Source organism: Lactuca serriola, chromosome 3 (assembly GCF_051521515.1).
Source record: "Lactuca serriola cultivar US96UC23 chromosome 3, Lser_US96UC23_V15, whole genome shotgun sequence".
Classification (NCBI taxonomy): Eukaryota; Viridiplantae; Streptophyta; class Magnoliopsida; order Asterales; family Asteraceae; genus Lactuca; species Lactuca serriola.
Window position 1 is genome coordinate 288,591,132 of NC_136410.1, and position 72,089 is coordinate 288,663,220.

At 39.5% G+C, this 72,089-nt stretch overlaps 1 protein-coding gene and 1 non-coding gene across 2 annotated transcripts; one reads left to right on the plus strand and one right to left on the minus strand.

Annotated features, from left to right (window-relative positions):
• Positions 1 to 22,245: 22,245 nt before the first annotated feature.
• Positions 22,246 to 22,352, minus strand: LOC145096355 (small nucleolar RNA R71). The gene has a single exon (XR_013703764.1). It is a non-coding gene; the product is annotated as a small nucleolar RNA R71 (small nucleolar RNA).
• A 948-nt stretch (positions 22,353 to 23,300) lies between these two features.
• On the plus strand, positions 23,301 to 24,485 carry LOC145096286 (uncharacterized). Its single transcript, XM_079034034.1, has 2 exons — positions 23,301 to 24,203; positions 24,267 to 24,485. The coding sequence occupies exons 1-2, from the start codon at positions 23,301 to 23,303 to the stop codon at positions 24,483 to 24,485; spliced, it is 1,122 nt and encodes a 373-aa protein (XP_078890160.1).
• Positions 24,486 to 72,089: the final 47,604 nt, after the last annotated feature.

Sequence of the window (72,089 nt, forward strand, 5' to 3'; positions counted from 1 at the left end):
TGCAAGAATGTTGAGTGAAACACAACTAGAAATAGCTTTGAACCAAAGAGATTTACCTCAAAATGAGATTGTATGCTTAAATCTATTAATAGAAAAATTGTTCAATGAAACTGAAGCTATTGAGAATTTGGTTAATAATGGACCTGTGGAAAATACATACAATTGGGGTTGGTCCAATGGATATCCTACCGTAGAGGATTCCTCACCTCGGTTTAACAAAGTTCGACTTTATGTCTCTTCGGACCGAGAATTTCATTTTCCAGTCAATGACAAGACTTTTCCCGAAGATATCAGAACCCACTTCGGTAGACTTCATAATCTAAGTAATAATTGTGTCATTGAGGAAATTGTGTCTGAGGCTTTGGATCACACATGTGATTAAACTCCTATCTATGGCACAATCAACTCAAATTCTCAAAACTCATATGTTGTTGATGAAGAAATTGTCATATAAAGTCCCAAAGTCTTACAGGACTTTCCACCTTTGTCCTCAGACCACAATGTCTCTCACCGCGGTCATGATCCTCAGAAAAATCCCACTCAGACTTACGCTATGGTAGCTAAGTCTTCCTTACCAAAGTCCACAATCAAAAGCTCTATGACTCTTCAACCAATTCATCATGATCTACCCATAGAAAACTTTGAAGTAGGTTAATGCTCTCAAACTCCTGAATTTTCAAGTTCTGATGAGTCAAGCCCTTGTTGTCAAAACCTTTCAAAGGTTTCCAGGAAACCGCAGTTGAACACTAATGACTGCGGTTCTCCAAAAACGTTAGCAAAAATAGGATTTTAATGAGGATATTCGATCTCGAGGCACAAATCGACATACTTTTTTCTAAAAATAAAAGACATACCAGATTTCCAAAATCTAAGAGTCCAGAAAAGTTTGTTTTTGATCATTATGTTTCAAAAAACTCTCCCATCAAGAAAACATGCAAAAAGGAATGTGCAGTTTCAACATCCATTCCTAACTCATCTGACAAAACCCAAAAGAAAGAAAAGTCCTTTTGAAGCAATAGTTTTCAAATCTATTACTCAGATGACCCAAAATGGAAGGGTATCTTACCCACTCCAACACTTTTAAAATCACATCAAAATTTCAACAAGAGGAAGGGTATTTTACCAAATCCCAAGAAAAGGTCCAAGGTATCTACACGGGCTAAATCTTCTTCGAGACAAACTTTTTCTAATTCCAACAGCACACATGTCAAATCTTACCAACCTCGGACCAGTCACAAATGAACCACATCCTTCCTACCGTTGACCAAACAAAGTGCCAAAACAAAAGAAAAAATTTCAACTTGTCAGTGTCAATGTAGTTGTCAGAAAAGGTTATCTCATGTCACTATTGATCCTTTTAGAAACCTCGTAACTTTTCAAAAAGGCACAACACTCCAAAAACTCACAAACACCCAGGACTAGGATTAAAATTTGACACATAACCAGTCCCTGCAACCTCGTCTCATGCATCAATCAGAAACTCATCTGTTGTCCCAGGCTCCAAACTAGTTTGGATGCCTAACCTAACCGTGTAATTTTCAGGCCTTGTGCAAGGAGGAACAACAAGAAAAAGAAGAATGGTTAATCGACAGTTCCTGCTCCTTGCACATGACGGGAAGGTTAGAATACCTTCTAGATTTCAGGCTAATTTGCAATGGTGGTAATGCCACATTCGGGAATAATGTGAATGGGATAATCCGAGGTTATGGTGTTCTTACTACGGGAAACTTCTCTATTCAAAAGGTTGCTTATGTAGAAGGCCTTAAACACAATCTAATCAGTGTTTGTCAACTATGTAAAGCAGGCCATCGTGTTGAATTTGATGACCAATTTTGCTATGTAATGACAAGCGATAGGAGCAATTGTCTGATCAAGTCCAAATCCGAAGGTACTATGTACCCTCTGGATGTATCTCTGATCATAGGCAAACCGCAGTTTTGCTTCCTATCCAAAGCTTATCCGAAATCAGCTGGCTATGGCACCGCAAGCTCGCTCATCTTAACTTAAGATACATAAACAATTTGGTCACCGAAGAACTAGTCAGAGGCCTTCCAATCCTCAAATTCAGCAATGATACTCTCTATCCTACATGTGAGTGTGGAAAACAATTCAAGGCAAATCACCCTATGGTGATTGACTCCTCAGTTTCAGAACCATTGGAACTCTTACACATTGATCTCTATGGTCCATCTACCATAGCCAGTCTTCATCACAAAAAACACATACTGGTTATAGTGGACGACTTCACTCGTTTCACATGGGTCTTCTTTCTTCGACTCAAGTTAGAAACACCGCAGGTGTTGATCAACTTCATCAAGGAAATCGAACTTCAGATCAAGTTACCAGTTAAAAGTATTTGAAGTGATAATGGAACCAAGTTTACTAACCATCACCTAAATAGTTCCTTGGTTTCCAAAGGAATTACTCACAACTTCTTAGCTCCTTACACACCACAACAAAATGGGGTAGTAGAACGAAGGAACCACAATCTAGTAGAAGTTGCCAGATCTATGCTTAACTTTGCACACCTTCCTCTCTACTTCTAGGCCGAAGCAGTGGCCACAACCTATTTTGTACAAAATCGAAGCATTGTGTGCTAACGTCTCAACAAAACACCGTATGAGGGCCTTAACAACCGCAATCCAAATGTCTGATTCTTTCATATATTTGGGTGTAGATGCTTCTTAATCAACAACAATGATCACCTCAACAAATTCGCACCAAAGTTTGATGAAGGCATCTTCCTTGTCTACTCCACGAACATGGTTGCTTATTGAGTTCTCATTAGACGCACAAGGTTGATAATTGAAAGCCTCGATGTGAAATTTGATGACTACCACGTCCGCAATACCGCTCCTTCAAATGAAACCACAGCCATTCTAGAAAGTGATATTTCTGCCTCTTCGGGTCCATTAAATCTAGTTGAAGTAAACTATGACGATCTCTTCGATCCGGTAGATACAACCAAGTTATCCAAAGTTCTCGTGTCTCTAGAAGCTCAACAGCAGCATGCTGATGTATCTGGTCCAACAGTGTCTGAAGAAGTATCACTAAACGCTTCCACCTTGCCAGTTGAGGGGGAAAACTCAACTCCGGACCATACAACAACCATCGAGGTTCAAGTACCAGAAGATGAAGCTCCAATCCGTAGAGAGTTTAAACCATCAAACGTCTCTTCGGATTCAGATGACGAAAACATTGACACAAGAACATATTCAAGGATTATCACACTCCTATCTGAAGCTCTATTTATAGCCAAATTTGGGGTGTACGACGTGCAAAAAGGGTGCACTTAGCGCATTTTAAGGCTATGTCTCCCCATCCACGTTGTGCCACATGTCAGGCTCTCTGTGGTCCACGTTTTCACCTTCTAGAAGCGCACAACACGCACCCAACACACACCTGGTGTGCACTGTACGGGGTGCAAATCGCAAATTTTGTAAATTCCATAACTTCGTTATATGGACTCCGTTTTTGACGTTTTTTCCGCGCGTAGCTCTGGATGAGTACTACAACTTTCCTTTAGGTTCTATCGGTAATTCTAACATTATTTTTAGCCATTATTTTTATACGATTTAATGATTTTGCAAACATTTCTATCTTAAAGAGTACTACGACTTTTATTTTGATGAGTTCACCCAAAGTCAACTATTCTTTTCGTACCTTTTAACATCACACATTCCTTGTGCACGACTGACTTATATATATATATATATATATATATATATATATATATATATATATATATAAAACATATATTATATCTTAATTGCTTATCCCGATCTTGTGGGCGATACACTTTTGCTACTACCCAAGACCTACAAAAGATATTACCAAATCAACTAAAAATAACACCTTAAAGCAGTTAATTATCCCTTGAAACTTTCTAATAACTCAAATATATCTAGAAACATTAAAAGTGTAACTTTTTTATTTCCTAGTATTTAGATTATGATTACTATTTTCTACTCACTTATTACACAATCACAATCTTTTTATAACTGACATGATGTTCTCAAGTTTCTCAATTTGAGATCATATAAATCATTAACATTTTCCCTAAATTTGAAAAATGGTGGCTAATGATGAAAAAAAGTAACTCAGCTTACCTGGTTTAACCACATGGCAATTAGTTAGTATAATTCCCCGATTCTTATCAACAATAGACCTCGAAGCATGGCTAGCACCTGCATATGGATGCAAACTGAAACTTAATTTTACCCGAAAATCTTGATATCTTTGGATTGAGCCCCAAACGACACCCATCAACTATGATGTTAACCTCCATATCTCTGATTTCTTGATTCTTTCACTTCTTTATGATGTTTAACATCATGTTCGAGAGGATCAATATATGAGAAATTATTTGATTTTTTTAATCTTCTACTGGTGGTGCATCGGTGACCAGATCCCTACCCAATCGATAATGGTTTGCTCATCTAATACTCTTGAAATCAATAATTATTCAGTCAACAGATATTTTCAGGAGATGGAATCTGCAACGCAATGATTGGTGGAGAGGGAAGAAGATCGGTTTAAGAGAGAAGATAGAGAAAGAAGATGTATTTAGTGAGCTTATGGATCTATACCATCAGGATTTGTGTGATTTATTGAGATTACATCAGATTTCAAGAAATTAAATGAGGAAGTAGTATAATGTATTCAAAGGAAATGAGTAAAAAGTAGGGGCATTTTAGGAAATTCATTTTGAGAAAAATGGGGGCTAAGGAGATGACACATGTCAATATGGTATTCTTTTATTAGAATAGGGATATCAACCCAACTCTCTCTCTCTCTCTCTCTCTCTCTCGATACACACACACACACACACACACACACACATATATATATATATATATATATATATATATATATAAGAGTAGGTGCATTTAAGAACATAAATTAGTGTGATACGTGAGGACGATTTATAGCTAATCAAATTTTATCATTTAAAAAACTAATTAAATTTAATTTTAAGGTTAAGCATGTCAATTTACATAAAATTCAAACAAGTAATTAAAACAAATTGCCTAAAAATATGTTAATTGATCTTTCCATAATCCACAACTGCAACCCAAGTATTAATCATTTCGTATAATCAGTCGTATGATTCATCGTTCTAGAAACGATTTGATTATTCTATCGATCCATATGGACGCTCATACAGAAGGTGGCGGCCATGCTGATTTCGATTCAATGCAGGATGGAATAGATCATACTTATCATGATAGTCTGTTCGATGACCAACATCATGGAATTGATCAAAATCCAAGTTTAATTTCTTACACTTTTTCGGAAATGTTAACTTCATTTTCTCTCATTCTGGTTGTATATTTCTGTTAACTCATCATCATTTCTTTTAAGGAGAAGATTGTGATATTTATGATAATATTGATGAAGATGTAAACGATTTACATGATATTTCAATTGAAGAGGAGACATTGGGTGGATTTGATGATAATCAATCTAATGATAATCATCAACATTCTAATCATCGGCATGTGATTATTAATGAAAAACAATATTGGATTCCAAAGGTACCTGGTGAAGTTAAGCCAAAACTCAAAGCCATTACAAGTCATATGAAGATATAACATATATGTATTACAAGTACACTCTTGCAGCAGGTTTTGATTGAAAAAAACGACGAATAGAAAAAATAGACATGGTATTATTAGATTGAGATACCTCGTGTGTAACATACAAGATCATCCTAATACAGGTCACGTTGATACATTGAACCCAAACAAAAGTAAGGTTCAAAGAACGACTGATAGTCGAACGACTAGATGCAATGCTTGAATCAGATTTAGTATGATAAAAGGAAGCTTTACATAGTTTCTATAGGAGTTTGTAGAGGAAAATAATCATGAAATTATGTCTCAAGATAACATATTGTTTTCTCGATTCCATAGACAGCTTAATTCATGGCAGTAATCGTTCATTGTCAGTCTTTCTAATCAGAACGTTGGTACCACCCAAGCTCAAAGGCTCTTTACTGCTATTAATGGTGGATAAATATATTATTGGAGGCACGGTTGACGATTTAAAAAATTTGATGAGGGATATTAACTACATCATAGGTGGAACTGATGCTCAGATGTTATTCGATAACATGACTAACAGAACAAAAAATGTTCCTAATTTTTCAGTCGACTTTAGAGTTGAAAATAAGCATCTCGACGCTATATTTTAGGCTGAAGAGACCTCAAAAACTATAATGTCTCCTTTGATGCCACATTCCGAACCAACAGGTTATGTATATTTTATGTTTATGTTTTTTGTTTTAATTTTAATTCCTTAAACTTTTCAATTTAAATTTTACCACTTTTTACGTATAACATGGTATTTGTTCCTTTCACCAGAATCAACAATCACAAAAAGTGTGTTACTTTTGGTGCTAGTTTTCTTAGCAAAGAGGAAATCGACTCATACACATGGTTGTTGAAATCTTTTCTTAAAGCATTTGGTAAACAACCAATATTGGTGTTATCTGATGAAGACCTGGCGATGAAAAACGCTATAGCCAAGGTTTGCCCAGAGTCAATTCATAGGTTGTGTATGTGGCAAATCACTTCCAAATTACCATTGAAGGTTACATGCTTTTATTTAATAAGCTTTCAGTCAACGTTTCATTTATTTATGAATCACTGTTATTTTAATTTTATATTCTGAAAAGAATCATTGATAATAGTTTTGTACTCTAACATATAGTTCTACATTGAGTACTGGTGTATAATATTATTATACATTCAATAACATTAGTGTCGTTTGCCTTTATATATTCTCGATTGATTCAACGATTTTGATTTTTAACACTTTGCACATGTTCTCATTGTAAGGTATCATTGGATATTGTCAACGACGAGGAATTCAAGTTACAATTCAACTCCTTGATTTTGAATTCTAAGCTTGAAGAGAAAGATTTCGAACAGGGATGGAAAGCACTATTGGATGAACATGATCTTAATGATAATACTTGGTTAAGGAGAATGTACAACTTGAGATACATGGATTACTACCTTTTTCAAAAGAGTCCATATGTCAGGTCTCATGAGAACAACATCTCGTTCTGAGAGTCAGAACTCAACCTTTCATCAAAACACTCATTATGGATCAACTTTATTAAACTTTATTATTTCGTTTGAATCTGCCACGAAACGACCTGAGTCCGATATTGATAGTGATGATGATGATGATGATAAATTGGATAAGCTGATAAAAGACTCTATTTATACGCTATTATTTTAAATTTTTATATCATTTTTTTGCATGCCAAAATTTTGCATATATATATATATATATATATATATATATGTGTGTGTGTGTGTGTGTGTGTGTGCGTGTGTGTGTGATTATTTTTGTATTCAGGTTAAATTTGACCAGAAAGAAGACACATTCATTTGTAGTTGTATGAAGTTTGAACAATTTGGGATTCTTTGTCGCCACATTTTTATTGCAATGAAAGCCTACAACATCCAGTTCATACCAACAAAGTATCTTCTAAGGTGGTGGCAGAAGGATATTATTCCACCTGAATTGTTACAAAGATGTTTCCGGTAGTCAGATTCTGATGAGAATATTCAAAAAGTTGCAATCGACATATTTTCAATGGTTTGATAACTGTCTCTCTTCTTTCAGCACCAACAAAAAAAAAGAGTTGAAGAGTATTATGAAGCACTTAAGGAATTGGAGAGCAAATTTATGGCTAGCATTACTATGCATGAACGCCCAAACAAGTCAACGGACTTTGGAAATTGACTTGGTGTGTCGATACCCGCATATGTTTAAATTCAAAACCCCACTGAAATTAGGAATAAAGGGTCTAGAACTAAAAAAAAGGATTAAAGGTGCTCAAGAAATTACGGTTCAAAAATCACGTTGTAACTACTGTCGTAAGGGTAATGATCATGACTGGCGGAATTGTCCTTTTAGAAAGGAAGATGTAACGCTCGGTTCCTGTTATGTATTAAATAAAAAATGTATTCACTTTTGTATTCAAAATCAACAAGTTGGAGGCCCCAAAATCGTCGAGTAGGAATAGAATTGGACGCGGGTTGTAAAGTCTACTCAACGAGTTGAGAGCCTCAACTCGACGAGTAGGACTGACAGAGTGAAACCCTCATTTTCAAGGTTTTTCACCCTATTTAAACACCTTAACCTTCAATAGCTGGCCTTATTTACAGCCTCCAAGTCCCCAAACCCAAAACCTCAAAGCCCGAATGCATTTTTTGATTTTGTGAGCCATCCTTGAGAGAATGTTTTGTGTTTAAAGCTTGTGTAAGAAGAAGAAGAAGTGTGAGGACTCAGGAAGGAATTAGTAGATCCAAAAGCTTCACCCCATCCTTGTTACTTTTTGGTAAGCAAGTCTCAAACTTGACAAATGATTGCTTAGATCTCTTTCTTTACACTTTATTAAGTTTTTGGTCCAAACATCTTGATCCTTGGGAAATGGACGTCCCAAGTGAATACCCTTTCAGATTTAGGACCTTGAAGGACATTCATGGCATAAAAGTGAAAACTTTATGGCCATTATAGCCCCATGCAACCTTTAGGATGTTATTTTGGCCTTTTAAGCTCCAAAAGGCCATGCATGGAGAAAAAGTCAAACACTTTACATGTTCATGTAGTGTCTAGGGTCTAGATATCAGTTTGTATGCCTTAGATTGAAGTATTAATGGCTTTTGGATCAAGATCTAGGTCTTAAAGAGTTAGGGTTTGAGTTAAATCCACTAAAGAAGGGTATTAATGGGTAACGTGGGAAACTTTACCCTTCTAAGGACATTTCCAGTCTATATCTGAAGTATGAAGGTTAGATCTGAAGATTAGCGACTTAATCCAATAAGAAAGCTAAACAGACTGAAGAACTGGACGAGTTCATTGAGGAACTCGACGATTTGGGTTGAAGTGTCCTGATTCTGTAAAGGGAGAACTCGACGAGTTAATTGGGGAAGTTCCGATTTTGTTGATAGGAGGGACTAGACGAGTTGTGAAAGAACTCGACGAGTTGGATCGCGATTCATCGTTTTATGATTCATGGAACTCGACAAGTTGATGGACCAACTCGGCGAGTTGAGTCAACCCAGGATGTTGACTTTGACCATGATGTTGAATTTGAATTTGACTATGACCAAAGTTGACCCTTAAGGGGGTTATGAGTATGAAAGGGGTAACTAAAGGAAATCTTTTTATGTGTAGGAGTTTAGTGGGGTTGATTTCAGAGCCAAGGACAGTTCAGCTACTTCACGACATTTGAGGTAAGTTACCTTCTAGTAAAAGTGGGCCGAAGAGATGATTTTCTTTGTGATAATTGTTTGGTATGCCACTATCTGTTATGCCACTATCCAGGAACAAAAGAATGAAAAACTAAAAACCTATATGGTTGTATACACACATATATATATATATATATATATATATATATATATATATATATATATATATATATATATATATATATATATATATATATGAACCAAATACAAAAACCACAAAAGGCCCAAGCCCATCATGACCAAAGTTACCAAAGTGATTTCGGTCCTTACAACTATTAACAAAATAAACCCAATAATAGATTACTATTCTAAGCTAAAGAACAAAATTGTTGGATAAGGTGTCTAAGTCCATAACTATTTCTGGTCAGTACTTGACCCGACCTTGCATGGTCCATTTGGGTTGCATGGCACCATTCAATTAGATAGACTAAATGAGAGAAATAAAACTTGGAGATTATTAATATATTATAAGTTCTAATATATTAATAATATTATTTGATTAGTTTGATAAAGAATTAATTTAGAATTAATTAAGTGATCAAAAGATAACTAATTAAATATATGGGTTGATTATGTAAATCATCCATATCTTGTATAGTGGGCTAAGAGGCTCCATGGATTATCAAGTTGGGTTCCACCCATAGGATGCTCCATGGATGCTCCATGGGAGTTACAAACCCATGGGTCATGGAGATGAAGAGTCATGACACATTAGGGTTTACATGGTGTAACCCTAGATGTGTCAACACTATATAAGAATCCCATTCTCCACCAAAATCGGTTACACACATATGAAAGAAGAGGGCTAGGCCGATTTTAAGAAGTGTGTATTCTCTCAAAAGTCTTTCCAAGAGCATTTGGTGTTGTGTGAAGCATTTGAGGCATCACACTTGGGGTGCTAGGCTCACAAGGTTTCAAGGAACATAAGCAACAACAAGGTAATTTATTCTATCTTTCATTCAAGTTTAAAATTGTTCCCTATGTATGCTAGATAGGAATATAACCTTGGAATTCAACTTTGCATGATAATTAGACAAACATAGATCCATGGTTATTAGGGTTGCATGTACACTTAGGAAGTTTTAGAATGCTTAAAACCCATCAGTGGTAGCAGAGCCTAGGCTTGTTTGTTTGTTATTTGTGCTAAATTGTTTGAAAAAGTCGATATTGTGTAATTTGCCTGATGAACTCGCCGAGTCCATGGGGGGACTCGCCGAGTTCATGTGTATCTTCATCCTACTCGCCGAGTAGGTTCGTGCACTCGGCGAGTAGGAGCCTCAGAATGCAGATTTTCGACTTTAGTTGCTGGAAATGGACTAGAAACATTACCCTAAACTGTTTTGGTACTTGAAAACTTGTTTTAGATGGTGTAATGTCCTTTCTAATCCATTTACAACAACAAGTTATCAAAATTACAAAGTTTTAAGTGTAATTTTGATTCATGAAAGTGTTCATGTTCATGGTCTTGATCTTATGATGTTTAGATGATCATAGGAATTGTTTGTAACCTATGTGGTAGATTAATTCTTGATCATTAAGTGTTTTAATGGAGTCCATAACTTGCCCTCAAGTTATGGAAAACCAAAAGTCACTTTGCTTTAAAACCATTAAAAGAACACATGGGTTATAAAAATGAAGAGTCTTCATTTTTAATACCCTAATAAACTCATAAGTTACAAGAAATGAAAAGTTTTGAAAGTTTACAAAACTTGCCCTCAAGCTTTGGAACAAGTAAAGTCATGTTTAAACTTTAGTTCCAACCCTTAGAATTTTAAAAGTTAAGATTCAACCCTTATACTTATAATATTATAAGTTAATAATAATATATATATGTATAAGATCAAAGTCGTCTTACCGCTAGTACGCCTCATTCACGAAGTCGGTCTATAAGGTGGGTATAAGGTTGTTGCCTATAAAATGGCAACTTAATGGGTGTCCACTCTCACCCACCGCTTGCTTGACTGGTGGAGGGTCGTTAGCCGAACGGGTAGGACAAGGACTTATAAATTCTCATTAAAAGTATGATGAATATTATAAAGTAACTAAATGTTTTTATTAAATTTCCAATCTTAGTTACTTTAGGAAAAATGTGAATAAGGTTCTAATCCATGAAATTACACTTTACACTTTGTTTAAGTCGTTGGTGCAACGTGTGTGGTTAACCGGCACACTAACTTGGACTTAACAAGGTAGGTAAAGGGTGACTTAAGGTTTATCATAGTATCGGTGGAGCGTGTATGGTTTACCGACACATCGATTGAGTGATAAACTTTAAGGGTACCAATTGATTTGCATGGTTACTTCACACCTCGTTTTGTGATCGTCGGTATCCCAGTCACAAAACTTGGAGGGCACACTCGAGATTGAAACATGCCTTTGAAAAGTTCATTGAATCTCAAAAGAATCTAGGAATTTCTAAGAACCAATCAAAAACCTAATATTTAATATTTCGGTTTTCGTGGTGGAAATTGGTGAATCGTCATTCACCTACCTTTCAAATATGTTATAGCTTGGATTACGGCATACCTCTTCTAAGTTATAATATATTGTGATTGGATCCTAGCCTTAATATTACATTTGGGTGTTTTATTAAGGACTCTCTTAATATCTAAACTAATCTTGTCCTCTTCCTTCAGATGTCTTCAAACAATGCTGCTTCTGGCTCTAATCCTAATAGCTCCTTTACCCTTATGAACTTGTGTGGGAAAGTCACTTTTGATGGATCCAACTTCAATGAGTGGATCAGAAACATCAGAATGATTACCCGCTACGAGGACAAAGAATATGTCCTCGACAAGGAGCTTAAGGAGATTGATGAGACCACTGCAACTCCCCAGGAGATCGCTAACTTTCAGGAACATGAAAGGGATGCTACCAAAGTGGCATGCATCATGATGGCCATGATGACAGCGGAACTCCAAAAGTCCTATGAGGAATTCTACCCTTTTGAAATGCACCAAGATCTGATGGAAAGATACCATCAAAGTTCACGACAAGAGAGGTATGAAATCATCTGCTCCATGATAACAACCATGATGAAGGACTGGGAATCCGTCACGAGCCACATGCAAAAAATGCAAAGGTATGTGGATCGGTTGCTGAAGCTTAATGTGAACTTCCCTGAGGAGCTTGCAATAGATATCATTTTGCACTCCTTACCATCGTGCTATGATCAATTCCGGATGACATATCACATGAATAAGGAAGAGGTCACACTCAGCAAACTTCAGGGTCTTCTCAAGACCGCAGAAACAGGTCTTAAGGGCAATTCGGTTGTTAACACTCCTACTCCAAACTCCGCTCCGGTTTTGGCAATCACAAAAAGTCGAGGGAAGTAGAGAAAGAGCTCTTCGAAGGGTACCAAGGCTAGGACCCTTGATGACTCTTCTTCAAGTGGAACCAAGAAAGGTTTCGTCACTCCTTCTTTTGACCCAAAAGAGGCTAAATGCTTCTATTGCCATGAAAAATCACATTGGAAGCAAAACTGCCCAAAATACCAGCAAGATGTGAAGGATGGGAAAGTTAAACCCAACTATGCAGGTATTTACACTATCTTATCTAATAACTCACCCCATTCTAACTCTTGGGTCCTTGATACCGGTTGTGGTATTCATATCTGTTCTGATTTGCAGGGACTAAGAAGAAGTGAGAATGTGGAGCAAGGAAGAATAAACTTAATCATGGGGAATATGAAAAGCTTTACCTGTCACCAAGATTGGAGTTTATACTTTATCGCTAAGTAGTGGGTTTAGTTTAGATTTGAATAAGTGTTGTTATTCGCCATAAATGGCAAGAAATATTATTTCCTTTCATGCATTGTATAAACAAGGTTTCACCTTTTCATTTGATAATGAAGTTGGTTCGATTAATGCTTTCTTTAATAATGTTCTTTATTTTAAAGCATTACCTTGTGATGGCATGTATGAAACAGTATCTGTGGTTGATAACCTAGGAAATATGTATTGTGTATTGATTCTGTTAATAATAACTTGGATAAAGCATCATTATGGCATCATCGTCCTTGACGTATAAGCAAGAAATGCATAGGACAACTCCAAAAGGATGGATTCTTGGAGTCATTTGACCTAAAGTCAGATGATAGTTGCGAATCATGCTTACTTGGAAAAATGAGAAAGTCACCCTTCACAGGTTCTTGTGAGAGGGGTGAAGGTTTGTTGGATCTTGTACACACAGATGTGTGTGGGCCCTTCAAACACGCCACAAGGGATGCTAATCGTTATTATTTGACTTTTACTGATGATTACATTAGATATGGATATGTCTACTTAATCAAGCATAAGTCAGACACTTTCGAAAAGTTTAAGGAATTTAAATAGGAAGTCGAGAATCAATTGGGCAGGAACATTAAGATGCTTCGATCCGATCGAGGTGGTGAGTATCTTAGTTCAGAGTTCCTTGACTATCTTAGGGAATGTGGGATTGTCTCACAATTGACACCTCCCAGGACACTGCAGTTGAATGGTGTGTCTGAGAGGCGTAATTGAACCTTGTTGGATATGGTTCGTTCCATGATGAGTCGAGCTTCTCTACCAATCTCATTTTGGGGGTATGCCTTAGAGACTGCCGCCCATATCCTTAATCTAGTCCCTACAAAGAAAGTTGCCAAAACTCCTCATGAGATGTGGACTGGTAAAGTACCCAAACTAGACCACATCAAGATTTGGGGTTGCGAGGCTTTCGTGAGACGCGAGACTCATGATAAGCTCGAACCTCGAAGCGAGAGGTGTATTTTCATCGGCTACCCACAGCAATCCTTTGGTTACCTCTTCTACAGACCTAGTGAAAATGTGGTCTTTGTAGCTAGGAGGGCTTTCTTTAGAGAGAGAGAGAGAGAGAGTTCATAAGCCAAGGAAACAGTGGGAGGCAAGTTGATCTTGAAGAAATTCAAGAGTCAAGCGGTAAAGGAACTTCAAACCCTAGCACTCAACATTAGGAGGAAACTTCTGTTGAGCCAATTGACAAGTCTGTACCTCTGAGGCGTTCCACAAGGGTTAGGAATGCATCTGAGCATTACTATGGATTCCATATTACTGCAGAAGGTGATACACTTATCAGTGATGAGACCCTGATAGGTATGGATGAACCTATCAGTTATGCGGAAGCCATGGCAGGCCCCGAGTCTGCTAAATGGAAAGAGGCTATGGATAGCAAGATACAATCCATGTATGACAATCAAGTCTGGAACTTGGTTGAGAATGTACCAGGTCGTAAGACAGTAGGGTGCAAATGGATCTTCAAGAAGAAGACCGACCTCGATGGTAATGTACACACTTATAAGGCTCAACTGGTTGCAAAGGGCTTCTCTCAAACTCCTGGAGTGGATTATGATGAGACTTTTTCTCCAGTAGCCAAGATTAAGTCTATTAGGGTTATGTTAGCCATAGCTACATTTCATGACTATGAAATATGGCAAATGGATGTCAAAACCGCTTTCCTTAATGGAAAGTTGGCTGAGGATGTCTACATGAGTCAGCCAGAGGGTTTTGTCAGTACGGAGTACCCTACTAGAGTGTGTAAGCTTGAGAAATCCATTTATGGATTAAAGCAAGCACCTCGTAGATGGAATCTTTTCTTTGATGAGAAAGTCAAAGAATTTGGCTTTTCTAGGAGTGAAGATGAATCTTGTGTATATGTCAAGGCTAGTGGGAGTATAGTTAGCCTTTTGGTATTGTATGTGGATGACATACTACTCATAGGAAATGACATCCCAACTCTGCAGGAAGTTAAGTCCTGGCTTGGGAAGTGTTACTCTATGAAGGACCTAGGAGAAGCTGCCTATATTCTAGGGATAAGGATCTTGAGAGACCGGAGTAAAAGACTAATTGGACTTAGTCAGAGTACCTACTTGGATAAGGTGCTGAAGAGATTCAGCATGCAGGACTCCAAGAAAGGAGAGTTACCCATCCAAAGTAACGCCAGATTGAGTACGACACAAAGCCCTAGCACTGAGGATGAGATAGCAGAAATGAGTCGAATAACTTATGCTTCGGCTGTAGGATCGATCATGTATGCTATGACATGTACTCGACCTGATGTAGCCTTTGCCCTGAGCATGGTTATCAGGTATCAGGGGAACCTTGGCAAGGCACACTGGACTACGGTAAAGAATATCCTCAAGTACCTACGGAGGACTAAGGACTGGGTCCTTACCTTTGGTGGGAGTGATGACTTGAGGGTTGTAGGGTATAGTGATGCTAGCTTTCAGACTGATAAGATAATTTACACTCTTAGTCAGGCTGGGTCTTTACCCTAAACGGAGGAGCAATTTCTTGGAAGAGTTCCAAGCAAGAGACAGTGGCTGATTCAACTTGTGATTCATAGTATATTGTAGCTAGTGAGGCAGCAAAGGAGGCGATATGGCTGAAGAACTTCATTAGGGACCTTGGAGTTGTACCGGCTATTAAAGAGCCAATGGAAATTTTCTGTGATAGTGAAAGCGTTGTTACCTTAGCCAAGGAACCAAGGGATCACGGGAGATCCAGACACATCGATAGAAAATAACATTTTATTAGACATCAAATAGAAGAAGGACTCCTCGTGACAAAGAGGGTATCATCGGATGAGAATCCAGCAGATCCCCTCACGAAGGGACTGACTCGGGTTAAGCATCTCCAGCATGCTTGGAGCATAGGGCTGATGGATGATATTAGATTTAGTAGTTAGATAACCTCGAAAATTTTAAAGTGTAATTGACATTAGATGCTGAAGAAAAGGTGTTTTATTTATGAGTAAAGTGTTGCTATCTCTTTTCGATCGTTTACTATATTTCTTTTGCATGTTTTAACTTCCAGAATAATAATGTTTGGTATATAATATTATTCAAACCTCCACAGTCGGTCATATGTCGGAAGTAGGTATGAATCAAGACTGTCATGATTTGTTGCAGAGGTTTAAGGTGTTGGACATGGCTACAACAATCATGAGTGCTCATAAGTTCTGAGCGTTGGACTCAACCCACGCTCACTGGAATCACTTCATGGAATTTATCTCGAGTGATCGTGAGACGGTAACATCATATAATTCGTCAAACCTAGAGATATGATTTGTTACTTACGATTTGGTTATGCATTGATTGTACGAAAACGCATTGGTAACTCGATGTTATAAAATGTGCTTTTGTGTATAATTCAATGAGTGGTAGAACAAACATATGAGTCGAAGTTTATCAGTTCCTTCTTGGATTAGAAGCTGATATCTAGGCCCCTCGATGATTTTGTTTTGACCTATGTACCGGGCCCGGTCAGAACTAAGTTGATGTGTTCAATTAAGTTCTTTGTCAAACAAATCGGAAATTGGGAAACAAACTGCTGGACAATAAGTAAGACATTGTTCCATGTATTTGTCCGGCTGATATCTAGAACAGAGGATTATATGATCACTTAACTTAAATGGCGTATCATAATCTTCTCAGTTCCAAGAGACCTTGAAAGAGCTACGATTGCCGGTCGGTTCTTGAAGTACTGGAATTATAGTTATTAGACTTATCCAAGTGGGAGACTGTTGGATAAGGTGTCTAAGTCCATAACTATTTCTGGTCAGTACTTGACCCGACCCGGCGTGGTCCATTTGGGTTGCATGGCACCATGCAATTGGATAGACTAAATGAGAGAAATAAGATTATTAATATATTATAAGTTCTAATATATTAATAATATTATTTGATTAGTTTGATCAAGAATTAATTTAGAATTAATTATGTGATCAAAAGATAACAAATTAAATATATGGGTTGATTATGTAAATCATCCATATCTTGTATAGTGGGCTAAGAGGCTCCATGGATTATCAAGTTGGGTTCCACCCATAGGATGCTCCATGGGAGTTACAAACCCATGGGTCATGGAGATGAAGAGTCATGACACATTAGGGTTTACATGGTGTAACCCTAGATGTGTTAACACTATATAAGAGTCTCATTCTCCACCAAAATCGGTTACACACATATGAAACAAGAGGGCTAGGCTGATTTTAAGAAGTGTGTATTCTCTCAAAAGTCTTTCCAAGAGCATTTGGGGTTGTGTGAAGCATTTGAGGCATCACACTTGGGGAGCTAGGCTCACAAGGTTTCAAGGAACATAAGCAACAACAGGGTAAGTTATTCTATCTTTCATTCAATTTAAAAATTGTTCCCCATGTGTGCTAGATAGGAATATAACCTTGGAATTCAACTTTGCATGATAATTAGACAAACATAGATCCATGGTTATTAGGATTGCATGTACACTTAGGAAGTGTTAGAATGCTCAAAACCCATCACAAATAACAATATAAGCCCAGTATAAACCACAAAAATAAGACCCTACACTCCCCCCCTTGGTTTATTGTTGGCTAGCTTTATGGTTTCACCACAAGATGAACGTCAGAACCAACTAAAGCTCCTGCCCACAAATTCTGATCAATAGTCTTCGCGATCATGCAGTTAAAGTGTGTATGTCATGTTCACCAAGTCTCAGCAAATCCATAGGATCAACAATATGGAACTGATCCTTTTCCATCTTGATCACCAAAGAGGTTGTTGCCTCATCATATACCAAGAATTGAAGATTATTTAAAAAACCATTAGGTATAGGTTGAGAGAAAGGAATATTTTTTGTTTTCTTTATATGCGGCCACATAACGCTCATCATGGTTTTGTTGGTGCGCGAATCGATAACACCTTTGACCTTTCTAACGAATGAGGACGCTGTCGACAGACCTGCAAAGTTATACTTCGATTTGTCTTCTAGAAATTACTTAAACTCCCAGGCATTGGAATCATTTGTAGGATTGTGAAAGGGAGCATACACTAGCTCTGCAAGATCAACCTTAGTCCAAGAGAAAAAATCAACTTTCTTCTCATAGTATTCAATATTTCTGCTCCTCCGTTTCACAACCCGCATGTTCTTGTCAGCTTCAAATCCCCACATGTAAATACCTGAACGATCGTCGTATCTATCAGCAAATTTTCTTTTCCCAACTTCTTTGATGAACATCTGAGGTTGACCACCAGTTACATTCTGATAAGAATTCTTCAATAGAAGCATTTTATTTTTCTTTAATACACTTACTTTATTTTGCTTCTCCCTTCTCTCTTCAGCTGTAGTAGGACCGGAAGACAAATATTGATCAATGTTGGAATTTGGGGCAGGTCTAACCACCACCCTCTTAGAAGTCTCAGGTGCTTTTCCACTGTTAGAACTAGATCACTTGAACTCATCACCAAAATTTCCAATCATTTTGTCTTTGAGATCAAAGTAGAAAGTTGTTAGTCCACCAAGATTAGCTTGGAGTTCTGAGATATGTTTATTCTTTTGAGAATTTTCTTGTTCTAGCTCTGAAAGTCTCACATCAACTTCTCGATTAGCAGATCCTTTTCAATGGAATCCTGCTTCAAAATCAATATCTCTTGTTTAAGCTCAGAGATAGTATGTTGTAAGTCCTCATCACCTCCTTGTTCGGAACCAATACATATACCCTTTCCTCTAGACAGAGGAATAGAATCTTGAAAGGAAAGAATCTTGGCCAGCTTAATTGATGCAACATCGTGCTCTGGAGGTGGTGGAGCAAAAGAACTTCCTGAAGCAAAAGTTTCCTTATTTGCTATCAAATTAAAGTCATCGTCAAAATTAGGGCTCTAAATGTTTTGATGAACCTGGGCTGATTGAGCAATTGGGCCTTGAACATCTTCTTGAACCTGGGTTGGTTCAATGATTAGGATTTGAACATTTTCATGAACCTGGGTTGGTTCAATGATTACGCTTTGAACATTTTCATGAATTGGGGCTGGTTTAACTATACAAACTGATTGTTGTACTATCTCAGGGATAAGCACTCCCGGCCTTGGATCTCTCCGTCTTCACTTCTTTGGCATCAGTGAGGCATTTGGTTCATCTTTATCACTCCCATATGGAGATTCAACAGTAACAAAAACTGCTTGGGGAGGCTTCCTTGCAATAGACTGTAGTTCGTTGATAAGTGCATCCATCTATTCGGGCGTTGGAATGTTCGGTTTCCTGAAAATAATGATTTCAGTCTCTGTCTCAGCCGAGGTAATCACGACTTCATTGACTGTCTCCTTTAGTGGAACAAACAAATGAAATCTCATATCATCAATATCATCAGAATCATCATCATCATCATTGTTATCTTCATCATCATTCTTATCATCATCATCATCATCATCAGAGACTTCAACCGAACTACTGATATTTGACCTTGACGGTGTCATGTGTTCTTCTGCCACTATAGCAATTGGAGTATCAGAAACTTGGACACCTTCTGTCTCTGCAAATTTTCCAAATTTAACCAACTCTTTTAATCCTTGAAAGGAAACTTTGGCAGATTGTCTTGATTGCTTCATGAGCCTAATGGTGTTAGGACCCAAGGCTTTCATGTCCAAAGTATCAGAAGATCTCTCGATCTGAGGATATCTTTCATTCAGGATCATCTAAAGAAACTTGGGATACTTTAAGAACGAAGCATTCTTCCTCCCTTGGAGGTTCCTTTTCATTTCTTAAAAAACATAGTTTGAAAAGTTGTAATCCAGTTCATTGTTAATGCAACAATGGTTGTGGTTGCAGTCTGACTTATCTAATCAAACCCTCTTGATATTTGCATAATTAGTCATATTTTTAGCATGCGTTTTTACTCATTTTTAGCTAACTATGTGCATAATATGGACAAAAGGTACTTAATAATGCTTAAATTATGTTTTCAGTCCAAAAGGGCATGTTTGGAAGTAAAAGGAACAAGGAGAAGCAATTAGAGACCAAAGATTGAAGAAAGAAGGAATAACACACTCCTACTCGGCGAGTAGACGAGAGTACTCGGCGAGTACCCAAGAAGATTCCCAAAGATAAGTCAAGACTCCTGGCAACATACGGATTGTACCTGTACTCGGCGAGTCCACGAGTCTACTCGCCGAGTAGCCCCTGTTTTGTGATAACTATAAATATCAAGCCTTTATCCGAATTGGGGGATTTTTTTCTAGCTTTTTGGAAGGTGCATCTGCGATTGAAGAACCCTTTGAGGAGCTGAGAAACCCTAGTTTTCAATACTTTGAAGAATTAAGCCAATTTAGGTGATACATTCCACTTAATCTTAGAGATTCATCATGTTTAGCTTAGTTGAACTTGTTTTTGTGTTTGTTTTTACTACAACTATGAACTAAATTCGTTTTTGTTTCTGTTTGGGAAGACCAAGTAACTCCTATGGTTTAATTATTACTTTTTGATTGATTGTTTATTGGTGATCTATTAAATGAAGTTTGTTAAAGAACCTTATGCATTAACCACAACTATTTTCTGTTAATTGGAAGACAATTAAGCTGCATGAACATCTCTTATTTGTTAACCTCATATGTTTATGTGAACACTTATCATATGCTTAGGAATAATGAATATGAAACTAGGATTAACAAGAGAATGGGTAAATTAATGTGTGAGCTTGTTTGAGAAACCAACAAACAAGAGGTTAATTGAAACACCAATTTGCTTAACCAATTACAAATCTTATTTAATCCAAATAATTAAACTAGGGAATTAATTAGTTTAAACACTTGATCACTGCTTGAATTAATTAATTGTCTAAGGGTTAGTAGTAATGAACATGAACTTAACCACTATAGTTGGTAACCAATTGCAATTAATCTATCATAAATTCAAAAATAACCATAGGAGTGAATTGGTTGAACCTAAACAGAAACATCTTTATCAAATTTGGTGAATTAGTTACTTGTTTTCGTTATTTAGTTAATTAAGTGCTTAAGTGGTGTGTTTAAGTTTCTAGTCTTGTAAAACTAGAGAAAAACCCTTTTACTTTTATTACTTGCTTAGTTAAAATTACTTATTAGTTTAATTTCCGTTCCCTGAGTTCGACACCCTACTTATCCAACTATACCACTAAAAGACAGGTTCACTGCCTTTGTGTGCTAAATTTATTAACTAAAAGTAGGAATAAAACCAGTGCATTTTACACACATCAAGGTTTTGGCGCCGTTGCCGGGGAACGGTTCCAAAGTTAAATTTAATTCCTAATTTTATCGATCCTTTGTGTGAGTTTTCTTGCACAAAGTTATATTTTTTAGTAATACAGTAATTAGGCTAGGTTTTAGAAATTATTAGTTTAGTTTTAGAAGTCTTTTAATTAGCTTTAATTTTTTTAGTTGTAAACAGTCCACTCGCTGAGTGCAATCGCACCTACTCGGCGAGTTGATCGCTGTTTACAAAAGTATTTTTAATTTTTGTACTGTTTTATTTTTGTTCTTCTTACGCGTTTTTTCCTGTTTGTTTGCAGTTGTTTCATGACCCGAGGATCTGAATCACCTCTGGTCCCTCCTCTCGAAGACCCAGAATCCGCATTAAAGAGGAGCAAGGGAAAAGTTGTTGGAGAATCCGCTTCTTCAAAGAATTCTCCACTAAAGAACCTCAAGTCCATTTTCAGCAAGAAGAAGAGCAGCAAATCAGGAGCATCCAGCGCCTCTTTGACAATCGAAGACCCGATTAAAGAAGACACTGAGTATGAGACCGAGGAAGAAGAAGAACATACGTACGAGCATGGATCCGATTTTGAGGATGAGTTAGCTATCATGGCTAATATCGATGAAGTCCCCATGGGGGAATGGAAGAAGAGGATGCGCGATGACTCTGGCACGGGACTTGTGCAGCCCGCAATTCCCGCGACTGCTACTTTTGAGCTCAAGGGTCATATCCTAGCTTTACTTAAGGAAATCCCTTTCACTGGCAAAGATCACGAAGACGCCTACAAGCACTTGGATGAAGTTAATGATGTAGCTGATTATTTAAATGTTCCTAATGTGCTTCGGGAAACTCAGCTACTTCGCATGCTTCCGGTTACTTTGAAGGGTGCTGCAAAGGATTGGCTCAAGTCACTACCCCCCGGATCCATCACTACATGGGCCCAGCTGAAAGAAGAGTTCATTGATCAATTCTGCCCACCATCCAAGATATCCACGATCAAGAAAGCCATAGCCAACTTTGAACAACAAGCTGGAGAGTCACTATATGAAGCTTGGGAGAGGTACAAGAGGTTGTTAAGGAATTGTCCACATCACGACCTCAATAGTCAGCAAGAAGTCTCCATCTTTTATGATGGAGTAAATGTTAGAACAAGGCAATTACTTGACTCGCAAGGTCCACGTACGAAGAAGGCACCTCCAGTGATAAAGCAGCTAATTGAAGAATTCTCTAAGCATTTTAGAGAATACCATAATCCAAGAAATGATGTAGCTAGGGGGTCCGCCTATGCAGCTTCAGAAGACTTATCAGCAGTGATGGCCATGTTGAAAAACATGGATAGGAGGATGGACAAAATGGACCAAACGATACATGCTATACGGGTGGGGTGTGAAAACTGCAATGGGCCTCATCTTACTAGAGACTGCGACTTGGATGAAAATGGCAACAAGAAGGTGCAAGTTTGGTACTCAAGTGGGGACCGATATGATGAAGATTGGCGAAAACCAAAGAAAGAGTGGCTCCCTTATGAAGTGTACAAGAAGGATAAAGAGGAGAAGTTCATGCAGAAAGGAAGAGGTTTTTACCAAAAGGAGGAGCCAACACAAGAAAGAAAACCAAGTTTGGAAGAAATGCTAACCAAATTTGTAGCTGCTTCAGAAAAGAGACATAGTGATCATGATGCTGCAATTCAAACAAGGACCATGCTTAGAAACTAGCAAGCATCTATCCACAACATAGAAACACAGCTAGGGCAACTTGCTCAACAAATAAACCAAAGATCACCGGGCGAACTTCCTAGCAAAACCGAAAACAACCCACGAGGCGCGCACATAAACATAGTCACAACAAGAAGTGGGAAGATAATCACTCCTCTGGCCCCTATTCAGAATGAAGCACCAACTGAAATGAAGAAGGAAGATGAAGAAACTCAAGACAAAAGTCAAAACCTTCAATCTGCAGATCCTACTCGCCGAGTCCAGAATATGGACTCGACGAGTCCACTGCCAAATCCGAAAAATCAGTTCCTGAAAAACCCTTTCAGCCTCCAATGCCATATCCAGCCCGAGCTAAGAGAGAAAAACAGGAAGAAGAGTACCAGAAGTTTCTTGACCACATTAAGGCTCTTCAAATCAACATACCCTTCATTGAAGTTGTCGCACAATTGCCGAAATACGCAAAATTCCTTAAGGAACTTCTTACAAATAGAAGGAAGATGGAGGAAGTGAAAAAGGTGGTACTTAATGAGAATTGTTCAACTGCCATGCTCAACAAACTACCAAAGAAGAAGGGTGACCCGGGAAGCTTGACTTTGCCTTGTCAATTTGGCAACTTAGCTACCACTCATGCTTTGGCTAATTCAGGAGCAAGTGTGAATTTAATGCCTTATTCATTCTTCAAAAAGCTGGATCTCCCGGAACCAAGACCAATTCATATGGCGATTCACTTAGCAAACAAGACAATCACTTTTCCAAGAGGAATATGTGAAGACTTATTGGTCAAGGTAGACAAATTTGTATTTCCCGCATATTTCATAATTCTAGATATGGAGGCGGATCCTCAAGTCCTAATCATCCTTGGAAGACCCTTCGTCAACATGACAAGTGCTATAGTGCACATGAGAGATTCGAAGCTCACTTTGCGGGTAGGAGATGATTCGGCTACTTTTGGGGTGGATCAAGCTATGAAGCATGCAAGGAATAGTGATGACATGGCATTCTCAATTGACATGCTGGATGAATTGATGGAAGAAGATGAAGATGAAGATTCCAGCAAGACCACCATTTTTGATGAAGAATTTGATGCTGAAAAAGACTTAATGGAGATCGAGAGGTTGTTGGAAGAAGCTGAGTATGAAGAAATATTGAAGCAATCTGAAATATCTACTCGGCGAGTAGGGCCGATCTACTCGTCGAGTCCAATCGAAGAAAAAGCAGAATTCGTGAATTCAGCTGTAAACTCGCCGAGTACCTTACCTACACTTGGTGAGTCCCTCATGCAGATTGAAAAATCATAGCTCAAAACGTTACCAGATCATTTGGAGTATGCTTTCCTCGAAGATGGTAATCAAAAGCCAGTGATAACAGCATTTGACCTCTCTGAATCTGAAAAGGAAAAGGTAGTACAAGTTTTGAAGAAGCGGAAGCGGGCCATAACATTGAGCATCACCGACATCAAGGGGATAAGCCTCTCTTATTGTTCTCACAAGATTAACCTGGAAGAAGGAGCAAAGTAGGTTGTGCAGCACCAAAGAAGACTAAACCCAAATATGCAAGAGGTGGTCAAGAGAGAATTGGTCAAGCTTTTAGATGCGGGAATCATATATTCCATTTCCGATAGCCCGTGGGTGAGTCCGATCCAAGTGGTGCCCAAGAAATGAGGGATCACGGTCATAACCAACGAGAAGAATGAGCTTATTCCGACACGAACGGTAACCGATTGGAGAGTGTGCATCGATTATCGTAAGTTAAACGATGCCACTCGTAAAGACCATTTTCCCTTTCCTTTTATTGATCAAATGCTAGAAAGATTATTGGGCCATAGTTATTATTGCTTTTTGGACGGGTTTTCGGGTTATTTCCAAATACCCATAGACCCAATGGACCAAGAAAAGACCGCATTTACTTGCCCAAGTGGGACTTTTGCTTATCGACGCATGCCCTTTGGGTTATGCAATGCACCCGTGACATTTCAAAGGTGCATGACAACCATATTCCACGATATGGTGGGAAAATTCATGGAAGTCTTTATGGACAATTTTTCTGTCTTTAGATCTTCCTTCCATGATTGTCTCACGAATATTGACCTAATGCTTGCTAGGTGTGAAAAGACCGACTAAGTCCTTAATTGGGAAAAATGTCACTTTATGGTCAAGGAGGGTATAGTTTTAGGCCACAAAGTTTCCAAATTGGGAATTGAGGTGGATAGGGCAAAGATTGACACCATTGCCAAATTACCCCCACCAACTAATGTGAAGGGCACAAGAAGCTTTCTAGGACACGCGGGTTTTTACCGGCGTTTTATAAAAGCTTTTTCTAAAATAACTAGACCTCTAACACAATTGCTTTTAAAGGATGAACCATTTAATTTTACTAAAGAGTGTTTAGAGGCATTTGAATTCTTAAAAGAAAAATTGACTAATGCCCCAATTATTGTTGCCCCAAATTGGGATTTACCATTTGAAATAATGTGTGATCCTAGTGATTTTGCATTAGGAGCTGTCCTTGGTCAAAGGGTTGATAAGCACTTTCGACCCATATATTGTGCTAGCAAAACTCTAAATCCGGCCCAAGAGAATTACACCACCACTGAAAAAGAATTATTAGCTGTGGTGTATGCCTTTGATAAATTCCGCCCTTATTTGGTTTTATCCAAAAAAAACTGTTTTTACTGACCACTCTGCTATCAAGTATTTGTTTGCCAAACAGGATGCCAAGCCAAGATTGATACGATGGGTTCTACTTCTTCAAGAGTTTAATATCAAGATACGCGACAAGAAAGGAATGGAGAATGTAGCAGCCGACCATTTATCAAGGATAGAAAACCCGCAACTGCAAGAAGATAAAGTTGGAGATGACTTCCCGGACGAGTACATTATGGTGACCGCGGGAGAAGAGCCATGGTTCGTAGATATATCTAATTACTTAGCTACCAAATACATCCCAAAAGATTTTAGCAGTCAAAAAAAGAAGAAATTCTTTTCTGAATTAAAGTATTACTTTTGGGATGAGCCATACCTCTTCCGAAGTTGTGCGGATGGGATCATACGAAGATGCGTGTTCGGGAAGGAAAGCCGAGAGATTTTGGAGCATTATCATAGCGGGCCCACGGGTGGACATCATGGAGCACATTACACTGCTAAGAAGATCTTTGACATTGGGTTTTATTGGCCTACAATTTTTAAAGATGTAGCCCAATTTGTCAAAGAATGTGATGCATGTCAAAGAGCGGGAAACATTTCATCCTGAAATGAAATGCCACAACATAGTATTCAAGTGTGCGAAGTATTTGATGTGTGGGTATCAATTTCATGGGACCATTTCCCATGTCCAAAGGCAACAAGTACATTTTAGTGGCGGTAGATTATGTATCCAAGTGGGCGGAGGCACAAGCTTTGCCAACTAATGATGGTCGGGTGGTGGTGCGGTTTTTGAAGAAACTATTTTGGAGATTTGGGGTCCCAAAAGCTCTTATTAGTGACCGAGGCACTCATTTTGCCAATGATCAACTAGAGAAGGTGCTAAGGAAATATGGGGTAACCCATCAATTTTCTACATCCTACCATCCACAAACTAGTGGACAAACCGAACTAACTAATAGAGCTTTAAAGAGAATCTTGGAGAGATCAGTGGGAAGCAATCGGAAAGAATGGTCGGACAAGCTAGATGATGCACTATGGGCCTTCCGAACAGCTTTCAAAACACCTATTGGTACTACACCATATAGGCTAGTTTATGGAAAGAAATGCGAATGAATGCTCTTGAGGAACTTAGGAATGATGCCTACACTAGCTCTCTAATTTATAAAGAGAAAACCAAGAGTTGGCATGATAAGAGGATCAAGGACAATAAAGAGTTTCATGAAGGGCAAAAGGTGTTGCTTTTTAATTCATGACTCAAACTTTTCTTGGGCAAACTCAAGTCAAGATGGGATGATCCTTTTATAGTGAAGAAGGTGTTTCCACATGGTGCTATAGAGTTAGTTTCAAAAGATGGTACCCCTTTCAAGGTCAATGGACATAGAGTCAAAAGGTATGAAGAAGGAGTCCCAAGAAATTAAGACATGGAATAAGGGCTATTGCTGGAAGGAAATGCAGCAACGTAGAAGGGAAGGAGTCCAGCTAATGACTCTTTAAAAAGAAGCGCTTCCAGGAGGCAACCCGAGTTTAAGAGTTTGCCTTTCTTTTTCCTTTATTTTCTTTTTAATTTCTTAGGATTTGTTTTATTCTCATTTTTCTTCTGAAAATACGTTTTTAAATGATTGCTTAAGGGAAATCAATGCTTAGAGTGTGGGGTGGTGGTTTAAAAATAAGAAAAAAAATCGATTTTTGTTCAATTTGCATGCTTTACTCGCCGAGTACAAGCACAAATCCCAAGAAAATCGCGAATACGCGGGTCTACTCGGCGAGTAGCACTTTTCTACTCGGCGAGTAGCCAACTTACACAGATGGTTTATAATCTGTAAAATAAGGGTTTCACTCATTTTTACACACACACTCGCCGTGCACAACCTCTCTTAAGCAAGTTCTTCACTTTTTGCAAAATCTTCAACTTTCAAGAGTCAAGGCACCATGTCCAGAAGAGGTCAAACTTCAAGAGGGGGAAGCCAAGGAGATATCCTGTGGCTATCTTTCCACCAAATCACCTCAAAATCATCTCAAGCCTGTGCCAAAAACAAGCTAGAAGCTTTGAAGCAGAAAGAGATATACTTACCGAATGCAATAGACTGGGATTGGCTGGGAAAGGTTGGCCCAGAGGAGGAATTGACACCATATTTGGTGAAGGAACGTAACATGGGGGATTCTAACATCATATGTGATGGTTGGCTTCAATTGTTTAAAATCCAGGAACCGGTTTTCGCTGAACTATGTTGGGAGTTCTTTGCTACCATCTCATTCCGGGGTGGTAGTGAGTACTACAATCTTAATACAACTTCTTTTTCTCATGGTGGGGAGCTGCGACAATGAAGCATGGCTGAGTTTGCGTGGAGGCTTGGAATCTATGACCAAAGCGTCATGCTAAATAAAGACTTTGAAGCTTTCTTGGAAATTTTCCACAAAGATCTCCCCGAGGCAGTGGTTGCATCTACCTGGTGGAACACTATTGCCAACCTGGTATACATTCCATCCACCGCGCAGGAGGGCCACATCCGTTCACCAGTCCACCGTCTCATTCATCGCTTCGTCGCTAGCACGATTAACATGTGAAAGGACGATGACAAGGTCCTGACCCTTGACATCTTCTATCTTTGGAGCATTATCATTCCTGATGTTTTCTGTAACCTCCCTTACTGCATCGCCAAATATCTTGCGGAGGGGGCGGTTAAAGAGAATGTGACCTCCAAAATCCATGGAGCAATGTTCGTGACAAGACTTGCAAGGTCCTTTGGGATCTTGGATTTGCAAGAAGCAAGGGCGCTGATGGTCATTTCTCCCCCTCCATTCAACACCACGCTATATAGGAGGGAAAGGATTGTGGAGAATTTTGGAGATTCCTTTTCAATTCCACATGCGGATGAACCGGTTATTCCCGAGGAGCCGGGAAGGCGGGTGAGACAAAGAAGCAAGCAGGTATGGGAAGACCCACCGGTTATTCCGGTGGAAGAAGAGAACGATGGTTGGAATCAGATTGAGTACCGGTGCTATTTGGATGATATTGGAAGAGGAGTCAACTATAACAATCAATCATTTGAATATCTTTTCCAACAAATGAATATCGCACCGAGACCCGGACCCGGCTACCCCTACATTATGAGTTGGGAGGAAGGGATGAGGAGAAGGCATGAAGAAGGAGGAAGTGGAGCTGGAGGAACTAACATGGAGGAAGAAGAATGAAGAATGTTTCTTTTGTGTTTTTAATTTATTTTCGTGATGTTTGATTTGGACAACTTGTTAAACTTGGATGATTTTATTTCTTGTTAGGACCTTTATTGCTTTCACCGTTGGTTGCATATTTTTCAGGGTTGGAAGGTTAGGATGCATATAGAAGTTTTAAGGGTCAAGGCTCAAGTGAGGAAGTGAGAAATGTTCAATAAGAGTGCGAAGTTTTGTCATTAAGGTTGAGTCCGTTAGAGTTGGGAGTGATAGAGAGAGTTGCTATTGAAGTAGGGTCACTGAAATACCCCCAATTCAGAACCTTAATCGAGAAGAAAACAAGTTGGAAAAGTTTTTCTCAACATAGCGCCTAATCGCCGAGTGCACAATTTCTACTCGGCGAGTACATGGGTAAATTCACGATACACTTGCAAGCTGGCAACAAACTCGCCGAGTACACGATTATACTCGCCGATTTTGTCAACATTTTTCGAATTCCAAAGCTGTTTTGGGCACTTCCACTGCAGTACTTGTCCATTTTTCATGAAGAGTCATTGCTGGAGGTATCTAGGAGCTTTGTCCTACATTCTTGAGTTATTTGCATGTCTACCATACGAGATTTTGACACCGAAGACATGGATGAGCTGTTCCCATGTCTAAAGTCAATTGAAGATGGAGCTAAAGAGAAGAGATATCAACCTAGCGACTGCTACCCTAGGGGAGTTTGTTCCAATTCTCTCTATATGTCATGTTTTTATTTTTCATGCATAATATGCAATGAGGGCATTGCATAAAATAAGTGTGGGGTAGGGGGTTGGTTACATCTTAGTAAATTTAGAATCTTAATTTAGGACTAATTATAAAAATTTTGCATACCAAAAATGTGACTTAGGAATTAATTTAGAAAATTTTGGTAAAAAGTAATTAGGATTCCATGTTAGAGTTATGTTGATGATTGCATGAAAACCCAAATGTTTAGTTGAGCCTATATACGTTCTAGTGCATTTGTGGCTTCCTTATTCTAGTGAAATCATGGGACAAAAACACGACCTCGCTTAGCCCGAAGGATGCAATATGTTTAGCATCGTGTACCAGAAATGTATCCAGGAAAATTATTATCGTTAGCCAATAAAGGTTGAAGCTGAGCGCCCCTGCTTAAGCATGTAGGGTTTTGAGTGAAAAAGTGAGGTACATGTTAAAAAAAAAGAGAGAATTACAAGAAAAGTTTGAAGAATTTTGGAGCAATTAAAGTGAAAATCAAAAGATCAAAATTCCAAGAAATTCAAAAAGTTGAAGATACCAAAAATCAAACAACAAGGTGGTGAATTCAAAGAAATCAAAGAGCAAATGCCAAAGAAATAAAGAATTCCAAAGAGCTCCAATGTGGTATCATAAATCGTAATTCTAGATTATGTATGCTTGGGTTGCTCAACCAAAAATACCTTGAGGGTAGGAGGTTTTTTGCGGATGGATTCGGAGGGATGCATAAAATGAGCATTGTTCGGGATGAGTGGGCGAATGTTTATGAGGATTGTGAGTATTTAGAGTATGGGGGTATTTAGGAAAATTTTAGACATAAATGCATGCGTTGCGGTCTTGGCATAATGGCTGGGTTAGATTGGAGTTGTTATATATGGTTCTAATATGTTAAAATTCAGTTTTGCTTGGGGGCAAGCAAAAGTTAAGTGTGGGGTATTTTGATATTTGGATAATTAGTTATATGTTTAGCACGCATTTTTGTTTCTGTTTGGGAAGACCAAGTAACTCCTATGGTTTAATTATTACTTTTTAATTGATTGTTTATTGGTGATCTATTAAATTAAGTTTGTTAAAGAACCTTATGCATTAACCACAACTATTTTCTGTTAATTGGAAGACAATTAAGCTGCATGAACATCTCTGAGTTGTTAACCTCATATGTTTATGTGAACACTTATCATATGCTTAGGAATAATGAATATGAAACTAGGATTAACAAGAGAATGGGTAAATTAATGTGTGAGCTTGTTTGAGAAACCAACAAACAAGAGGTTAATTGAAACACCAATTTGCTTAACCAATTACAAATCTTATTTAATCCAAATAATTAAACTAGGGAATTAATTAGTTTAAACACTTGATCACTGCTTGAATTAATTAATTGTCTAAGGGTTAGTAGTAATGAACATGAACTTAACCACTATAGTTGGTAACCAATTGCAATTAATCTATCATAAATTCAAAAATAACCATAGGAGTGAATTGGTTGAACCTAAACAGAAACATCTTTATCAAATTTGGTGAATTAGTTACTTGTTTTCGTTATTTAGTTAATTAAGTGCTTAAGTGGTGTGTTTAAGTTTCTAGTCTTGTAAAACTAGAGAAAAACCCTTTTACTTTTATTACTTGCTTAGTTAAAATTAGTTATTAGTTTAATTTCCGTTCCCTGAGTTCGACACCCTACTTATCCAACTATACCACTAAAAGACAGGTTCACTGCCTTTGTGTGCTAAATTTATTAATTAAAAGTAGGAATAAAACCAGTGCATTTTACACACATCACCTCCCTTCCTTCAATAAATGCAACTCACAAAGTCGTTCCCTAGAAACCTCCAATAAGGTGGCAACAACTTCTTGATGGTGGGGGGGATAGGTTCCTTCATAGCACATCTTCTCTAGTACTTCCTTCACTTGATTAATAGGGTACTTAATTGGGAATGTAGGGGCATCACCAAATTCAAGCACTTTGCGAATAACTTGCTCAGAAACAACTACTTTAGTTCCCTTAACCACTAATTCAATAGAACCAGCTCCATCCGCTCCCTAAGTATTGATTGAAGCATTTTTCCAGAAATCAACAATCAGGTCCTTGAAGATGACTAGATTTGAATGCAAAGCATGAGAGATTCTGCAATTATTCAAACCCACGATCATAGATTTGAATTCTTTATGAACAACAGGTGGATCCATAAGATATCCAACAACATTGTGATTTTCAAAACACTTTAACTGATTTGCCATTTATCTGCACCAAACGATTCAAATGAGAATATATAAAAATTAAAATTAGAATTTATTTTCTCAAAAAAAACAAGTTTGTTCCAAAATTTTGATTTCAGTCAGTCTAGAGTTGTTTATGGTTGATCAAATTCGAGATTTCGGTCAAAGTCAAGCCTTCCATCGTTTTCGGTCAAACCACATTTGACCAAAACGTTTTCAGTCAGCGTAATTGGTTTTTCGGGTGAATTACTTGATTTCGATCAAGTGAAAGGTTTTCGGTCAAAGCAAATGCTTTTTCTGTCGGATCCGGATCAAACCGAAGACTCGAGAAAAAACCCGACAATTCATATGTTGACAGCTTCGCCGGAAATTACTGTCAACACACCGAAGAACGCCATTAGCTAACTGTAAACACCTCAAAAACACAGTAAAAGGGAAGCAAGATGTTCGTACTATGCATACCTAGAGAAATTTTTCAATAAATCGGGTGAGGTTTGATGATTTTTTGAACCGAAAATGAAGTTTTCTCGATGAACTGCAGAGGTTTTCGTCTAGGGTTTTTGAGAGAAAGCAATAATTTGATTTTGGTGTGGATATTGAGAAATGAAGCGTAAAGGAAAAGAATCCTTTTATATTTAAAGAGATTGGGTTCTCGGCCTTTTGGGCCACCAAAATCAATGGGCTTCTCTTAAAAACTTAATTCGTTTCATAGATAAACAAACAATAACATAAAATAAAATTTGAAGTAGAATAAAATAAAATAAACACACTTAAATAAATAAATAAATAATGCACTCAAAATAAAATATTTTTAGATTTTTAGATTTTATGATTTTTGTTTGAATTTTTTTTAATTTTCTCCCTAAATTTGTGCATAGTGGGAAAATATGAACAAATTTAACAGAAACAAAAATATAATATGAAATGTACAGAACATAGACTTTTGGGATCAAAATTGTCAAGCAATTCAATATCGTTTATCACCACACACATATATGTTTAACTCTGGTCAATCACCAATATTGTGGTCCACTTAAAGACAATGGACATTGACAAATCTGACAGATTATAAATGACAAGACATTGTGATTACATTCCTAAACAATATTTATAAATAGACCACTTTTCTGACGAAGACCAAGGATATTGTTGTCCATGTAAATTCAGCAGCGAGATCTACAAACAACCTTTAGTTAATTTAATTTTGTGTACACCAGAACGTGTTCCCCAATTCACAACATACCCTAGCAATCAAGGAATTCCAAAGAGCTCTTTACTTTAGGTGAGTGCTCAATTATTTAAGAGACAAGATAGATATAGAGATGCATATGTTGTACCCCAGGTCGGATCTTTTTCAATCAGGCAGAGGGGATAACAGATGACTAACACAGATAGAGTGATATAAAGATGCATATGTTGTGTCCCAGGTCGGATCTTCCGATCACACAGAGTGGAAAACTTATGGCTAACATAGATAGATAGAGAAGTGCATAGAAATAGAGGTGCAAATGTTGCGTCCCAGTTCGAATCTTCTGATCACACAAAGGGGGCAACATATGAATGACAAAGAGGATAAGAAAGAAAAACAATTTCACACAGACCTACTTTATCAGAACCCCCAATCACCCTATCAGCACCAGAATTAAGGACATAAGTTCGTACATCAAAGAATTGTTGAGCCATAGTTCTAGATAATTAACTTTAATGTATCTCATAGGCTCCCTTGTTTATCTCATTGCTCGATCTATTCAAGCGTCGTGTGGTCAGTCCAAATTTAACTATCTAAGTCCATATGAGTTAACACTGTCAAGTCCTTTCATTGTCAGTTGTGTCTAGTCCTTTAATTTTGAATCCTTCGTGCCTACCAGAACATTGAACACAAAGTCTAAACAATTTAGCTTCATTGCATGACACGCATTTCAGATTGCTCCTTAACACTAAACTTCATATCATCCCTAAATTTGTGCATGGAGAAGAAATTAAATAAAGAAATATGCAACATTAAACACATAGAAAATAAAAATAATAAAAAGTAAATAAATATTAGAAACTTAATCTTCAAAACGAATCATTTTTAAAGCCCACAAGCACATCGAAACGACCTTTACTAAAGGGTTTTGATGGGATTAAAACAACTTTTAATCTAAGAAGATCGATTAGATCTTGAACAAGTATATGAATATAAAACAGTTAACAACGCAATAATAAGAACAAACAACTTGAATCAAACGTGTCGAATGATTAAATAAAATCCTTAGAAGAGCTCGATTAAGAACATCAACTGTAAAGGATTAGAAGATTACAAGAACGATTACAGAAAAATATGTTACTCTTGATCAATCGCTGTATCGATAATCTCTAGAATCTTAACCTAATATGCATGCAAGCGATAACTTATATACAATACATAAAAGCCTCTCGGTTGGACAGGCCCAAACCGGAGAATAAAAGGCTAATCTAACGAGCCCAAAAGACGCAACATCAAAACTCTTTTCAGCCCAACAATCTCCCCCTTTGCGTCAATTTGGAGCGAGACTTTCACTTTCTACTTGGGCCGGCGGCTGAAGCTGGTACCTTCTTCTTCACGGTACTAAACAGACACTTGGTTATGGAAAGGATGGTCTGTCTAAACCGGATGTACCAATTGATCATATCATTGAAGTATTTGATATCATCAGCCGAATTGTCTTTACACTGCTTGATGATGAATAAGATGTGCTCCAAGCAAGTTGTAGTGTAAAGATGTTTGTCAGCTAAAGCGAAGAGACATTTATGTCCTTCGGCTCTAGTGAACATCACAGAGTTTCGCCTCGAATCTATCTTGCCCATCAGCATTTGATTCAGATCACTGGCCGATCCCACAGGCTTGACTTTCGGTTTCTTCTTAAAAACTGTGGCAACCTCCTGATCCATTAGGGCCACCTCCATGATGTAGCATGCCAGCATCCTTTTGACATGGTCTAAGATGGGACCATATTCGGCTTCGTTTGTCAGCAGGATGTTGTACAAGACTATCCAATCATGAGGGTTCAGATTGGGCAGATCCGCCAGAGAGATCATGTATGCAGTTCTTGCAGATCCTCGGATAAGCTTGAACTTGACGTTTGTGAATCTCCCCACGGCAAAAGGCTTCATCACCCAAACATTGACAATCTTCTGGGCGCTCCATGTAAGGAATTGAGGGCGAGCGGCCTCCAGGTAAAAGTCAATGAGCTCCCTGTCAAGCTCATCGTTCGGATGCGGGACTTCGAAAATGTTGGAGAAGGCGTGGAAGATGAACGCCTTTCGAGTCAGCGGCATATCAAATTGCGAATCGACCGAGTTGATGCAGTCGAACGATATCACCGGCTCGAGCCATAGTATGCTTGGAGTCTCTATGGCCTCTTTTATCAACCGATCCCTGGTCCAGGCAGGGAAGAGCAACTTTCGGCTCTCAAGGAGATCGTTGGCTTCTTTTTGTTTACGTTCGGCTTCTTCAGCTTCACGTGCCACACGACTGACATCGTCATCAGTATTGCGACTGTTCTTTCTCTTTAACATGTCCGCAATAGTCTCCTTGTCTTCATCTTCATCTTCATCTCCATCCTCTGCTATGTGTTTGCCCTTGTTCTTCACACCCGAACCCGAGGCATGACCAGTTTGGGGTGGTTCGGTTGTGTGAGTAGCGTTGGAGGACGGAGGTGGTTTCGATCCTTTCTTCTCTTCTCCCCCTTGTTTCGGAATGGACACGAAACTGGGTAGGCCTTCAATTTTACTCAATAGATCCATGGCCGGAGAGAGTTTCTCAGCGAGGGTACGCCTCACCGAGTGATTGAGGATGGGGTCGTGTGCTTCGAGGATGTTAGATAGAGCGGCGTGGACATCTGAAACACACGTCTTGATGATTTCCCTTTCGGATCGAAGAGCCTCCAATTGTTGTTCGGAGTTGGAAAGTTGGGTGCTCTTGACCTTGAGGGCAGTAGTCTTACTCGCCAGGACGTCCATCAGTTTATTTTCAGCCGCAAGATCCTCTTGTAGTTTTGCCAAGCGGGCATCGATGGAGGCACGGAGTGCCGAGTTGTCGTCGCTAAGGTTTTGTCTGAGGGTAGCGAACGAGGATAACTCCGTCTTTACCAACTGGGCCAATTGATTGACAAGTGGTTCCAGAGTTGTTTTGGTGGCATCGGCGCTTTCCTTCATAGACTGCAGCAGGATTGTAGCGTCATGGAATAGTTTATCGACTTTTTCGGTCGCAGCCTCACAAGCGCGGGTGGAGGCGTCTATTGCAGCAGTAGCAGAGGCCACTGAGTCATGTTGAGCCCTAGAGAAGGCATCAACTATCCTCTGAAGGGCAGCTTCAGATAAGGATGACTGCTGATTGGAAGAGGAGGCGAGAAGTTGATCAACCTTCTCGTTCAGCTCGCGGAGATGCTTCTTGGTTACAGGAGCATCATCCTCCTCATCACTTTGAACTTGAAACGGACTATAGTAGACCGAATCAAAGTTCAGGTGATCACCACCTAGGTATTGATCATCGCCATCGGAGGCGTCTTCTGGAGATTGAGGTGGAGGTGAAGCTGGGGGTGTTATGGGTTTGGTTGGTTCAGGTTGAGTAGGTGGGGGGTTAGTTTCGGGTGGTGGTTGTGTATGGGTTTCGGTTTGTGGAGGTTCGGTTACGGGAGGGGTTTCGGTTACAGGTGGTGTTTCGGTTGAGGTGGTGAATATGGGTGGAGGTATAGGGAATGAGGTTGGTGGTATAGTAGGGGTTATGGTGGGAATGGAAATAGGTATTGTGGGTGGAGGGGAAGGAACTGGGGATTGGTGAAGTTCCATCTCCGGGGTTGGGGACCGAGGGGGTGTGTTGCCTCGTAGAGGAGAGACATCGCCTTGTGATCCCTCAGCGTCCGAACTCTCAACTTCGGATTCACTTGATGAGGAGGAAAGGATTAGCTTTCGCTTTTGTTGGGTCTTCCTCCTTTTCGGTTGTGGTGACGAGGCAGCCTTCGGTTGTTTGCGCTTCTTGGGAGTAGGTTTTGGGGCTTTGGATGGTTTCTTCCCCTTGTCTGCCTTCTTACCCCTGGCCACCGGTTTGTCGGCATCATGGATCGATCTCAACATGTCCGGTGTCAGTTCCCTCGGACCAGATGGCCCTAACTCCTTGATCGCCTTGATCATACTGCTGTCTGATGGCACACTACCATACATTGACTCCGGGATAGAGCCAATGAAGGAGAATTTCGATGCAGCGGATACGATGATCTTCGTGGTGTGGAACGTACCAATCGAAGACATCGGTGCACCGTCAGCAGTTTGGACATCGAACCTGTCCATAGCCCATCTTGTGATCAAGATCCAGAATCGGGCTAGTGACACCTCGGAGTGTCGGGAAGCGGAAGAGAGGCTCTGAATCAGTTGTTGCCAAAGGACAAATCCGTAGTCCAGATTGATCCCGTTGTACACCGCATACATAATCGACAGGAAAAGACGACTGGCCCCGTTCGATCCTGAGCTTCGTTCTGACAGTCCCTTGAAGAGAACTGTAAATAACCCATTCCATTGGGGCGGTAGGCATGACTTCTTGAATCTGGCGACGGAGGTGAGAACTTCCGTGTAGCCCATGTTGTAGAACATGCTGTAGAGCATACCAACCGGAATTGTCTCCGGGTGAACACGCGATGGGTCAGCAGCAAACCCAAGCATAGAGCAGAAGCGAGAACGAGAAATCGACGTCTTGTGTTCCGCCACTTCGAAAAAGACTCTGTCAACGGCCTTGTCGTAATAAGCCGTTGCGTAGACCTGAGATAGGGCCACCATTGGCACCGTTTCAATCCGTGACAGTGCCGGAGCAAGCTGGGAGTATTTGAGACACTCGATGACCGGCGACATGTAGGGATCATAGGCCAGTGGGTTCAGATCAATCACGAGGCATTGCTGAGGACGGATTGGAAGAATCTGAGAAGTAGCATGGACGGAAGAGGATTCAGCCATTGTTGCAGGTTGGAGAAGAAGATAACCGGGAGAGAGTTTGGAAGTATTTTTGCTTTGGAAATTATGGGGCAGTAAAGAGGTAAAAGGTGGTCTGGATGGGTTTTTATAGTAGGTGATAGGAGAGAGAAAGATCGATTCAAATCTCTTATGGAAATATGGAAGGGTTTTTGAGTGACTGATTGGTGACAGTTGGGACGTGCGATGATCACGTAGGAGAGAGAGTGTCAGATTCCTAGGATCACGCCGCCCAATAAGTGCCGGTTCAGAGAGAGGAACCGTTTCCATTTCCACACGCGCCATTAATGCCAGATGGATGACGCTTCAATACTGCACACGCGTCCAAATGTGTCAGAAAAAGCGCGACCTCTTCAAATTCACGCGCCCGCCTTTTTTTTTTTTACCGTCGTTTGAATTTCTATCCTTTGAACTTCCGCCGCGTCAGCATCTTTTTGTCTTTTTCCCTTTTGAATCAGCTGTATTCAATTGAGGACCCACGTGGCTAATTTTTGGCCACAACTTCATTAGTAATCCCTCAGTAATAAACCAGCCTGTAAAATAATTAGTAACGGAATTTTGAAAATCTAGGATTTTCGTGCTAAGAGTGTAAAAGATAAGGAAATAAAGCAACCCTTTTTGGAATAATCTGTGATGTCAATTATGACACGAAACTGATGATCCCGGGCACGAATCTCTTCCTTCAAGATCAAGAAAGACCTCAAAGTGTTAGTGTGGAATCCCGTTGAATTACGATCAAACATTTATTAATAAATGTTGAAAGGCTTCTTTTAATAAGACTAATTAAGGGTGGTTTCGCTTTGATTCAACAATTCAATTCTTGATATAAGAACGAAAGTGAACAAAGTACTTGTGAGACCGGTGTAGTCTGTTGAACAAGTAGGTTGGAGTTGATTTTTAAGTGACTTGGATAAGTATAAAATCTCAGATAAAAATTATAACTGGATCCCATGGGAAGAAATGTTATGGTGTGTAACAATTTCACTGGAATCGAAAAAAAAAATTGAGATTTCATGAAGGTACATTCGTCAATTCATTGGTGAAAACTTGATCAAATTAATTTGTCACCGTCAATTCTTTGGTGTTGAATTTTGGGTTTCACTCAGCTCGTAGTGGCACGAAACTAAGATCATAAACACAGATGTTGTGTAACCATAAACCTCAGTGGTAGTTTCTGAGAGTCTCAAGGGTTACAGTGATGAAACGAATGTTATGGAGAAGTGTAATGGGGATGGTGAAAGAAGACATAGTACCTCTGCTGCGAAAGAAAGGACCAAGCAGGAGACTCTTAACTCATGTGAGAAGAGTGTGAGGTAGCTCACGATTAGAATAAATAAGTTAGCCGTATTGGGAAGACAAGGTTTGTGTATACCAAGTCGTGAAGGCAATTATTCAAAATCTTATGAGGCTTGGGACACATACAGCAGCATGCTTCTAGGGACACTTAAGTAATTCAGCAAATATATCCCCATAAGTAAACGAACATACAAAAAAAATAAAAACATATTTTTGGAGTGTTTGAAATTTATATAAAAAAAATAAAAAAAATAAGATAAAAACATATATATATATATTTTTTTTAAATTAAAAAATAGAAAAGATAAAAAAAAATAAGACAAGAAGAAAAAAAAAATGGAAAAACCGAACCCGAACGTTCGGTTGGTTTCGGTTGGAAAAAGTTGAAAAACCGAACCCGAACCTTCGGTTGGTTTCGGTTCAGGAAAATTTTGAAAAACCGAACCCGAACCTTCGGTTGGTTTCGGTTCTTGAAAATTTTGAAAAACCGAACCCGAACCTTCTTGAAGTTCCGGTCTTTGAAAATTTTTAAGAAACCAAGAAGTTTAGAGATAATAAAAAAACTTGTTACGTAAAGAAAAATAAATTTTGCACAAGAAATATACAACACAGAAAAACTACCTTTGAAGTAATGAGTGAGTCAGATGGTTGAACCGAACCCGAACGTTCGGTTGGTTTCGCTTCTTACGGTTGAGATTGAGTGGTAGTGTGAGGAACTGATTCTGATTCCATCATACCGAGCCCTTGCAATATTTTATTGAATGATGCTTCAGGAAGAGCTTTGGTAAAGACATCAGCCAGTTGATCAGTGGTTCTTACGAAGTGAACTTCGACATTTCCATCTTCCACATGATCTTTGATGAAGTGATACCTTAGTGCTATGTGTTTGGTTTTAGAGTGTTGCACTGGGTTATGACAGATCCTAATTGCACTTTCAGAGTCACAATATAGTGGGATCTTCTTCATATTGAGTCCATAGTCTCGAAGTTGACTCTGGATCCAAATCACTTGTGATGTGCAGGATGCAGCGGCAATGTATTCCGCTTCAGCAGTAGACAGCGACACACATGTTTGTTTCTTGGATTGCCAGCTAACCAACTTCCCATCAAGAAATTGACAGCCACCAGTTGTGCTTTTGCGGTCGAGTCCACATCCTCCAAGGTCAGCATCAGAATAGGCTTGAACGAAAAAGCCTGAATTGGATGGATACCATAGACCTAAGGAGGCGGTTCGCTTGAGATAGCGTAGGATGTTCTTCACTGCCAGCATGTGAGGTTCGCGTGGGTTAGCCTGAAATCGAGCACAGTAACACACAGAAAACATGATATCAGGCCTGCTAGCAGTTAGATACATCAATGAGCCTATCATTTAACGATAGAGTGTGATGTCAATAGCCAGTTTATCTAGTGAAGGGGTCAGCTTGGTGCCGAATGCCATTGGGACTTTGACTTTTGAGTCTCCCATCATTCCAAACTTCGCTAGGAGAGTCTTAGTGTAAGCTTCCTGATTGATAAAGATGCCTTCGGGTCCCTGTCTTATGTTTAAACCAAGGAAAAAGTTAATAGGACCCATTGAGCTCATTTCAAACTTAGTCTCCATCAACTTTCTGAATTCAGCTGTTAAGCTGGGATTCGTGGAGCCAAAGATGATGTCATCGACATAAATTTAAACTATCATAAGGTGGTTACCTTCCTTTTTACGAAAGAAGGTTGGGTCAACCGAACCTTGTTTGAATTTGGACATCTTCAAAAATTTTGTAAGCGTTTCATACCAGGCTCTCGGAGCTTGTTTGAGGCCGTACACAGCTTTATCCAGAATGTAGCAATGATTTGGATACTTTTCGTTCACGAACCCAGGAGGTTGCTCCACATACACAGTTTCTTCAAGTTCTCCATTGAGAAATGCACACTTGACGTCCATTTGGAAAACCTCAAAGTTTTTGTGAGCAGCATAGGCCAGAAATATTCTAACCGATTCTAGCCTAGCTACTGGAGCGAACGTTTCTTCGTAATCTATCCCTTCCTCCTGACAGTATCCCTTGACAACCAGACGAGCCTTGTTCCTTATGACATTACCTTCCTTGTCCATTTTGTTTCTAAAGACCCATTTAAGACCAACAACCGAAGCATCTGGAGGAGTTGGAATGAGGCGCCAGACTTTGTTCCTTTCAAACTCATTCAGTTCGTCTTGCATCGCTTGAACCCAATTAGAGTGATCGAGGGCAGTGTTCACTGTCTTCGGTTCAACTTTTGATACGAATGAGTTAAACATACAAAACTCAACTTTTGAGAATAAGGATGTCTGTTTTGCCTTCAGTTGAGATCGGGTCAGAACCTTTTCAGATACATCACCAACTACTTGGGAGATAGGATGATCTCTGGTCCATTTTGTGAGAGGAGGGTAATTCGGATCGAAGGTTGGATCTAGTTCAGCATTGATCATCTCTTCGGGCTCAGATTGGCTATCGTCATCATTCGTCATATCATCATGCTCCCCCTCAATTGATGAGTCTTGAGAAACATGAGTTTCAGGGGTGTCTTGTGGTGCTGGAGTTTCAGGCATTGAAGCACCTTCGTTTGGAGGGGCACCTTCGGTTGGAGAAGTACCTTCGGGTGGTGTTGTAGAGCTTTGCTCCCCCTCGATATGAGAACTTGGCTCCCCCTCGACTGAAGCATTGTTGGTTGGAGAGTCATCAGTGGGCGATTCTCCTTCATGCATTCTTCTTGCAGTATCTTCGACAATCTTATTCATATGATCTATCTTGTTGTCAGCTGCACCTGCTTCGGAGAGAGAAGCTTTTTCCGGTTCGTCAAAGAGATCCAGAAAGTTCTCGTACATATTGGCGATCGAGACTGTGACTTGACCAGTTTGAGGAAAGATTTCCCTGGCAGTGTCATCTATGGCCTGTAGCTTCTTGACAAAGCTATCGTCGAAGGTCACATAGTATGTCTCTTCAATCCTTCTTGATCGTTTGTTTAGGACCCTGTACGCCTTTGAAGTGAGTGAGTAACCCAGAAAGATTCCCTCGTCAGCCTTGACATCAAACTTGTTGCGGTGTTCTTTAGAGTTAAAGATGAAACACCTTGAGCTAAACACGTGGAAAAATTTCACGTTGGGTTTTCTGTTATTTATTATCTCATATGGTGTGAGCGTGAATCGCTTGTTGAGATAGGACCTGTTTTGTGTATAACAAGCAGCAGAAATAGCGTCAGCCCAAAAATAAAGAGGTAAGGAAGCGAAACTTAGCATAGTTCGGGCAGCTTCACACAACGATCGGTTTCGTCTTTCGACTATTCCGTTCTTCTGTGGTGTGTAGGGAGCTGAGAAATTATGACTGATTCCCTTTTCTGCAAGAAACTCTTCAAACTCTTTGTTCTTGAATTCGAGACCATTGTCGCTCCTTATGTTGCGAACGACCTTCTTGAGCTGGACCTCAATTTGTTTGATGAACGCTTTCAGCTTTTGAGTCGCTTCAGATTTGAGCTTTAGAAAGAACACCCATGTAAATCGAGAGAAGTCATCAACGATAACAAGAATATACTTGCTACCACCGATGCTTTCAATAGATGAAGGACCACACAAATCGATATGAAGCAATTCGAGTGGTTCAACAACTTTTGTGTTAATTATGGATGGGTGACTTTGACGACTCTGCTTTCCCATTTCGCATGCAGCACACAAATGCTCTCTGTCGAACTTGAGCAATGGAAGACCCCTAACATGACCTCCAGTGACAAGTCGGTTGATATCCTTGAAATTGAGATGAGAGAGTCTTCGGTGCCACAACCAGCTTTCGTCGGATTGAGCTTTTGATAGCAGACATATGGCTGGATTTCCTTTGATGGGTTTCATGTTAAGAGGAAACATTTCACCCTTTCGCTCTGACTTCAGAATCACTTTCTTTGTCTTTTTCTCTATGATTTCCGAACCTTCATCATCGAATGAAACTTTGAGACCAGTACCTCCAACAAGCTGAGATACACTGATGAGGTTGTGTTGAAGTCCTTCCACATAGGCCACCTTTCTTATGGTAAAATCACCATTCGTTATCATCCCATATCCCTTTATGGTCCCGAAAGAGTTATTTCCAAACTTAACATTGCCACCATTTGCAAGGGATCTGTATTCCCTAAGCTCCTCTTTCCTCCCTGTCATGTGACGCGAGCAGCCACTGTCGATGTACCATTCTTCGTCAAACTGCTCGTCACTTATAACCTGCAAAAAATTAAGCAGATTTAGGAACCCAAAGTTTCTTGGGTCCATGTGAGCTTTTCATGGGAACAGGAATAGTGAGAGAGATGTCAACTAGATATGTTCGTTTTATTAGAGTTGTTTCATCTTTCTTTTTAATGGTAAAGACTTTTATTTTATGAACATTAGGGATGTTCGTTTCGGACTCAGGTTTGGATTCATCGACCTTTTGCTTTCCCTTCTGTTCAGCTGAAGAATGAGGTTTTCGAGGGCAAGCGTGATTAGTTTTGGAACTAGATGGAGATGAATGAGTGGAAGTGAAAGAACGAGAAGAATTAGGAAGAGAGGATTTGGATTTGGATGGAGATGTCTTCCTTGCTGATGACTCTAGGTGACCCTTTTGCTTTTGATCGTTGGTGGGGTTAACCTTTGAGTCTTGTTCCTTTTTCATTTTGGAGCCGAACCTCTGTGTTCGGTTGGTGTTGTTCTTGGAACCGAACCTTTGGTTTCGGTCGAAGTCCTTTTCAGAACCGAACCTTGGCTTTCGGTTGGTATCTTCTTGTGAACCGAACCTTGGCTTTTGGTTAATATCTTCTTGCGAACCGAACCTTGGCTTTCGGTTAGTGGAACTTTCAGGCTTTCGTACAGGATTGTTTTCATACTTCAGATTCTTGTCCTTGTGTGTATAGTATGCGTTCTGGGAGTGCCAGAATTGTTTCCTTTCAGAAAGATTTTTCCTGTATCTTTGGTTCCTCTCTATCTTCTTATCCCTCATCTGCTTAGGTTGATGATGAACGTTCGCTCTTGTTTTTGCTGTAACTTTGACTGATTCCTTTTGAACTTCAGGAGTTTTTCTTTGTGCAGAAGGAACAGATGGAATATCTGAAGAAGATTCAGTTTGCCCTGAGGAAGTGGAAGGAGTATCTGATGAAGTTTCGCTTTGAGCTGTAGGTGTTGAAGGAATGTCTTCTTTTGCTAAACAATCATCCTCTTGAGGAATTTCTTTGGTACCACTTGTACTTGGTTCACTGAAATTATCAGGCTTGTTCAAGGGTTCAGGTATGTACCTCCCTTTCTTCATCCAGGAGGTTCTTTCAGAAAGACCAACGGTTTCGTTTCCATTATCAATAGGAGCTTCCCAGAAATACTCATCACAACCATCAACATTGTCTTCGTTAACAATAGCTGTGAGTTCAGCTGTTTGATGTTCGGTTACTCCAGTCACCTTGTATACTTGATTTGGAGTGGTCCTGACCTTTTGATACACAACAACTTTTTCTACTAATTTCGGGGACTTTTGTTGGGACAATCTAGCGAATTCCACAGAATTTTCAGAAATAAGGTTTTTGTGGTTTTCAGTTTCGCTTTTAATAAATTCTGAGCAGTCAACCGTATCCTCCACAGAAATTTCACTCAAGTTTTCGTCCTCATTAAGCTCAGATGAATTTTCAACATTGATTTTGTTTTCTGAGCTTACGTTGGCGTTAAGAGAGTTAAATTTTTGCATGGTTTCGGTTCTCAGTTTAAGTCGGTCATTTTCGTCCAAAAGGTTTTTGAGCATGTCCTTGTGGTCTTTGGACTTAATGAAGGACTCAATTTTGTCGAGTCCATACATATAGGTTGGATTGACATCATCAGACGATATCACACTTTCACAATTGTAAGCTTCGACATCGATTTCATCCTCCTTAAATTCTAGAAAGGGCAAAATCATGCGATGGATCTTTTGACCTATCTCACAGTCCAAGTGAAGTTGAGTAATATTGGAATATAAACGTTTAGCTATTAAACAAAAAACATTTCGTTGTTTTAACAATTTCAAATTGTCTCTCTGCAAATAAATGTTTTCGTCTTTAACTTTAATTAATTCCGACTCTTTTAACTCAATCCACATTCGCCGCTCCTCACTCTTCGACGCCGCCCTGCTTAATTGATCAGTCAGGTTAGAATTGGTGACTCGAGTTTGAGTTAGGCTACTATCTAAATGAGAAATTCTTGTATTGATATTTTTTAGTTCTTTCTCGTAAGAGGATGGTGGTACTTTAAATGAAAGAAAAGCAGATTGTACCTTCTTTATCAGTTCATCGAGTTCATTGAACTGCTGGCTGAGTGGTTTAGCCGTAAAGCACATATCCTCCTGCACCTTCGGTCCATTGCTTCCTCCATCGGTGTTGTATCCCCTCATTTGAGACACCTCAGTCACCATGAAGCATTTTCCACCACTGCTTTCCTCCTTAGCCACATATGCCTTTCCATGAGTAGGCTTTCTCACTTCTTCGTCTTCTGAGTCAGTAGACCAAACTTCAGTGCTACCGAACTCATCGTCATTGACCGAACCCTGCACAATAAGAGCATTAATAGAAGGGTTAGCGGTAGACTTCTTCTTTCTTAACTCATCCAATCTCTTCTGCAGCACAGCTTCCTCATCATTTCCATTGTCCTTTTCAGCCATCTTCTTAAGAACACAGTCCTTAGCATAGTGGTTCTTGCCACCACAATAGAAACAGCTTACTCCGGAATCGCCATCTGCTTTCGGTTCCTTTTTGGGCTCCTCAGCTTTCGGTTCATTGTTTGCTTTTTCTGAGCTGTAACTCCCCTGCCAGTTTCGGTTTTTGTTGCTGGGGAATCTCTTCTTTATGAACCTCTTAGGATTGGATACCATCATGGCATAATCCTCAGTTGAGAGGTCATATTCATCCAAGTTGAGCTCTTCATCCTCCGCCACAGCTTTACTTTTAGATAGGAGGGCCAACGAACCAAGACTAGAGACAACATTCTTCTCTTGAACCACATTCTTCTCTTGGGACTTTAGAATACCTACCAGTTTTGCCAAAGAATATGATTTAAACTGTTCATGGGCTTTGACTGTGGAAACAACTGCTCTCCATTCAGATCGTAGTCCATTCAAGAAAGTAACCTTTTGTTCGATAAGCTTCCTTTCAATGTCGTGTTTGATCATCTTGCTGAGAAGATGATTGAAGCGATCAAACGTCTGGGTCACAGTTTCTTCGGCCCCTTGCCTGAATTCACCAAATTCAGATAGAAGTAAGGTTTGGATGGAATGTTCAAGATCTTCGTCTGTGGAATACAGTTCACGAAGTCTATCCCACACTTCCTTTGCCGTAGTGCATGAGCTGACCAGCCTGAATGTGTCGGACTGAAGGGCGAATCTGATCAACCTATGTGCCTTAATATTGCACTGAAGTTTGTCTTTTTCATCTTGCGCGATATTCGTCACGTCCTTGAGCAGATCATTGTACTCTTTTTGCGTCTTAATGATTCTGGACGACGTAGAATGAGAAAACGGTCCACTGATGATGGCTTCCCATATGAGATAACCATTGTCCTCCGATCCAATCACATAATCTTCGAAATGATGCGCCCATACTTCATAGTCATGGGTGTACAAGATTGGAATCTTTGTCGTCGAACCGATGCTGTTGGAAATATTAATAGGGTTTGATTGTGTTGCGTCCATAATGATCGTAAAAACCTGTTCAAAGATCAGACTTGTAATAAAGCAGATTAGGGCAAAACAATAAATACTAAGATACGTCAATTAAGATGACGGCTCAATAAATATCGATGATTGCGGAAAACCCTAATGGAAATCTTTTTCACAGAAAAGATGTGTATCGATTACACAGCCTCCTGCTCTGATACCAATTGATGGGATTAAAACAACTTTTAATCTAAGAAGATCGATTAGATCTTGAACAAGTATATGAATATAAAACAGTTAACAACGCAATAATAAGAACAAACAACTTGAATCAAACGTGTCGAATGATTAAATAAAATCCTTAGAAGAGCTCGATTAAGAACATCAACTGTAAAGGATTAGAAGATTACAAGAACGATTACAGAAAAATATGTTACTCTTGATCAATCGCTGTATCGATAATCTCTAGAATCTTAACCTAATATGCGTGCAAGCGATAACTTATATACAATACATAAAAGGCTCTCGGTTGGACAGGCCCAAACCAGAGAATAAAAGGCTAATCTAACGAGCCCAAAAGACGCAACATCAAAACTCTTTTCAGCCCAACAGGTTTGGTAAACAAATCTGCCACGTTGTTATCAGTGTGAATTTGTTCCAAACGAATGAGTTTCCTTCATAACAGTCTCGAATAAAATGAATTTTAATGTCAATGTGCTTGGTTTTGGAATGTTGAACCGGATTTTTAGAAATTTGGATGACCGCATCATTATCACAAAAAAATAGAAGTGTCAAGAGAGTTCAAACTGTAATCCAGCAATTGGTGTTGAATCTAGATAACCTGAGAGCAACAGGCTGAGGCAGCAACGTATTCCGCCTCAACCATTGAGGTCGACACCGTTTGTTGTTTCTTGCATTGCCATGACACCAATTGGTCCCCTAAAAACTGACATCCACCCGATGCAAATTTCCTGTCAAGATCACCCTCCATAATTATTGTCAGCAAAAGGATATAAATCTAAATCGAGATTTTTAGGATACCATACACCTAATTTAGGGCTACCTTTAAGGTACCTAAAAATCCTTTTAACAACAATTAAATGGAAAGTTTAGGATTAGCCTGATAACGAGCGCATTGATAGACGTTAAACATGATGTCAGGTCTGCTGGCAGTCAGGTACATCAGATATCCGATCATCGATCGATATTCAGTTTGATCTACAAATTCCCCATCTGGATCTGGAGTCAACAGTGGTCTTTCTGCCATTGGAGTCTAAAAATATTTTGAGTCTTTAAAACCAATCTTTTCTAGCATGTGTTCCACATATTTGCCTTGATGCAATAAAATTATGGTCGAATCCTGTCAACCCTGTAACCCTAGGAACATTGTCATCTCACCCAATGAGCCCATTTCAAATCTTTTCTTCATTAAATCCTCGTACTCTTTGCATAGCTCTGTGTTGGTCAACCTGAAGATGATGTCATCTATGTAGATCTGTACGACAATCAAATTTGCATCCACTTTCTTGATGAATAATGTATGATCGATCGTTCCCCTTGTGTATCCGTGCTCAAGTAAATGTTCAGTTAAGGTAGCATACCAAGCTCTAGGAGCCTGATGCAACCCATATAGAGCCTTATCCAGCTTGTAAACATGATTTGGAAACTTTGGATTGATAAACCCTGGTGGTTGATCAACATAAATCTCCTCCTTCACGACTCCGTACAAGAAGGCTGTCTTGACATCCATTTGATACACTATAAATCCCATGTAGGAAGCATATGCTAGGAATATACGAATGGCTTCCAAACATGCTAAAGGAGAATATACTTCTGTGTAATCAAGACCCTCTACTTGCCTGAATTCGCGAACGACCAAACGAGCATAATAGCCCCGCTATCACCTTGCTTATTTTTGAAGACCCAACTATTGGATTAGTGTCTAAGTCCATAACTATAATTGGTATGTACTTGACCCGAGAGTAGCATGGTCCATTTGGGTTACATATCATCATGACAATTTGATAGGATGAACTTTTGAGAATAGGTTATTTATGATTTATTAATATATTATAAGTTCTAATATATTAATGTGAAATCATATTATTTAATTAGTATTGACCAAGAATTAATCTGTAATTAAGTCTGTGATCAAAAGAGACTAATTAAATATATGGGGATTGATTGTGTAAATCATTTATTCTTATAAAGTGGGCCTATGATCCATAGTTCTTTATGTTGGGCTAAACCCATGTAGTGACCTATGGATACTCCATGGAGATTAAAACCTGTAACAACCCGGATTTCCAGGTATCTTTTATGCTTATGTTTTTGGTGTTTTGTGAGGGGACTCGGCGAGTTGGAGCTCAGACTCGCCGAGTAGGATCGCAGTTTTGGACGCGGGTTCGTGCCTGGACTCGGCGAGTCCAGGGTATGGACTCGGCGAGTCCGCGCTGTTTAGTGAAACCCTAATTTCTCGGGTTTGGGACCTATTTAAAGGGCCTTAAGGCCGTCATTTGTGCTCACCAGACCCCTGAGTGAAACCCTAGCGAGAGTGAGCGTTTGGAGCAAAGCAAGGAGCCATTATTAACCTTGGAGGTGTTACATTGCAAGGGAAAGCGAGCAATAGCTAAGGGGAATCAAGAGGAGCTACTTTCTGAAGATTTGAGGTCCAGAACATCACATTTGAGGTACTACCTTCGAGCTATTCTCTGTTATGTTGATGTTTATATTGATTTATGGCTTATTGAGCCCTTTTGTGGCTAGATCTAGTACTTCCTTGGTCCCTTAAGTGAGTTAGGTTCTGGATCTGAACCCTTGGAGGTCCAGAGTGTCCCTTAGTCCCAGCTTTTTATAAATCCATGGGGGTTTTGGATTGGGGTCTTTATGCTTAAGGTCAAAACACCATTTATGAGTCATGGGGTGTGTTATGAGCACTAAGACATGAACTTTACGCGATGAATAACCTTAGGAGGGCCAGATCTATGAATTGTTGGAGCGGATCTGACCTCAGAAGCAAGTTTGAGTTGATGCATGGCATGGACTCACCGAGTCTGAAGAAAAGACTCAACGAGTAGCATGAAGATTGTCATTAACCACTCAGTGAGTGGTTCTGCTGAGTTATGGGTTGACTCAGTGAGTCTGGGGGAGTCAGAGAGGGTTACCAGGTGGCCTGAGTCGAATTGGAACTCGCCGAGTTGTTCTTGAGACTCTGCGAGTTGAGTCGGGGTGGCCCCGCGATTCATACTAGGTGGAACTCGTCGAGTCAGGGGAGTACTCAACGTGTCAAAAAGGGAATCCTAGAGAGTTGGTGAAAACGCTTAGACTCACCGAGTCGCTCTAGTGCACTCGCCGAGTCCGATTAAAGTTGACCGTTGACCATTGACCAGAGTTGACCAAGTGTTGACTTGTAGGGGTAGTCAACCTTAGTGGTAAAAGTGTTAATCGGAGACATGTGATGTTATAGGAGGATTATAGCTCGGAGGATCGAGCACGAGTGATTTCCAGGATTCGCGAGTTATCGAGATACTCGAGGTGAGTCTTCTCACTATACTATACCCGGAAGGGTTGACTGTGTGACTGGAAGGTCGGATATGATATGAGATATATGTGTTATGTGTGATAAGTTAATTGTTATATGCGCCATGTATGATATGCTTGATATGGGCCGGAAGACATTATGTTATGGGCCGGAAGGCGAATATGCTATGGGCCGGAAGGCGTTGTAATGTGGACCGTAAGGTTGGCGTGGGTAGGACCGGAAGGTTTACCTAGTCGGGACAGAAGTCCCCTGAGACACATGGACCGGAAGGTCAGAGCCTGGAAAGGCGTATGTGCGTAGGTTGTATTTTGGGGAACTCACTAAGCATTTATGCTTACAGATTTTGTGATATGTGTTTCAGGTACTAGCGAGGACCGTGGGAAGGCGCCGGCGTGATCTGTACACACTGATGGAAGATTATGATCTTGGGATTTATATGATTGTATTATGACATGATACATTGGATCGTGATGACTTATTTGATGGAAATATATTTTAAGAAATAATAAATTTGTTTTAAATTTTCCGTTGTTACAAGTTGGTATCAGAGCCTATGTTTGAGGGATTCGGGTACACCTTCAGGCGTAACTAAACTCAAACCGAGGATTTGAGGAATCTTTAAAAAAATAGCATAAAATTTTTATAAAGGATTTTGTGGTAAACAAGGATGAAGCAGTGTGTACGATCAGCCAGCGCCCGAACGGTAAAGATCCCCAAAATACCCTTACAATATGTGTTATGAAATATGATATGATATGCATGCTAGAAGACTAGGTATTCATATTAGGACTAGAGTGGCCTGATTTGTGATGCCTTAGTCTAGGGACATCTGTTACAATGAGATGCTTCGAGAGCGAGCGGGTAGCTAGTGCATGGCAAGAATAGGGTACTCATGATCCGGGGTTTGGGGAGGAGGACTTGGGGTGAATGCTGATGCAGTGAAGTCGGTAGTATTGGGCCCGTACTACCGAAGACACCGGGTCAGTGGGCAACCCAAGTAAGAATCCCTGGGTATCGAAAACTGAGTAGGGTTGAGTTATCGAGTGCGATTATGCTCGATAGAGTCTCTGATATTTCTATGTTGTATTTCAGAGGCATCATGGTTGGACCACGCCACAAACCTAGTACGAGCAGTGTGAGTGACGAGGAGATTCGTTAGATGATTCATGAGGAGGTGGCTGTAGCGATCCGGGCTGAGATTCCGGAGATGTTTTGGTCTATTAAGACCACTCTGATGGAGATGTTTGATGAACGGTACGCCGTGTTGACTGAGGCTGCAGCCGCTGCAGCTACCGCAGCTATGGCCGCTGCCAGACCACAGGGAGGTGACTCGTTGCTATTTCGGGAGTTCAGCAACACGAAGCCACCTGAGTTTGACGGGACGCAGGATCCGATCGCTGCGATGAGATGGATTGCTGATATCGAGGGATGCTTCTACACTTTTTCATGTCCGGAGCATCTGAGGGTACGGTTCGCCTTGAACCAGCTCCGCCTGGGAGCAAAGGATTGGTGGAAGTTCGTGACGGCGAACTTCACTCTGGCAGAGGTTTCAGCTGTGAAATGGGAGAGGTTTACCACTATGTTCAGAGACGAGTACGTTCCCCCGATGGAGAGGGAACGGTTGGTTCAGGAGTTCTTGACCCTCAAGCAGGGTAATGATTCTGTCACGGTGATCACGCGGAAGTTTCATGAGAGGGCGATGTTCTGCCCCGAGCAGGTGTCCATGGAGCAGGCTCGGATGAGCCGGTATTTGGGTGTGTTGAGGAGGGATATCCGGGAGTTCGTATCGAACTCGACATATCAGACTTTTGCTGAGCTTCAGGCGAATGCCAGGAAGCGTGAGATCGAGTTGGAGACCCAGGCCAGGGAGGAGGCCGAGTCTCAACGGGTGGATCGGCGGCCGACTCAGTCTCAGCCGGCAGCCAAGCGGACTAAGTCCGCCGATTCGAGGACGGGAGGTCAGAAGGGCCGCACTTACGGAAAGTGCGGCAAGGGACACGAGGGGATATGTCGATCAGGTGCTTGCTACAAGTGTGGCAAGGAGGGGCACATTGCTAGGGATTGCCCCAAGGGGTTTATGGTTTGCTTTCATTGCAACCAGACCGGCCATCGGAAGGCCGAGTGCCCTCAGCTTTTCCAGGGATCTGCACCTACTGCTAGGGCTGCTGAGACTCGACCAGTGAAGGCCGAGGCCCCGAGGGCTTGCGGGAGAGCTTTCCAGTTGACTGCGGAGGAGGTCCGCGCGGCGCCTGATGTTGTGGCTGGTATGCATTCTTTCATGTATTTATTATTCTTTTATGAGATGTTGTGCTTATGTCATGTTATGCGTAGGTACTTTTCTTGTGAATTCTGTACCTGCTTTAGTATTATTTGACTCGGGTGCGAGTCGGTCTTTCGTATCTCTGGCTTTTAGTCAGCACCTTGGTATTGATCGGGAAGTGATGAGTCAACCTTTGAGGGTTTCCATAGCTGATGAGAAAGTGATATATGCCGCAGACGTGATTCGAGGATGTGTGCTCGAGATTTTCGGTGTCAAATTCCCTATAGACTTGGTTCCTATAGCGATGGGGGATGTCTGCGTTATCGTGGGCATGGACTGGTTGAGTAAGTTTGGGGCAGTTATTGACTGCGAGGGACAGCAGGTGACGATTCGAGACCCTAGTGGGGGAGTGCTTACGGTGCATGGCGAGAGGACCCGGTGTGGGTCGGCGTTTTGTTCGGCTGCCAGGGCGAGGCAGAGTTTGCAGCAGGGCTGCAAAGGATTCATAGCCTACGTGACGGATACTCAAGTGGCCGCGGGAAGGCCCAATTCGGTTGATGACGTTCTTGTTGTATGAGAGTTTTCGGATGTGTTCCCCGAAGAGTTACCAGGTGTGCCTCCGGAAAGGCAAGTGGAGTTCCGTATCGATTTAGTTCCGAGAGCGGCGCCCATCGCCAAGGCACCTTATCGTCTCGCTCCACCGGAAATGCAGGAGTTATCTGTTGGGTTTTGAGCAATCTAACACTTCCTAAGTGTGCATGCAACCCTAATAGACCTTGGATCTATGTTTGTCTAAATACATGCAAAATAATAATTTTCCAAGGTTCATAACCTATCTAACGTGGCATGGGGTACTTTTAAACATAAAAGAATTAGATGAGATTACATACCTTTTGATGATGAGTTCAATTCCTAAGGAGTTTGAGGGCCAAGCACCAATAGTGTGAATGCCTCAAATGGAATCACAAATCACCACAAACTCTTGGAAAACTTTGAGAGAGTGTACACACACTTGTAAAATCGGTCACACACAAAACTCACACAACTAGTGCCACTAGTGGCTATTTCATGCAACATAAGCATGCTTATATAGTGTACATGATTAGGGTGAAACCCTAATAACCCATGTCTTTTCCTTTCCAAGGATCCATGGGTTAAAAGCTCCATGGATCATCCATGGACTTCCATATAAGCCTAGCCCATTAACAAATGAGTGTTAGCCCACACTATATAACACCAATAGCCCACAATCTAATTAGTCTTCCTTTTAATCTCTAAATTAATTCATAATTAATTTAAGACTAAGACTAATTAAATAACATGACTTCATATTAATATATTATAACTTATAATATATTAATAAACTTATGTGTATAACTCTCATAAAATTATCCATAAATAGTTTGGATGAAATGCAACCCAAATGGACCATGCCGGGTCGGGTCAAGTATATGCAAAATAAGTTATGGACTTAGACACCTTATCCAACAGACTTCCACTTGGATAAGTCTAATAACTATATTTGCGTATGTTCTTTTAGGAATCAACCAGCAATCGTAGCTCTCGAAAACGCTGTTGAACTATGAAGCGCCATTTTAGATAAGTGATCATATAATCCTCTGTTCTCATGATATCATCCGGACAAATACATGGAACAACGTCGTACTTATTGTCTAGCAGTTTGTTTCCCGATTTTCGATTTGTTTGACAAAGAACTTAATCGAACACATCAATTTAGTTCTGACCGGCCGGTACATAGGTCACAACAAAATCATCGAGGGGCCCAGATATCGCTTCTATTTCTAGAAGGAACAGATAAACTTCGACTCATATGCTTGTTCTACTACTTGTTGAATTGTACACAAAGGCACGTTTTATAACATCAAGTTACTGATGCGTTTACGTGCAATCAATGCACAACCAACTCATAGGTAACAACTCATATCTCTAGGTTTGAAGATTTATATGATATTACCGTCTCACGATCACTCGAGATAAATTCCATGAAGTGATACAAGTGAGCGTGGGTTTAATCCAATACTCATAACTTATGAGCACTCATGAATGTGGTAGCAACCATTGCTATGACTAAACCCATTTAGCCATCTACAAACTCGATTCATGACAGTCTTGATTCATACCTACTTCCAACATATGAACGACTGTGGAGTGTTTAAATAACTTAGTCATTCGGAAACAATAACCTAGTTATTTTGGAAGTCAAAACATGCAAAGTGAAACACAATAATAATCGAATCCAATATGGTCTCAGAACCCTTTTGAATATAAATAGAACCACCTTTTATTTATCACCATATTGATTACACATTATTCATTGTATAATGTTTCAAACAATCAACTTAAGACTTGAATAAAAAACAACAGTCGTCCCATGCTCCTAGCATGTACACTTTGTTTTTCTAAACAATAGTTATGCCATACTCCAAGTATGCACACTATGTCTATGATCCTTACATTGTGATGTAGATCAATTGAACATGATTCCAATGATACTCATTTCACAATCCCAAATCCTTATTGTAAATGTGAGAATCCCCGATTCCTATCATTTACCATAAATCTGTTAGATTTTAAACTTTTATGCAATGTTCCTCTTGTAATGATTATGCGCAAAGTCACCAAAACCTTGTCACCAGTCATTACAAAGTATTCCAAAGAAGGTCAACTTCTATGGAACGGAGGTCTCATATTCAAAGTACATTGCTTTGAACATCCTTCTTACATTAAGGTTTTCTAATCTTACATAGATTGAATAACTTCCACCTATGGAGACATTTCCATAGTCCCATTTTGACTATCACTTCCGAACAAGAGTTAGTTCTTTTCAGAACATGTCAATATGGTCCTTTCCGACAACTTACATCATACTTCCAACTGTCCCTGAGCAACCAATCTTTGGCGAACCTCAGATTTGTCCTCGACAATTGCTTAATCACTTTAGTCATATCCAGTTCTAGACTTTTCCCTTCTCAATGCCTTAAGCATTTGGAAAATTTAGAACAGATGAATATTATAGCACATGCAATCGATCCTATATCCGAAGCATATGGGACACGATTCATGATGTTTGACATAAAGACATGATACTAGACAAGTCTTTTGCTACAATATTTTTTATTTGCCATGTTTTCAAAATTTAACTATGAAGAGGGATGCCGTAATCATAATCGAATTTTGAAAACGCAATATATATATATATATATATATATATATATATATATAGAATTTCTTCAAGTTGAACCATTCCAACATAAAATTCATATATATATATATATATATATATATATATATATATATATATATATATATATATATATTCTTGACTAAATATGATTAAAATCTCAATCTAAGCTTTAGAATTGAAACGAAGTATAATTTCCTCTTCCTTAATTATAGATAAACAACTTTTCAACCCATACAACTTCACGAATTGAAACTTTGTTTTCTATAATTAACATTGCTAACTTGCAACACTAAACGTAATAATCATGCTCCCACTAACATGATGATTATCAGCATAACACTTATGCTCCCACTAGCTCTGACATATTTCCAGAAATCTGCTGGACTGCTGAAATTTAGATTCATACACCTTTTCTTAGATAGCTCACATGTGTGTCTAAGCAATTTTAAGAACTATGAAAAGGGATGCCGTAATCATAGTCTCAATTGCTTAGGCATTTGCCATTTCTCACAAGTCCATGTTAGTGTGCCGGTTAACCACACGCGCTCCATTAACGACTTTTGAAAATGAAAATAACACAATTGATATCTACTTAAAATCTACTTAGTGAAAGCGTTTCCTCACCATCATTTTCATGAATCGGAGAGAAACCTTATGACACTTAGATTTTATAGTGTATGAGTTCCTATCCATGTGAATTTGTCAAAACCATAATCACAAGATAAGGTTAGTGACAAATTCAGCCTTACATGGATCAAACTTGTTCAATCTTAGTTTCTTGTCACCTTGGTAGCACAAGGGCCACCAATGCTTCCAAGTTGAACTCTAATAACTCACATGCAAATTCAACTTATTTGAAGTAGGTATAGAAACAAGAATTATGTCAACACGATAGGTTGCAAACCTTAAGTTGTGTGCTAGTGATAAATTACAGGTTTTACTCTTGATTAAATCTTGAAACTCTTTCAGGATCTTTAAGGCTCCCACTGTCCCCTTGACATATAAGTTTCCCTAGTCAAGAACCATTCCTTGACAAAACAAATATTCAAGGGATAGTGCGGATTCTTATCAAGACTAAAACTCCACACAATTGGTCTTAGTTGGTCTTTGTCTCATCCAAGACATCACAACTTACCAATCTCAAATGTACAAGAGTAGAAAACATTTTACTCTTACATTTGACTAGTGTAAATAAATCTTCCTTTATGTCACTCAAAGTTACAATCTTGGAGTATGACTCTAAGAATTGTTTTGGAACGAAGTATGACTCATCTTCTCGATCTTAACCAATCCAACAATTCATGACCTCTCTTCTTAGCCATAACAATGCACTAAGACGTCCTTAGAGTATGAATTTGTGATATGGTTTCATAATCATTAAGATGATCATGAAATACGATACTAAAGTACTCTCCCATCCTTTCAGATTTGAGAAACTTTTATCTTTCTGCCTAATTTGATTCTTCTCATTTGTTTTGTCATACATTGTAACTTTTCCAATGTTACAGAATTGTACTTAACCTCATAAGTATAATCATATTTACTAATCTTTAGTAAATCATGACAAATCAATCTTTGTGGTGGACCTTGACCAACGCACACCCAGTGTACCTAATTCCTTAGTCCTTCAATTGACTCACATCTACATGTGATCAAAGAATTAGTCTTAATTTTCAAAGATGAAAATTCTCATTCATCATACAATACAACTTGTATGATTCCAAGTTTCTGTCCAATTGAAACTTGGGTGATGAAAAACTTTCTTCATTTGGTAAATTCAGACACTACCAGAAATGAAAGAATCAAATCCACTTTCCAATATTGCTATTACTGGAAACATATAAGCAACAATTTTCCACAGATGCCATTGTAAGGATATCTTTAAAATAAATAAAATTAAAACCCTTTTTTTCTTTTATTTTAAAACATTGCGGAAAAACTTATCCTTACAATCCACATGAAAACCTTGTTGTTATCTATTCATAAGCAATATATTATAACTCTTAAGCAACAACTCAAAATTCTGATTACCGAACCATGCGATCGAAACCCACCTTCGCAATCAGAATCAACATATACTTACTTTAAGCTTCCTATCTTTTCTTTGATTCTTAAAACCATCAGCATGTGACCCATTCACATTATGTAATAAGAATATCCAAATAGGAACTTAATAGAGTTAGATAGTGGACTTTACCCGAAGTAGAGTCAAACCTCTTGACTTGATCAACCTTATGACCTTTCAGGTGAATAGGGCAGCTTCGCAACCAATGCCCCTTCCTTTGGCAACAAAACACATGGACCCTTTGGTAATGGCACATGAGACTATCTCAGAATTTGCCTTTCTCTTTACTATTTGGTCAACCGAGTTGACTATAGCCGATCCCTTTCCGTTGGGAAGAGAAATCCATTTCTAGATATCCAATGCTACCATTGTCGATGTCCATTTAAGACTTGGGAAGTTGTTCTTTTAATCAAATTTGCTTTACTGGTGTTCCAAATCATTGCTGATTCCACAACACCAAGAAAATAGATAACATCATTAAGGGTCATGTCATAGTCCGTCTCATAGTAGTCCCAAAGAGACTCACTATGTTACTAAGAAAGTGATTGAACATCCAACTTTCATGAGACTTTGACACCCAACTCTCCCGGCTTGTCAATATGTGACTTTATCTCCAAGATGTGAGCACACATAGACTATGCTTGCCAATAGGGATTGAGTGACTTTAAACTTTTCAAGAACTTGTGGGTGAGGGAGAATAATTGGAGGAGGTGGAGGAAGTGAAGCATGATGTTGAGGGACACCATCTTCAAGAGATTTGGGAAGATCATAGTTTTCTGAACCAGACATCTATAATGGGAGAAAATCAAGTTAGTTGATTCAAAATCCTTAATATAACACCCAATATGAAATATTAAGGCTAGGACCCAACACAATATTTTATAATTTGGAAGAGGGATGCCGTAATCCAAGCTATAAAATATTTGAAGGTAGGCGAATGACGATTCACCAATTTCCACCATGAAAAACGAAATAATTTATTAGGTTTTAATTGGATTTAAAATTCCTAGATCTTTTGAGATTCATTGAACTTTTCAATGGCATGTTTCAATCTCGAGTGTGCCCTCTCAAATTTTGTGACTGGGATGCTGAGGATCACAAAACAAGGTGTGAATAACCATACCAATTCACTTAGTACCCTTAATATTATCACCTAATCAATGTGCCGGTTAACCACACACGCTCCATTGATCTATGACAAACATTAAGTCAACCTTCGTGATCCTTACTAGTCCAAGTTAGTGTGCCGGTTAACCACACACGCTCCACCAACGACTTGGTAAGGTACAAAGTGTGAATTCCATGAGCTAGCACCAAATTCACATTTTTCCTAAAGTAACTAAGATTGGGAATTAAATAAAAAAAATATTTAGTTACTTTATAATATTCATTATACTTTTAATGAGAATTTAAAGTCATTGTCCTACCTGTTCGGCTAACGACCCTCCACCAGTCAAGCAAGCGGTGGGTAAGAGTGGACACCCATTAAGTCGCCATTTTATAGGCAACAACCTTATACCCACCTTATAGACTGGCTTCGTGAATGAGGCCTACTAATGGTAAAACGACTTGTTCTTATACATAGATATAATAATTAACCACTAATCTTATAATAGTATAAGGGTAGAATTTTAACTTTTAAAACTTCTAGGGGTTGGAATTAAAGTTTATTAAAGTGTGTGAAACTTTACAAATTCCAAAACTTGAGGGCAAGTTTTGAACAATTCATAAACTTTTGGATATTCATAACTTATGAGTTTTAAATAAGTGTTTAATACTTTTAATGAAGAGTCTCTTGGAAATCCATAACTTGAGGACAAGTTATGGAGTCCATAAAACATTTATGAGAAAAACTCTTCAAGAAAATGTAACCTACAACTTCTTAAAAAAACATTTAAAAGAAAACTTTTGGAATTCAATAACTTGAGGACAAATTATGAATTCCATTAAAACACATTAAGATCAAGAATTAACTAACAAACAATTTGCAAATAATTCCTATGATCTAACAAAACTCATATGAACATGAACATCCACATCAACAATTTCAAGAATCATATGAACACATATAAACTTGAAATTTTGATTATAACTTTTAAATTGGTCCACCATCATCATTACCATATCAAAAACAGGCTTTATGAGTCCAAAACAGTTTAAGGTAAGGATTCTAGACCAATTCCAGCACCAAAACTCGAAGATATGCTGTCTGGGGGTCCAACTCGTCGAGTGCATGAACCAACTCGCCAAGTTGGATGAACTTTGTCTTGGACTCGGCGAGTCTGCTGTGTAGACAACACATAAACTTCAATTTTCAGGAATTTGCATCAAGTATTCAAGAAAACAAGCCTAGGCTCTGATACCACTGTTGGGTTTTGAGCAATCTAACACTTCCTAAGTGTGCATGCAACCCTAATAGACCTTGGATCTATGTTTGTCTAAATACATGAAAAATAATAATTTTCCAAGGTTCATAACCTATCTAACATGGCATGGGGTACTTTTAAACATAAAAGAATTAGATGAGATTACATACCTTTTGATGATGAGTTCAATTCCTAAGGAGTTTGAGGGCCAAGCACCAATAGTGTGAATGCCTCAAATGGAATCAAAAATCACCACAAACTCTTGGAAAACTTTGAGAGAGTGTACACACACTTGTAAAATCGGTCACACACAAAACTCACACAACTAGTGCCACTAGTGGCTATTTCATGCAACATAAGCATGCTTATATAGTGTACATGATTAGGGTGAAACCCTAATAACCCATGTCTTTTCCTTTCCAAGGATCCATGGGTTAAAAGCTCCATGGATCATCCATGGACTTCCATATAAGCCTAGCCCATTAACAAATGAGTGTTAGCCCACACTATATAATACCAATAGCCCACAATCTAATTAGTCTTCCTTTTAATCTCTAAATTAATTCACAATTAATTTAAGACTAAGACTAATTAAATAACATGACTTCATATTAATATATTCTAACTTATAATATATTAATAAACATATGTGTATAACTCTCATAAAATTATCCATAAATAGTTTGGATGAAATGCAACCCAAATGGACCATGCCGGGTCGGGTCAAGTATATACCAAATAAGTTATGGACTTAGACACCTTATCCAACATTATCCTAACAGCTTCAGAAGCTGCTGGGGAAGGGGTTTATCCGACCGAGTAACTCACCTTGGGGAGCGCCGATTTTATTCGTCAAGAAAAAGGATGGTTCACACCGGATGTGTATCGATTACCGGGAGTTGAACAAGTTGACGGTTAAGAACCGGTATCCGTTACCTAGGATCGACGATCTGTTCAATCAGTTGCTGGGGGCATCTTGGTTCTCCAAGATAGACTTGAGTTCGGGTTATCATCAGATGAGGGTTCGGGATGAAGATATTCAGAAGACTGATTTCAGAACTCGTTATGGACATTATGAGTTTGTGGTGATGCCTTTTGGGCTCACCAATGCCCCAGCTGCGTTCATGGATCTCATGAACAGGGTGTGCAGGACGATGCTGGATCGGTTGGTGATCGTATTCATTGATGATATTCTGGTATATTCGAGGTCTAGGGAGCAGCACGAGGAATATTTGAGGGAGATTCTTGGAGTTCTAAGATCGGAGAGGCTATATGCCAAATTCTCCAAGTGTGATTTCTGGTTACGAGAGGTCCAGTTCCTAGGGCACCTCGTTAACCAGAAAGGGATTTTGGTCGATCCGGCCAAGATAGAGGCGGTGATGAGATGGGAAGCGCCGAGATCGCCCACCGAGATCAGGAGCTTTCTGGGTTTGGCTGGATATTATCGCAGGTTTATCAAGGATTTCTCCAAGATCGCCATGCCACTTACTAGGATGACCCGGAAGGGTGTTGCACATTCGTGGGGACCGGAGCAGCAGTCCTCATTTGAGACCCTTCGTCAGAAATTGTGCGAGGCTCTGGTGCTTGCACTCCCAGATGGGATTGAGGATTTTGTGGTGTACTGTGATACCTCTATATCGGGTTTAGGGGCGGTGCTTATGCAGAGGGGGCATGTGATAGCGTATGCTTCGAGGCAGTTGAAGCCTCATGAGTCGAGATATCCCACCCACGACCTGGAATTGGGGGTTGCGGTGTTTGCCCTCAAGATCTGGCGACATTATCTTTATGGGGTTCGGTGTACCATCTACACAGACCACAAGAGTCTGAAGTACTTGATGGATCAGCCAAACCTAAATATGCGACAGAGGAGACGGTTGGATGTGGTGAAGGATTACGATTGTGAGATCCTGTACCACCCAGGCAAGGCTAATGTGGTAGCCGACGCGTTGAGCCGTAGGGCGGAAAGCGCCCCGATCCAAGATATTTGTATGAGGTTGACAGTGATGACCCCGATTTTAGATTCCATTCGTGGGGCACAGGCCGAGGCTATGCAACCTGAGATGCAGAAGAGGGAACGGGTTGTTGGTTTGGTATCAGGATTCGTTACAGATGGTCGAGGGCTTATGACATTTCAGCGGCGTATATGGGTGCCGTTTGTGGGAGGAACGCGTACCACTTTGATGGAGGAGGCTCATCGGTCGAAATTTTCGATGCATCCGGGGGCCAATAAGATGTATTTGGATTTGAGAAAGGAGTATTGGTGGCCTTGTATGAAGAGGGACGTCGCGTGGTTTGTTGAGAGGTGCTTGACCTGCCGGAGGGTTAAGGCCGAGCACCAGAGGCCCATGGCAAGTTGCAGCCATTGGAAGTTCCCGAGTGGAAGTGGGAACAGATCACCATGGATTTCATCACCAAATTGCCAAGGACTGCCAGAGGAGTTGATGCAATTTGGGTGATTGTGGACAGGTTGACGAAGAGCGCTCACTTCCTTGCCATCAGTGAGAGTTCTTCAGCAGAGAAATTGGCGGAGGTGTATGTGAGGGAAGTGGTATCTCGGCATGGGGTGCCGATCTCGATTGTTTCAGACCGTGATGTGCATTTCACTTCCAGATTCTGGAAGAAATTTCATGAGGAGTTGGGTACTAGACTGCATTTTAGTACCGCATATCATCCCCAGACAGACGGTCAGAGTGAGTAGACGATTCAAACGCTTGAGGACATGCTTCGAGCATGTGTGTTGGATTTCGGGGGTAGTTGGGATGCGTATTTACCCTTGGCAGAGTTTTCCTACAACAAAAACCATCATTCGAGCATTGGTATGCCACCCTTTGAGCTGTTGTATGGGAGGAGATGTCGGACCCCCATTTGTTGGGGAGAGTTTGGGCAGAGAGTGATGGGCAGTACAGAGATCGTGCTTCAGATGGCATAGCAGATTCAGCAGGTTAGACAGAGGTTGTTGACCGCTCAGAGCCGACAGAAGAGTTATGCAGAGAGATGCCGGTCCGAGCTTGAGTTTCAGGTCGGCAACTTTGTTCTCCTGAAGGTCTCTCCTTGGAAAGGAGTGATTCGATTGAGGAAGAGGGGCAAGTTGGGGCCTCGGTATATTGGTCCATTTCATGTGATCGCGAGGGTAGGCCGGGTAGCCTATTGTTTGGATTTGCCAACAGAGTTGGGGCAGATTCACGACACTTTTCATGTGTCGCAGCTGAGGAAGTGTATAGCCGATGAGTCGGCAGTGGTTCCATTAGAGGATATTCAGGTGGATGCAAGCTTGAATTATGCCAAGAGACCAGTGGCCATCAGAGATCGGAAAATCAATGTTCTGAAGAACAAGGAGGTACCCCTGGTGTTGGTTCAGTGGCAACACCGGAAGGGATCAGAGATGACCTGGGAGCCGGAGCGTGAGATGCATGAGTAGCATCCGGAGCTATTTTTAGAGCGAGACTTCAAGGACGAAGTCTAGTCCTAGTGAGGGAGAGTTGTAACAGCCCGGATTTCCAAGTATCTTTTATTCTTATGTTTTTGGTGTTTTGTGAGGGGACTCGGCGAGTTGGAGCTCAGACTCGCCGAGTAGGATCGCGGTTCTAGACGCGGGTTCGTGCCTGGACTCGGCGAGTCCGCACTGTTTAATGAAACCCTAATTTCTTGGGTTTGGGACCTATTTAAAGGGCCTTAAGGCCGACATTTGTGCTCACCAGACCCCTGAATGAAACCCTAGCGAGAGTGAGCGTTTGGAGCAAAGCAAGGAGCCATTATTGACCTTGGAGGTGTTACATTGTAAGGGAAAGGGAGCAATAGCTAAGGGGAATCAAGAGGAGCCACTTTCTGAAGATTTGAGGTCCAGAACATCACATTTGAGGTACTACCTTCGAGCTATTCTCTGTTATGTTGATGTTTATATTGATTTATGGCTTATTGAGCCCTTTTGTGGCTAGGTCTAGTACTTCCTCGGTCCCTTAAGTGAGTTAGGTTCTGGATCTGAACCCTTGGAGGTCCAGAGTGTCCCTTTGTCCCAGTTTTTTATAAATCCATGGGCGTTTTGGATAGGGGTCTTTATGCTTAAGGTCAAAACATTTATGAGTCATGGGGTGTGTTATGAGCACCAAGACATGAACTTTACGTGATGAATAAGCTTAGGAGGGCCAGATCTATGAATTTTTGGAGCGGATCTGACCTCAGAAGCAAGTTTGAGTTGATGCATGGCATGGACTTGCCGAGTCTGAAGAACAGACTCGGCGAGTAGCATGAAGATTGACATTAACCACTCAGTGAGTGGTCCTGCCGAGTTATGGGTTGACTCAGTGAGTCTGGGGGAGTCAGAGAGGGTTACCAGGTGGCCTGAGTCGAACTCGAACTCGCCGAGTTGTTCTTGAGACTTGGCGAGTTGAGTCGGGGTGGCCCCGCGATTCATACCAAGTAGAACTCGTCGAGTCAGGGGAGTACTCGACGTGTCAAAAAGGGAATCCTAGAAAGTTGGTGAAAACGCTTAGACTCGCCGAGTCGCTCTAGTGCACTCGCCGAGTCCGGTCAAAGTTGACCATTGACCATTGACCAGAGTTGACCAAGTGTTGACTTGTAGGGGTAGTCAACCTTAGTGGTAAAAGTGTTAATCGGAGACATATGATGTTATAGGAGGATTATAGCTCGTAGGATCGAGCACGAGTGATTTCCAGGATTCATGAGTTATCGAGATACTCGAGGTGAGTCTTCTCACTATACTATACCCGGAAGGGTTGACTGTGTGACCGGAAGGTCGGATATGATATGAGATATATGTGTTATGTGTGATAAGTTAATTGTTATATGTGCCATGTACGATATGCTTGATATGGGCCGGAAGGCATTATGTTATGGGCTGGAAGGCGTTGTAATGTGGACCGTAAGGTTGGCCTGGGAGGGACCGGAAGGTTTACCTAGTCGGGACGGAAGTCCCCTGAGACACATGGACCGGAAGGTCAGGGCCTGGAAAGGCGTATGTGTGTAGGTTGTATTTTGGGGAACTCACTAAGCATTTATGCTTACAGATTTTGTAATATGTGTTTCAGGTACTAGCGAGGACCGTGGGAAGGCGCCGACGTGATCTGTACACACTGATGGAAGATTTATGATCTTGGGATTTATATGATTGTATTATGACATGATACATTGGATCATGATGACTTATTTGATGGAAATATATTTTAAGAAATGATAAATTTGTTTTAAATTTTCCGTTGTTACAAAACCCATGCAGCCTAAGGAATGTGGAAAGCCATGCACATTAGGTTATGCATGGTGTAACCCTAGTTGTGCCATACTATATAAGAAACCCTTCGGTTAGTGAAATTGGTGCTAGATAGACTAGTGGTTTTTGGAGAGCTATAGAGTCGATTGCTTGTGTGCATCATACTCTCTCAAAAGTTATCCTTTGTCCTAGGTGTGTTGTGATTCCATTTGAGGCATTCATACTATTGGTGCTAAGCTCTTAAAGGTTCAAGACTTTCAACTTCAACAAAAAGGTATGTCATCTAACTAGAATTTTGTAGTATAGATACTCCATTGTATGCTAGTTAGGGTAATACCTTGGAAAGTTCAAGTTTGCATATATATTAGAGAAAACATAGATCCAAAGCATCTAGGGTTGCATGTACACCATATGAGTGTTAAAATGCTCAAAACCCTTCAGTGGTATCAAAGCCTAGGGTTGTTTTCTTATATACATGATGCTACTTGTGTTAAATGCTTTCAAAAATCATTTTTCTTGCTGTCTGGACAGTGGACTCACTGAGTCCACAGACAGACTCGTCGAGTTGCATGAATTTCGCCTCTAACTCGTCGAGTCCAGAAATAGGATCGATGAGTTGGCAATCCAGAATGCAGATTTTCGATGTTTTTGGCTGGAATTAGACTAGGATCATTACCCTAAGTTGTTTGTGAACTTATAAACCTGTTTTTGATATGATACTGATCACGCTCATCCAATTTAAAAGATAATTGTCAAAGTTTCATGTTTTGTATTAGTGTATATGGTTTGGCTAATTACATAAAATTTGTTTGATATGAATTGTCTTGTTCTTATGAGTTTAATTTAGATCATAGACAAAATTGTTTGTTTTTTTTTTTGTAAGTTACAATAGTTGATCTAAATGTTTTGATGAATTCCATAACTTGTCCTCAAGTTATGGAAAATGAAAAGTTTTTCTTTTAAAGAGATCATTAAACTTATAGGTTATGAACTTGAAGAGTCTTTTTCCATAAATGTTTTGTTGAACTCCATAACTTGCCCTCAAGTTATGGATTTTCAAGAGTCTTTTCATTTAAACCTATATTAAACTCATAAGTTATGGATTCCAAAAGTTTTTGAATAGTTCAAAACTTGCCCTCAAGTTTTGGAATTTGTATATGAAAAAGTCTAGCTTTTGAAACATTTAATTCCAAACCCTGGAATTTTAATGTTTAAAATTTTACCCTTATACTATTATAATATTATAGATTTAACATATATATATATATATATATATATATATATATATATATATATATATATATATATATATATATATATATATATAAGAACAAAGTCATTCTTACCGTTAGTAGGCCTCATTCACGAAGCCAGTCTATAAGGAGGGTATAAGGTTACTGCCTATAAAATGGTAGTTTAATGGGTGTCGACTCTCACCTACCGCTTCCTTGACTGGTGGGGGTCGTTAGCCGAACGGGTAGCCTAGGACGCTAATTCTCCTTTCATTAAAAGTATAATGACAAATATAAAGTAACTAAACACTTATAAATTCCCAAATCTTAGTTACTATGGAAAATGTAAATATGGTGATAACCCATGAAATTCCACATTGCACCTTGTTAAGTCGTTAGTGGAGCGTCTGCGGTTCACTGGCACACTAATCTGGACTAACAGTACGTGGCAAAGGGTAGCTTAATATTAATCATAGATCAATGGAGAGTGTTTGGTTAACTGACACATTGATTGTGTGGTTGTAACATTGGGTGTACCAAGCTAATTTGCATGGTTAGTTACACCTTGTTTGTGATCCTCGACATCCCAGTCACAAACTTGAAGGACACAATCCAGATTTAAACATGCAATTGAATCGTTCAATGAATCTCAAAGGATCTAGGAGTTTCAATTCACTTAAAACCTAAAATTCTTTTTTCGTTTTTCGTGATGGACATTGGTAAATCGTCATTTAACTACCTTCAAATATTTATTGCAGTTTGGATTACGACATCCCTCTTCCAGATTGTAAAATATTATGTTGGTTCCTAGCCTTAATATTTCATTTGGGTGTTATATTAAGGACTTAAATCAACTAACTTGAATTTCTCCCATTTTAGATGTCTAATTCAAACAACTATGGTCTTCCCATGAAACATCAAGATGAAAGGCATGTGTGTACTTACGTCTTGGAGATGACGTCACATATTGACAGGCTTAGAGTAATGGGTGTCGAAGTCTCAAGGAAGTTGGATATTGATTGGGTTCTTCAATCACTTCCTGAGTTATATAGTGAGTTCATTAAGGACTACTATGTGACAGACCATGACATGACCCTTGTTGATCTTACCTATTTGCTTGTCGCTGCTAAACTAGCAATGATTTGGCATACTAGAAAAGCAAATTTGATTGGAAGATCTACTCCCCAAACTTCCGTGGAGATTAACAATGGAAACATTGGAAGTCTAGAAAAGATTTCTCTTTCCAAGGGAAAGAGAAAGACAAAGTCTTATATTGTCTCGTGTATCATTCCCAAAGAGTCTATATGTTTCTATTGCGATGAGAAGGGGCATTGGTTGCGAAGCTGTCCTGACTACCTGAAAGATCTAAGAAAAGGTAGAATCGAAAAGTTTGACTCTGCTTCAAGTAAGTCTACTGTCTAACTCTATTAAGTTCCTAATTGTCGATTCTTAATACATGATGTGAAAAGGTTGCATTTTGATGTTTTGTAGGATCATGCAAAGGGAAGGAAGCTTAAAGGAAGAGTATGATGAATCTGATCGTGAAGATGGATTTCAATCGCATGGTTCGAAGATCGGATTTTTGAGCTGCTGCTTAGGGGTTATGATAGATTGCTAGGAAATATGTAATAACATAGCTTTCATTTGTAATTGCATTGTATGGGAAAAAAATTTCTGCATTTTATAAATAAATAAAATTTTGTTTTTATTTTTTACCTCCTTACAATGGCATTTGTGAAATTGATGTTTTTATGTTTCTATGTTATCAATATGAGTTTGATTCTTTCGTTTATGGTAATGTCGAGTATTTTCCAAATAAGGAAAGATTCTCATCACCCAAGTTTCGATTGGACAGAAACTTGGAATCATGCAAGTTGTATTGTATGATGAATGAGAATTTTCATCTTTGGTAAATTAAGACTAATTCCTTTTTCACATGTGTATGTGAGTTAAGTGAAGGACTAGGGGATCAGGTACAAAAGTGTGTGCGTTGGTCAAGATCCACCACAAAGATCAGTAAGACTATTTGTCATGATTTACTAAAGTTTAATAAACATGATTATGCTTACAAGTTTAAGTATAATTCTGAAACATTGGAAAAGGTTCAGTGTATGGAAAAACGAATGAGAAGAATCAAATTAGGCAGAAAGATAAAAGTTTCACCAATCTGAAAATATGGGAGAGTACTTTAGTATCATGTTTTATGATCATCTTAATGCTTATGGAAAACCATATCACAATTGATCTTCTAAAGACATCTTAGTGCATTTGTATGGCTAAGAAGAGGAATCGTGAATTGTTGAAATGGTTAAATCAAGAAGATGAGTCATACTTCGTTCCCAAAACAAGTCTTAGAGTCATACTCCAAGGTTGTAACCTTGAGTGACATAATCTTAAGAAAGGTTTAAAACACTTATCAAATGTAGAGTAATTGTTTTCTCTACTCTTGTACATTTGAAATTGGTAAGTTGTGATGTTGTGGATATAACAAAGACCAACTAAGGCCAATTGTGTGAAGTGTTTGTCTTGATAAGAATCATCACTAACTCTTGAATATTTGTTTTGTCAAGGAATGATTCATGAAAAGTGAATCTTATATGTCAAGAGGGTAGTAGGAGTCTTAAAGATCTTGGAAAAGCTTCAAGAACTAATCAAGAATAAAACCTATTATTTATCACTAGCACACAACTTGAGGTTTATAACCAATCGTGTTGACATATTCTTGTTTCTGCGCCCATTCCAGTTAAAGTTGAATATGCATGTGAGTTCTATGAGTTCTCAATTGTTTGTATAACTACTTGGAAGCAATGGTAGGCCCTTGAGCTGCCAAATGGAAAGAAATTAAGATTGAACATGTTTAGTCCATATGAGTTTGGATTTGTCACTAGCCTTATCTTGTGATTATATTTATGACAAATTCACATGGATAGGAATGCATACACCATAAAATCTAAGAGTCATAAGGTTTCTCTCTGATTCATGAAAATGATGGTGAGGAAACGCTTTCACTAAGTAGATTTTAAGAAGATAGCAGTTATGATTGATGAGTTGAAAACTCTTAGATTTATTAGATCTTCAACAGGTTAATCAATAAAAACAAACAAACATAGTAAACACGAGATGGAATCAATGTATTGCTTAATGATTCAAGAATAGTCACGCCTCATCAGAGCTCGATGAAGAACTTCCACTGTAGAGGCGAGCTAGGGTTTGTAGTAAAATTATGAGAATAATAATGAAAGTGATGATTACCAAGGATGCATTCATGCACCTTAAATACAAAACCCTAATAAAAATAAACACGATTGGACAGGCCCAAACCGGTAACAAAATTGGGCTAAGGAGCAAGCCAAAGACACAACACTTCAGGTCCCAACAATCTCCCTTTTTGCGTCAATTGGGTCCCAACAATGATTCCCGCTCGAATGATGATACTTCCTCAACTTCAGGCTCATAATTCTCCCTCTGGACTTGACTTTCGGTTGGTATTAATGATGATGGGCTCTCCCCCTAGAATGTTGAATCTTGGTTATCTGGAAAAGACGAACCCTCCCCCTGAATATGAGAACTATCTTTTGGAGGTTCGCTGGTGTCAGGATGTTCGGTTGTTATCAGTTGTTCTTCTGACATTTTCTTTGCAGCATCATTGATTATCTTCTTCAAATTGTCTACCTTGTTGTCTGCAGCTTTGGATTCAGAGTGAATAGCCTTTACTGGTTCATCAAATAGCAGCATGTATCGCTCAAAGAGGTTTGAAATTGGTACCGTAACTTGACCAGATTTTGGAAATATTTCCTCCACAGAACCTTCGGTTGTCTTCAGTTTCTTGACGTAGTTATTATCGAAGGTAACATAATAGGTCTCTTCAATTTTCTTTGAACGCTTGTTCAAAACCCTATATGCTTCGGAGTTTAAGGAATAACCCAAAAAGATTCCTTCTCTGCTTTGACATCAAAGTTGTTTTGGTGTTCCTTTGAATCGAAGATAAAGCATCTTGAACAGAACACATGGAAAAACTTTACATTAGGCTCTCGGTTGTTCAAGATCTCATAAGGAGTGATGGAGAAATGTTTGTTGAGATAAGATCTGTTCTGCATGTAGCAAGCAGCAGCAATGGCATCAACCCAAAAAAACTGAGGTAGAGAAGCGAAGCTAAGCATGGTTCAGGCTGCTTCACACAAAGATCGGTTTCGCCTTTCGACAATTCCATTCTATTGTGGAGTATATGGAGTTGAGAACTTGTGAGTTGTCCCCTTCTCTGCAAGAAAATCTTCAAAGTCTTTGTTCTTGAACTCCAACCCGTTTTCGCTTCTTATGTTTTGAACTACCTTTCGTAGTTGAACTTCTACCTGCTTGATATAGAGTTTAAGCTTCGGAGTGGCCTCTGATTTCTGCCTAAAAAAGAACACCAAGGTAAACCGAGAGAAGTTATCCACTATTACAAGTATATACTTGTTACCACCATTGCTCTCGATTGAAGATAGACCACATAGATCAATGTGAAGTAATTCTAGTGGTTCAATAACTTTTGTATTGACTCGAGAAGGATGACTCTGTTGAGTTTGCTTTCTCATTTCACACGCAGCACACAAGTGTTCTTTGTCGAACTTCAGAACAGGAAGAACTCAAAAATGATCCCCAAGCACTAGCTTGTTGATGTCTTTAAAATTGAGATGGGAGAGTCTTCGGTGCCAAAGCCATCTTTCGTTTGAGTGAGCTTTTGTTAGCAAGCAAATAGTTGGTTTTCTTTTGTATGGGATTGAGATTCAGAGGGTACATCTCCCCTTTTCGCTTCGATTTCAGCAGAATATTGTTCGTCTTTTATCAATAATCTCTGAGCCATCGTCATCGAAAGAAACTTTTAACCTGGTACCAACCACCAGTTTTGACACACTAATAAGGTTGTGTTGTAAGCCTTCAATGTACACCACCTTTTGTATCATGAGATCACCATTGGTGATCATACCATAACCTTTGATCATGCCAAAAGAATTATTACCATACTTGACACTTCCACCATCTTTAAGGGACCGAAACTCCCTCAACTCTTCCCTTCTTCCTGTCATGTGATGCGAGCAGCCACTGTCTATGTACCAATTATCGTCGAACTGCTCATCACACATAACCTGCAAAAATTAAGCACATTTAGGAACCCAAAGTTTCTTGGGTCCTTGTGAGCCTTTTACAGAACCGGGAATTGTAAGAGAAACATCAACTAAAAAGGTTCTTTTTATTAATATTTTTTCATCTTTTCTTTTTATGGTGAAAAATTTTATTTTATTAGATTTGTGTACTTTAGGTTCAGTTTTTGGATTTGTGAATTTGACGTTAGCAGACTTTCGGTTCTCTACTCTGGGTTTAAACGTCGTCTTATTTTTCGTTTTCTGGAAAGAGCTTTCCTTTTCCCTTTCAATCATTCTGTGAGTGAGAATGAGAATAAGAATGATGGGACTTGGGAGAAGAATTAAGCTTTCAGTCATTGCTCTTACTTGGTTGAGAGCCGAAACTACCTTCCCTTCGGTTCT

Excerpts from the sequence above, each read along its gene's own strand:
- LOC145096286 (XM_079034034.1), top strand. The coding sequence starts at position 23,301 with ATGCCATATCCAGCCCGAGCTAAGAGAGAAAAACAGGAAGAAGAGTAC. Across the intron at positions 24,204-24,266 it reads CAGAATTCGTGAATTCAGCT|CTCAAAACGTTACCAGATCA; the intron begins GTAAACTCGCCG and ends GAAAAATCATAG.